We start from the raw sequence: 72,089 nt of genomic DNA on the forward strand, positions 1-72,089 counted from the left end.
CTTCCACAGGTGTTGACACTTAACACCACTTAGGCAATTATCAACTTAATGACAATTAACAAAAGTGACATTTAGAACTCAATTTTCTTAAAAATAACTGACATATCTGTTATAACATTTTCACACCTTTTAGAATGGATTTATTAGAACAGAAGTAAATTATAATAGTATGACAAACAATTATGAATCAACCAATTGTAAAAAAAAATCATACTAGAAGCAAATAAGGTCAAGTCAAATTTCCTTTATTACACACATTTATATGATTTTAGTGGTAAAACAGGGCCAAAACACCATTTTTTGGGAAGGGGCCTTTTCCTTTGGGAAAACATGCATGATTTTTGCATACTTTTATCAATTTCTTTAAAATAGAAAAGCAAAAAGTACTGGGAAATACTAATAAGACCTTCATTCAACACCATCATTTAATTTTTTTCTAAATTATATGGAAAATTTCAAAAGACTGGGAAATTTTGAGGACCAAACTGGGGAAAAAAGAAGCTAGTTTGGTTGGGGAAGAAGCTAGTTTGGTTGGGGAAGTAGCCTATATTCGGCCTCTACAAAGAAGGGTTTTTTGGCCTGTAAAATAATTCGTAAAAAGAGTATTAATTTTGTTCATATCATTTGCTGAACTGCAGTTCAATTAACAATGTATAACATTTAAACACCAAAAAAAAAAATGTGTAAAGTCACGTAATTTAGACACAAAGTCACGTAATTTAGACACTCTATAAGGGTATCATTTCGTTTTATGTTACCTTTCTTTTTATTTATCAACAAACCATGAGAATATTTACAAAAAAGAAAAAAGAAATAATAATAATATAAACAACTGGCAAGTTGTATTAAGTACAACATAATATTTTAAACCCTTTACAATGACTTTTCTAGACTCTAAATAATAATAATAACAGATTACCCCCCCCCCCCCTTCAAACCCCCAAAACAGAACGGGGCACATCCCCCTTCTGCAAACTCCTGATGTATCTTTTGGTTGGGGGCCTAGCCGAAAAAGTGGTCACTTTTTTTAACAACATTTCTCAAACGAAAACAAGTGGTGGGGGCCTAAATAAGGCATTTTTTCACCATTTGAGACAACAAAAAGGGGGGGGGGGGGGAAGGCATTAAAAGGCGTGTATATGCAGTAATGGGTTAATTATCCATTTTTTTAAATTTATTAATTCTATAAATTTGATTTTAAGGGGTATTATTTTAGACTTACAGGTAAATAAAAATATGATTACAATAAATAAAAAAAATAAATTTAACTTTTAGCATTATATCACCTAAAGTCTTAAAATCAGTTTAAAAAATACTTATTTATATTCATGAATAGGCGTTATATTGATGAATAGGCGTTATATTCATGAGTAGGCCATAATTATATTACCAAAGTTTTTTTTTTCTTAGCTTAACAATGGATGCCCCCTGTCACTTGATATGCATTTATCGAATAAACCATTTAGGTGTCACCTTCTTTTTGAAATAAAAAACATGACTGCTGGAAAGGTTAACAAATCAAACATCCATCTAAACGGCCGAGCTACTTGCAATAAGGAACGCTTTGTGCTGGATAAATGACAACAATGACAATAAAGTTGTCATTTTCTCTGATTCTCTATCTCACTAAAATCAAATAACAGTCAGTCAGACCAGAACTATTACATAAAATCTATATAATATTATAATAATACCTAAAAAACCCCATTGTTTTCTCCAACATAGGCAAAAGTATATTAAATAAATCACAGTGATGTCATTGAAGTGCAGAAAGATATCATTGTCTCTTTGTAACAATATCAGATCTACTTTAAGAATTTAATAATGTCCATGAAACAACTTAGAGTTGCTAATTTCAATTGCATTTTCTCTTCTATTTTATTTTTTTAAAAATGTCATGCAAGAACAAACTGCATCATCTGCATCATTTAAACCTCCTTTGTTTCTTTAACTGATACCATTATCTGTTGCTAAGAATTTTACAGAATAACTAAATTACCGGTATATTATTACTATGTACAGAAGTGTAACCAATTGACAAAAGTTATAGAAAATTAACTTTAAAGATTTTTTAATATTTATTACATCACATATTTACATATTATACACTAAACTTTTGTACTGTGTTTTAAAGACATTGATTTGCATATGTATAAAATAAAATCTATTTAAGTATTTAAAAACATTCAAGTTTATCAATTAAATGAAGAAATTCAATAAGATATCACATTTTCAAATGTAAATATCTTTCTTTTTCATTGTAAGAGATCATTACAATGAAAAAGAAAGATATTTACATTTGAAAATGTGATATTTGAATACACCACATGATTGTCTGATGTTTCTGAAGTAATTCTCCTAGTGAAACAAGTAACTGATAACTTTCTATGTACATGAACCATTTTAATTGAATTCTTAATTGAAGGCTATTAATTAAAACTAAAATATGAATTTCTTAAAACAGGCAAAAGATTTGCAAACAATGATTAAAAATATACCCAAAATCAAGTTTTCAAGTTTCAAGTTTTATTGAATATATATATATAACCCAGTTTGCATTACAATACAAAAACCCAGTTTGCATTACAATACAAAAACATAATAATAATAATAATAATAATAATAATAAATAATAATAATAAACGTGAACATGTGAGGTGACGGCAACACTGTATGAATATTTTACATGTAAAGATATATTTGTTTTATCCATAATGACCTAATGTAATAAAAAAAATAGAGAAAAAAATATTCTTCCGAAATGAGTAATGCTTAAATGTGTCTGCTTGATTGTTATTGTTCGGTGTTCAATCTATTTTTGTCAATTATTGTAATTTTTGATTGGTCAATTTTTGCTGTCAATGACACGCGGCGTTTTGTGTAAATATCAGTGTTACCTGGCTACTGGGTCAGACAAATTGTGTCAGAAAATTGCAAGAAAATCATTCAGGTTTAACGGATATTAGCAGCACGAGGGTGCTAGACTTGTTTGTTTTGAGGAAAGTTTTGTTAATGCTATTTAATTCATCATATTTGTGCTTAGAAGAGAGAAATATTAGTGACAAGAAAAGTGAGTGTACTTAGTGATGTGTTGACGAATAAAAAATATATAAAAAATTCACATAATGTGATACAAAATATGGATTTTATCAGACCTTTCCGTCAACATGTAATGGTAAGTGGCTATCATTTTTTATACAGTGTATAATTTCATCTAAGTTATAATAATATGCATTTTAATAGCCTTGCACTTGTCTGTAAGATTGACAGAACAGTGGTGTGGGGGCATTTCTAGTTTTCAAATTAGATTTTTTTTAATCTATACTTTTCAATTATGTAAACACCTGAAGGAAGCCGTGTATGGACCGGCTGTGTGCATTCCCTATAATAACATGCTATCCATGGAATAGCATGTCAATTTTAAGGAAATTGATAACAAAAAAAGAATATTGAATGTTGTCATGTACCAGATACTCTATTCTGAAACGAAAAGAATAGAGCTCTCATACATGCAGATAATAAACTATCCATATTCATAACAGTGTGCCTCATATTTATATTTTTTTTTTTTTTTTTTTTTTTCTTTTTTTTATTGAATAGTTAGTCACTGACCTCTTAACTAGACTACTACTGTTGTAAAGAATGTTTATTAGCTATGTTGCTGTGTAACTGAGTCTATGTTGCTGTGTAACTGAGTGAAATCGCAGCCATAGCTCAGTACTCAGTGACAAACCATATATGTACATAGTTAAAAGTAACAATTATATACATGTATATAATACATTATATTGTTCATGATCATTGGTCTAAATTTTGAATTTATGTTTATCACATTATTAAAACTAAAGTAATCACATTATTAAAACTAAAGTACAGGTTTGTAAATTATTACAAATGCAATGGTTATGATCTGGCAGAAGTATATAAATAATGGCATATTTCTAACAAAATATTGCAAATATCATATTATTATAATTATTATATGTATTAGCAAATCATACTGTAACAAATATCATGATATCAACAGAATTATTACACACTGCAGTACACTCCATGGAATTAAATTGAGGCAAAATCAATGAATTAATAAATAATAATAATAATAATAATAATAATAATTATTATTAATTAATAGTAACAACAACAACAACAACAACAACAACAACAACAAAAGCAGCAACAGAATGACATGAAAATCATAGATAAATAATTACAATAATTAAACAATAATAAAAATAATTAAATGTCTACATATAAATATGATAAGCATGAAATTATGCTAAAGCAATTGACCTCTTTTTCTCATTTGTTTATATTTATATTGTTTATGAAAAGTTCCTTAGTGTTTTCATGTTGAATTCTGCGTGGACGGTAACTTGCACTTTCCAGTACGGCTCAATTTCCCGTGTTGGGCTTTCTTTGGGGATTCTGTATTTATCTATTTCATTCATGATAATATCCAAAAATTTACATAACTTGATAAGCTGGTTTTTATTTCCAATGTTTAACAGTTGAGAAAATTTAATAATATTTGCATTCTTATAGTAATATTGTTTTATAAAATGTTTTCTATACTCCTTAAAATAATGACAAGACAGTAAATCAATGGAATTCATCACCAATTTTATTAAGTTCACAATTAAACAACACTTCCTGTCCATCTACCTATTTCTATTGGTAATCTATGATTTATTGTTCTAAAAGCTCTAATAATTGTCCCCCGCCTTTTCAAAGAAAAAAGGGCGCCTTTTCAAAGAAAAAAGGGGGATATAGAAGTCCGTCCGTCCGTCCGTCCGTCCAACAGCACTCACAGGACACTAATTATGTGGCTAGAGGGACAATAGGTAACTGTTCTTTCTCTTTGAGAACAATAGAGAACACCTGCTCCCCTACCTCCAAGGTCACACTTAGAGGTCAAAGCTTGATAGATTTTTAAATTCCGTGTTTCACTTTATTTTTTTTTTAACAAATTTATTGTTACATTTGCAGATCTAGCATTCATCATAATTTTGGACTGAATGTCCTGAGATCCATACCTCCATCTTTTGAAATAGCACAATTTTATGCTTCATATAAAACTCCCGGGGGATCGTTGGTAACTCTGTTACAAATTCTTGTTTTAACCGCCTCCGTGGTCGAGGGGTTAGAGTCAATGACTTCTAATCCAGTTACCTCTCTGGCGTGGGTTCGATCCCCGGGAGATGCTTTGGTAGTTTAGCGCGGAGGAAGGTAGTCTAGTACTGGTGTAACTCTCCAGGAACGATGATAGGAAACTACCCGCTTATATGACTGAAATAGTGTTGAAAAAGACGTAAAATGAAACAAACAAACAAACAAACAAACAAACAAACAAAGAAACAAACAAACAAACAAATTCTTGTTTTACAAAAGTAATTTGGTGCTATGAAAAGTATTTATTCATGCCAAAATTGTCTTTAAATAATCTAAGGCTGATTAAGTAGATTTGCTTGCTAGATCATTCCATTCTTGTAAATATTGATCATTTACTTTTTTTTGGAAAGCTAGAGGGAACCATTTTCTATTAATTTCAGTTTGTGTATTCCATATAAATCCAAATCCATTTTGCATTATCAAGTTTTTAATGTGCATTAACCATTTTGATTTGAGTTTTCTTTGTTCTTGTAGTCCATATAATATTATATACATATTATTGGATAATTTGTTGCTTGTAGGGTCAGTAAGTTTACAATTTATTATTCTTGAATTAATATCAATTTGCAGTGGCTTCACACCTAATTCTCCATATATCATGTAAGATGGTGTCGATTTTTTAAAGTTTTTTAAGTATCATTTTAAGACATTTCAGCTGTACTTTTTCTATATGTCGATTATTAGCAAAGCCCCATATCTCACATCCATACAGTAATATTGGTTTGATTGTTTTATTAAATAAGTCAATTTGCAGATCAAATGTCAAATTCAGGGTTCTAATTTTTTTTAGTAAGGAAAACATAGCTTTGTTTGCTTGCTCTGTTATGTGTTTTTTTGTTTTGACAAAGCTTTTTGTTTTTGATAGATATAATCCAAGGTATAGTCTGATTTGATTGAACTGTCAATTATGAATACATTATAGCACTCATTTAAATATTCGATCCCATTTCGGTTTTGTCAGTTTATTTTACGAGAATTAATATGTAGTATATAACTAACGTTTGGAAAACTCCCACTAGCTTAATATAGATTCTCGTAACATCCGCAATGCCGGTTAAGTGATTACCTACTGCATGACAGGTTCGAGATCCCGTCTTTCGGCATTCTTCTTAGACTTATTCTTCCTTTATTTTTAAGAATTTTTTAATAAAATGGTCAAGCGCCGGCATAATTGTCTACACGGTTATGAAACACCTAAGAAACACCGAATTGTCACATTTTGTGTTGTATTTTACGGTTGTATTTTACGGTACTGAAATTACATTTAATTGATTTTAATCCGAATGAATTTTCAGAATTAATTCTATTATACCAAACAGTTATAATATAACAATGTTATATACAAAAGTATAGTATTTACAAAAAAAAGTGCAAAAACATGTTAAAAACGAAACAACGATAACTTCAAAAAAGTTGAAAATAGTTATGAACAAGGAAAAAACATGGACATACTCTCTCTTGATCTACAACACGTTGGACATTCATATAAATTACCCCCGTTGTTCACCCTACTGCGCTATAACGGTCAGTGTAACTTCTTCATCGAAACTAAATAAGTTTAATCACATCTTAATGCGTACCTCTCACGGAATTTACCAAGCATTTATCGAATATTAATATATGCTGTGCATTGACCGTATAATTAGTATGGAATTGACAGGTTAATAAAATCAAACAATATTTATATTCATAGTGATTTATTTTTATATTTAAAGTAGTTTTCATATTTATTGCATCTTGATCCAAAAATTAGTACTTTAGTTTTCTTGATATTTACTTATAGTTTCCATTCTTGACAGTATTCTTCAAATGTAATCATATTTTTGTGTTAACCTAATCACTATTTCATAAAAGTAGCAAAATGTAAACAAAGCAGTATTTTAACTGCTATAAAAAATCACTGTACTGTACCGTACCGTACCGTACCGTACCGTACCGTACCGTACCACCGTACCGTACCGTACCGTACCTGTACCTTTACCTGTACCTGTACCTGTACTGTACTGTACTGTACTGTACTGTACTGTACTGTTCTAAATGCCAAAAAGGAAAAGAAACAAATGATGGCTTAGATGTATCTCAAATGTGTAACTTTTTGGAAACTGTAATAGAACCAAAAAAAAAACTTTCGTACTGGGCCTTTAATTATAATGGGCGCATCTCAAATCTGTGCCAGACGTATAAGAAAACAAAACTGTCTGCTGGGTTATTTAGTCATCCAGTCAAAACTGGAACCAACAGCAACATGTTGCCCATGCTCCTGTAATTACGCATATTCTTGAGTTTATCCATAATAAAGAATCCCCTATAGCTTTTGTCCATGTTATCTACTTACCGCATTTCTTCTCATAATCCCTTTCCCACACAGATATAGTCTGATTTTATTGACCTGTCAATTATGAATACATTATAGCACTCATTTAAATATTCGATCCCACTTCGGTTGTATCCGTTTATTTTACGAGAATTAATATGGAGTATATAACGTTTGGAAAACTTCCACTAGCTTAATGAATGTTGTCGTAACATCGGCAATAGCGCAGTCGGTTAAGTGATTATCTAATGCATGAGAGGTCGGAGGTTCGATCCCTTCTTTCGACATTCTTTTTAGACTTATTCTTTCTTTATTTTTAAGAAATTTTTAATAAAATGGTCAAGCGCCTGCAAAATTGTCTACACGGATATAAAACACCTAAGAAACACTGAATTGTCACATTTTGTATTGTATTTTACGGTACTGAAATTACATTTATTGATTTTAATCCGAATAAATTTTCAGAATTATAACAAACAATTATAATATAACAATGTTATATACAAAAGTATAGTATTTACAAAAAAAGTGCAAAACATATTAAAAACGGAACAACCATAACTTCAAAAATGTTGAAAATAGTTATGAATAAGAAAAAAACCTGCACATACTCTGTCTCGATCTTACAAGATGTTGGACATTCAGATAAAATATACCCGTAGTTCACCTTTTTGCGCTATAACGGTCAGTGTATCTTATTCATCGAAACTAGATAAGTTTAATCACATCTTACTGCGTACCTCTCACAGAATTTACCGAATATTAATATATTCTGTGCATTGACCGTATAATCAGTATGGAATTGACAGGTTAATAAAATCAAACAATACTCATTTCTACTACCGTAAATTTAATCCAATAAAACAAACAAACAAATTCTACAACTACTTAGTATTGTCCAACAATATTGACCTGGCACTTCATTAACTTTCGTAAAGGTCATATGAATAAACATTGACCAGTATCTATCGAATATATGGATATATTTGCTAACCTCACTCGTCAGTGATGTGTGGTGTATTGGTATAGATGTCGGACTACCGATCTGATGGTCTCTGGTTCGATTCCTCACCAACACCACGTTATTTTTTTTTTTAAATTTACTTGCAAGAATTAATTTGAAATCGTTTTATTCAGAACATCTGGTTTTAGAATACCTTTTAAGTGGTGTTTTATATACAATTATATTTTTGTTCTTTTTGTAACATTACACAATTGTATACATTAATGCTTTATCGCATACACGCTTTAAAGGCATATATTAAAATACTACATAGATAGTACACACAAAAAAGGTTTACAATAGGTTTAAGATAATGGCAATTTTAAAATTAAAATAATAAAAAAAAAAAAATCGGTGAAATTGGGTTCGAACCTATCAGTTTACGTCTACATTCTTCAAGCGAACCTTCTTTACCAACTGCACTAGAGAGATTTTTTTAATTTACACCATTTTAACAATTAGATATTTACATTCATATCGATTTACAAGTAGATCGTAACGTTTACGGAATATACCGACTACAAGGTCAAATGCAAGAGTGCCAGGTCAATGTTGTTGGACAATATTTAAAATGATTAACTGAAAAAAAAGTGTTGCTATTTTAAGAAATGCTGTAAGTTACAGTATAATCTGACAGGTGTTCAACTTGATCAACCCTAATTTAAGGTCACTCAAGTTCACGCAAGTTTTGGCTGATGAAGTGTAAAAAAATATGTATATTTCGTAATCAGAATGTTTGACAGGGTGATTAACCAATCAGAGAAACATTGTGCATGACTTTTTTCATGACCAAAAGGTCTGTCAGCAAATGTTATTGATGTATGCTGTCTACACAGAGGCATACAAGGGGCAATAAAATTTGTCAATACACAGTGGTAAGGGACATTTAGTGCAATTAAATGGATAATGCACAATATAAGACATTACAAGTTCTTACCAGCAATTATGTGAATAAATTTGCATATCAAATTTTTGAGCAGCCATTTAAAAAATATTTTTATTTTTGCCTGCAATTAATATAAGTTAGAAAGTTACCGTGTAGGCATAATTTTTAATTATTGGTAAAGTAGCCCGGGTCTCCACGATACCGGTGTACATATTTTACACAAGGTGTTTTTCATATAAAAAATTACTGACTTGAAAAATAGAAGGAATAAACAACTTCATTAACATTTAATCCTCTTAAAATTACATTACAGAGTGATGTTACTCTGAAATTCTCGCTCATTGCGAATGTAAACAATGGTCGACCATTTTGTATGACGTAGTTAAACAGACTTCATGCTACCGGTGCACTGGTAAAAATGTTATTTATATGGAAAGCCATTGCAGTTTTAATAGCAAATATATCATTTTAGCATTCTTGTATTCATATCTGAAAAAAAACCGCTTAAAAACAACATAAAAACGTGTGTTTCAATGATTTATTGTTCATCTTTTATGACTCCCAAGAGGTCTCTGTTTTAGAACCTTTTCCTCCCAATTACAGGTGTATATTATACCATGTGGCTGGCTTCAAAAATTCCCCTTCACTTAATTTTAGTGTTGTTGTGATTGTCTGGTCCTTTTGTATCATTGAATCAATTTTATTTCTATATATGAAGATAAAATATCGATATGGCACTTTACACAGGCTCCCTTAAAAGACTGAATGAAACTGACTTTTTAATTTTCATAAACTATTTTATATGCACTAATGGCTTTCCATAGATTAATTTTTTCCCGCCAAAAATGATGTGAAAAGGTCAAGTGACATGTAATGGAGGTTAAATGACATCAGCACCTGTGATTTTTTATTTTCTTGGAAAAAAAAATGTGTTTTGTAGAGGGACTAATTTATGCAATGGAAAAATAGGATAGTAAAATAAAAATAAGGTAGGATATGTGAAATATTTTCTTCAGAAACTCTTGAAAATGTTTAAAAACTTTGAAATAGCCAATATTACTGGGAGCATGTCAATATAAACACTCGGTAGGTGGTGTTGACAAAAATATCGCAGATTTGTGAGTATACCGGTACCGTGGAGTCACCGGTATCATGGGGTTCGAGTATACTGAATTATAAGTGAACCACTTGTCAGAAAATATGATTTAAGTTTTATTACGGGGGAAATTCAATTATCTACAAACTTTTTAACAGTTATTTTGGTCAATGTTTTCCCAAGGCCCATACTTTGGTAAAAATGGCCCATCATTTTCAGACCAAGTGGGCCCAGGGCCCAGTACTTTCAAATTCTTGGCAGATCTCTGTTGATTGAGGCAAGCAACTTTCAAATCCTATTGTGCTTTAATTCTATGCTAAACTAATTCCAATTAGAATAATAAGAAATAAAACTAAGTGAGGCATAGATTATATAATAAAGGTATAAAATTCGCTGTCACATTGTAGAATTGCAAAAACATTGGTGTAGACTATTAAGTATTTCTTGGAAATTTTAATTGAATTATATGTACACATGGTACCATATTGCATAACAAAATATAGCCATGTTTAATGTAAATTTTACTGCAATATGGGCGTAAGTATTCTTACACCCTTATTTCATATACAGGGCTCTCAGTAGGGTCAGAATTTCACGAGTCAAAGACCCTTTGGCCAAAATTTTCATGAGTCAAATATTTTTTTTCTAGTGTCATTTGACTACATGAATCATTTTTATGTTACAAAAATTACTGTATTGGGGGTCATTTTGTGTAGATTCTCAAGTCGAAATGGATAATATTTAACATTGAAAAAATGCCTAGTTATATAGATCTAAATTATTATAATGTATATCCCCCCCCCCCCCCCAAAAAAAAAAACAACAAAAAACAAACAAAAAAACAAACAAATGAATTGTATCTTACACGGTTACATTTTTTTGAGTGTGATTTGAACATATGTAGGATTTGAGAGGTAATTAGGAGTTGATTTAAGGTAATTATTATTGCATAGCTGAAAATCCCACTTGGCAAATTGACTCTTTTGCAGATTTTATCAAGTGTCAAATCTGTGCATTTTCTGATTTTCACCAGTCAAAACCCGGATCCCCGTGTCCATCGAGAGCCCTGCATATAATATTATCTCTCAAATAATATGTAAAAGGTATGCAACAAGGGCATAAGTAATAAAATTGCAAATAAAGTGTTTTTTACATAATTTATTTTGATGTTGTTATGTTATAAGTTAAATTTAGTAATTTAATTTAGTAATTAAAACCAAGTAATGTAATGGGAATATACAGAAACAAGAAAATGAGTTAGTTTTTTTGCTCTCCTGTAAAATTTTCAAAAATGTAGTTACGCCCTTATTGCGTTAAGCCATCGAGGTGCTCAAATTTCACACAAACTTTTAAATAAAACTGAAACACAACTTTAAAACACTATATGTAAACACTATATGTAAATTTGATTAAAAATGGGGGGGGGGGGGTGCAAATTTCATTGGGGGCTTTTGTCCACCTTGTAGATGGGGGGGGGGGGGGGGGGCTTTTGTCTGTATCCCGGCAGACATGGCAGCCAAGGCAGGCAGTAAACCTCAGCAGTGTAACAGAACCTATACCACTCTCCCCCACTGAAGTGTATTCCATAATATTTTATCTAAATGACAAAAAACAAATAAATGACAATTTGCCCAAAATCAAACATGTAAATACCACAGTTGGCCTTAAACGACCCACAAAATATTAAAATAATTCCAAAATAGATAAAACCATTAGCCGGCTAAGATTGGGCACAAACTTGTTACCAGGGAGTGTGGGTCAATACATTAAAAAAATTGACCTAATCTGCCCACAATGTGGAGTGAGACCACCTACTAATCGAATGTCCTCAATTTACAGCCCAGAGGCAGGAATTGATTGGTCGCAGTGGGCTTGGATTTAATATAAACAATATTTTAAATCCTCCAAAACAACACTATCATGTGTCCCCCTCAGGTAACAAATATATTACCAAAAGATATATAACCATAATGCTTCGTTTATTGATATCAGCTCAGTTTGCATATATACAAATACAGGAGCAAAAACATTATATAAATAAAACATACAAAGTCACAATGATGAACAGCATGCAATTTATCTCAGAGGACAACTTTAATCATGAGATTATATACGTTAACCATTATATAATATAGTTAGCTATCTATTACATAATAAAAATGCGTAAAATAAACAGTACCGGAGAAAGTAATAATAATAATAATAATAATAATAATGACTAGATCTATATATATGAAAATCAGTTTCAGAGGTAGTATACTGTATAGTCTAGAATTATACTTTAATAAATTCTGAAAGAAAAAAGGGAAAAGAAAAGTATTTCTTTTAATTTGTCCAGAGCAGAATCGGACCACAGGGAAAGAAGACTTTATCGGCCTTCCATAGTTTACTTGTGTTACTAGTTACTGATTGCTCAGTATCTACCGTTAAAATTACGTCATATGTAAGATTTGATACGGGTCACTCCCTGTTTGTCTAGCCAGGTGTAAGTGTGTTATTAGGGCAGACGCTTGTGTTTACATTTTAATGGGTAAAAGATGCATGTGTTTTGTGTTACAAGTACCAACAAAAAGAAAAAAAGTTATTATTCAATATGGATTTATACATTGTCCAGCATGATTTATACATAATAAGCTTGAAAGTTTCACAGACTTTGGAGATAGGTGAGTTTACTGTACATGCATATTTATCATTTTGTCAGAGAAAAGGAAAAAAGGGGGTGTGACTTTTCTATAATAGTTACGCCGTTATTATGACACGAGGCATTGCATGTTTTATATATAAAATATTATGGATTGAGCAACAATATGTATACATGTGTATTTACAAAAATAACTGCAAAATGTACATGATAATAATGATGATGATTTAAATTGAAAATTTGTTTTCATATATGTGAGAACAAAATAAAGACATGTAAACAAAAATAAGTAAATAAAACACAGCATATTGTATACATAGTTATGCAAATAAGCATAAATGAGTTTTAACTGTACATTCAGGTTACATTTCTTGTAATTATATTGGCAAACATATACATACATATTTCTTATTTATATGATTTGCCATGGGACTTACAACTCTTAATCGGAAAAAAATATTAAGAGTTATTAAATGTAACATCACTTTAATACATTGACAAAAATGTACATATTTGTTATTTAATTCAATTGTCTTGCCATCTTACTTATAACTCTTAATCGAAACGAAAACATAAGAGCTATTTAATGGCAGGTACAGGGGTTGAACTTATGGAATGTTGTTTTTTTTTGTTTGTTTTTTGTTTTGTTTTTTTTTACTATGTAAATATACTTATAAATATGTGAATACTTCTGGTAACATTCTTCCTTTTGTATATGGTTGTGAATTTCTGCTATTATCACTTTAAAGAGCCTTATAATCATTTCCAAGAATTGGCATAATTTTATTAATCCATGTTTGTTATTACTGTTAAAGAGTTGATTTAACTTGAGGGTATTTGGGTGTTGGTGATAATATCTTTTAATGTGTTTTTGTCTTGTTTCATTAAGGTAATTACATTCAAGCACATAGTGGAACTCATCTCCAGTTTGGTTTTCATTACATAAAGTGCATTTTCTGTCATTAATTGGGGTACTATTCCATCTCCCTATTTCTATTGGTAGTTTATGGTTTCTTGTTCTAAATGCCATAAATATTCTACATAATCTATTTGGTAAGATGTTGAGATATTCACTCATGATAAAGTTAGGTTTAAATATTCTGTAGTTTATGCTGCTAGTTGATCTATTGGTTATTTCATTCCAAGACTGTATATACTGATCATTTACTCTCTGTTGGAATGACAAGGCAAACCATAATCATATATTAATATCAATTTATAATATCAGGTTAAGAGGGACCCAGTTTGCATACTAATATCAGATTTAAATATACCTAATACTTAAACCCCCCATAAAATGTTATAGAGTAGATAACCCAACCCAAATCGTCCTTAATAAATAATAGCCATATCTACATGACTTAAAGGAATAAGAATGGATGGCTCGATGTCTGTCTAATATAAATATTCATCATTTAAAAAAAGGAACCATGACAGTTTCCCTATTGACATCAACCCTATAAGAGAGAAATTCGTGTTTAAAGACACTATTTTTACTTGAGAAATAAGTTCATGGGCGCCGCCATTTTGGCGTTCTGTCATTCTCGCGAGAGAGACGAGACCGAGATTGTGACGTGTTATACCCACTTCCGGTATAGTTGTACACGCTGGTACAACTGAAATATATCTTGATGAAGAACTTATTAATTTAATTGCGTACATTATATATTATTTATGAAAACATCATATGGAACTGAATTGCTTAAATTAATTAATTGAAGACGCCGCGACATTAATTATCATTTGCCCGATACTCAAGCTTGCTGATGATCCCACCACATGATTTAAGCAATGACTGCTTAATTTTCAAAGATAAACCATAAATTTACTTTGGGAACTATGAGAAACTTCTTCAAATTGACGATATATCCTTTTATTTTGTACTTAATTTTCGCTAGACAAGCTGTCCAAATAGGGTACATCGCCGGTCATATTTTTCAGGTAAAATATCAACTAAATCCAATATGCTGAGGACGCGATTTTCCGCCATTGACGCTAAAAATGAGAAAGGCGCAGGAAAATCGGCAGCCAGACTTATATCGTATGAAAACAAAACTGTCCGTAAAGTTATTTAGGCACCCAGTCAAAACTGGTACCAACAGCAACAGGTTGCCCATTCCGCTATAATTACGCATATTCTCGGGTTTATCCAGTTCCCCAAAGCTTTTTTCCACGTTATCTACTTACCAAATTACTTTCCCCGACAGATACGCATTTCTTCTACCGTAAATTTAATCCAATAAAACAAAAAATCATAAATCTACTTAATATTTAAAATGATTATTGGGAACTGAAAAAAATGTGTTGCTATTTTATGACGTGCTGTAATTTACTACAGTACAATTTGACAGGTGTGGAACCGAATTCCCCCTAAGGTCATTCAGTTCACTGATGAAGCGTAAAAAATAGATGTCTATTTCGTCATTAGAATATTTGACAAGGGTGATAAACCAATTAGGGCAATATTGTGCATGATCAAAAGGTCTGTCGGCACAGAGGCATACAAGGAGCAATAAAAATCGTCAGTACACAGTGTGACAGGAGCATTTGGTGCAAATTAGGAACAATTAAAATGGACAATGCGCAGTATTAGACATAAGTAGTAAGAACCAGCAATTGTGTGAATAAATTATGCAAATTAGATTTTTGAGCAGCCAATAAAAATGATTTGCCTGCAGTTAATATTAGGCCACGATTACGATGCGCAGCATCATACGTTGACAGACATGTTAACAATTTACTTTTCAAAACAGTTGCTGATATTTTTGAAATGTGTACATCAATTATAACATATGTTCACACCTTTAAATTTGAAAGTCAGAATCAAACTGCAAAAAATTAATTATATGTACTATTAAGAACACGTTTTAGGATACTATTCCATTAGTACGTGATCCGTGACCCGCGTCAGTGATCCGTGTCCGGGCATGTCCGTGGGTATTATTCCATAGGTACGTTATTTTCTATATACTTTTAATTGAAGTATAGCGAACAGAGGATAATTATTTGTAGACTATGATATAATTTCGTTCTAATACCAAAAACAGTTGTAACATCAAAGAATTATGTAACAAACATTGAATATCAGTTAGGTTTTCAAATAACATCTTTTGAGCAACCGAAGACCAGATGTTGTTATTTTTAATCTGTCATTGCTGCATCATAAACTTATAGGTTCTCCTACACTATTTTGGTGAGCTCTTTAGTATTTTCTTTCGAAATTGATAAAGTATTTAATTTCGTTCGAGGCATTTTGTAGGGATGAGACATGTCAGTGACTGTCCGCGTCCGTTAAAAATCGCTCATCCTGCGAAACGTCGCGGATGCCGTCGCGGAAGCGGATGGTAAACGGACAAATGGAATAGATTCAACGTATTCTTTGATTAGCGGACGCGGATGACGGACGCGGACCACTGATCACGTATAAATGGAATAACGGCCTTAGTAGGGTTTTTATAATGAAAGCGTACGGGCCCGTACGGCTAGCCAAAAGTTTTAGTCGTACGTGAGTCATGTACGACTAGCAAGGACACGCTGTATTGGCTAGCCGTACGGCACTTTTCAAAATTTTATGGAAGTCGAAAATGCATATGTTATTTTATGACTTTAAGCGAGGATTTTAACCAAGAAACAGCATTAATTGTCTTTGGATGTTAACTTTTTAGAGATTAATCGCCTTGATCGCTATATATATCGATCTTTGTCATCGCAAGATGTCGAGAGAAAAAATAGCCTTTGCTTGCATTTACACCAATTGAAATAGTTTACAAATTTTTTGATAATAATCCTATTTTGTTTCATTAAGTTTAATTTTCGACACCTTTTATATGGAAAAAGACCAACAACAACAAACACTGAAAATGATTATACATGTTCGAAATTCTGATACCCTGAGGACATTTCAAGCCTCCTATATCCAATGGCAATTTTCTAACTAATTGATTGTACATATTGTTTCCAGAAACAATAATTTAATGTTTAAAATAAAAAGTATAATAAAAACTGTTATTACAACAGCCCTATAAATGTCTAATTCTTCAACATTGATCTACTTTTTAGCTCGACTATACGAAGTATATGGAGAGCTGTCCTACTCGCCCCGGCGTCGGCGTCGGCGTCCGCGTCCAGATTTTAGATTAAAGTTTTGGTGCAGTAAAATATTTTTCACTATAACTTTGTCATTTCTTAAGGTATCAACTTCAAACTTCAAATATATGTTCCTTATCTTCAACCACATCTTAAGTGACAAGGTTCATAACTCTAGCACCAATATTTTCAGATTTATCTCCCCTTGAACTTAGAATTTTCCTCAAAAAATACTATTTCTTACTGTTTCTTCTTTATTTCTTAAGGGATCAACCTCATACTTCAAATATATTTACATTATCATCATCCCCATCTTATGTGACAAGGTTCATAACTCTAGCACCAATATTTTTAGATTTATCTCCCTTTGAACTTAGAATTTTCCATACAAAATATTATTTTTTACTGTAACTTATTTATTTCTAAAGGGATCAACTTCATACTTCAAATATATTTACGTTATCATCATCCACATCTTATGTGACAAGGTTCATAACTCTAGCACCAATATTGCAAGAATTATCTCCCCATAAACTTATATTTATTTACTAGCAAAATGTCATTTTTATTTCAACTTTTTTATTTTTAAAGGTATCTACCTCAAACTTCAAATACTTATTCCTTATAATCATTTACATTTTATGTGACAATGTTCATAACTCTTGAAGTAATATTTACAGATTTATCTCTCTTTGAACTTAGGATTTTCTTTAAGAAATATAATAACTTCTTTATTTTTTAAGATATCTACTTCAAACTTCAAATATATATTTCTTATCATTACACAAATGTTGTGTGGCAAGGTCCATAACTCTTGCATGACTATTTCTAGAATTATTCCCCTTGATCTTGGAATTGATGTTAACAAATGTTATATTTTTACTAATATAACTTAATACTTAATTATATATAATTGATTTTTCTTTCATAGTTTTGTCCTCCTTACTGCGTCCAGCATTTTATTAGTCGAGCTTCGTTGTCTCCTGTGACAGCTCTTGTTTGTACTTTCCATGCTGAAGTTATGAAAATGTCACTTCTTATAATGTAAGAAGAAAAAAATGTTTACTTATTTATTGTATTGATATGATGTTTATAATGTACATATTTTGTTGTCTAAATGTTGATTGTGATTGTATTTTATATTGTTTTGTATATACTGAGGCCCGCATGGAAGATCGGGAAACTGAATGTGTTAGCCTCATTAAATAAAGTCGTTACTTACTTACTTACTTACTTACTTACTTATTGTTGTTGGGCTTTTGATAATTGCGACAATTACCGACGGTACTGTATCAAGGAAAGTTTGCATTTTCCGTGAAAGGCATTCTAAAATTCTATTGTCAGTCCCTGGATAGGTTTTAATTAAGGCTAATTAAACCAGGTTTTCCGAAGGAAAAAACTGGTTATTAGATTGAGGTATGTCGGCGGGCGGGCGGACGGGCGGACGGGCGGGCGGGCGTAAACAATTTCTTTCTGTGCGCAACTCCTCCTACATTTCTCAACGGATTTTGACCAAACTTTCACAGAAGCTTTGTCATCAAGTGCCCTGGCGCATATTGTCGGGGTTTTGCGATTAGATAATATTTGACCTAATTATGGCCCTTTGTTTTTTTTCCTTATATAAAATATATAGTGAACAATTTCTTCTGTGCGCAACTCCTCCTACATTTCTCAACGGATTTTGACCAAACTTTCTCAGAAGCTTTGTCATCAAGTGCCCTGTCACATATTGCCAGGGTTTTGCAATTGGTATATATTTGACCTAATTATGGCCCTTTGTTTTTTTTCCTTATATAGAATATATAGTGAACAATTTCTTCTGTGCGCAACTCCTACATTTCTCAACGGATTTTGACCAAACTTTCTTAGAAGCTTTGTTATCAAGTGCCTGGCACATATTGTCGGGGTTTTGTGATTGGATAATATTTGACCGAATTATGGCCCTTTGTATATTTTTTCCTTATACAGAATATATAGAGAACAATTTCTTCTGTGCTCAACTCCTCCTACATTTCTCAACGGATTTTGACCAAACTTTCTTAGAAGCTTTGTTATCAAGTGCCTGGCACATATTGTCGGGGTTTTGTGATTGGATAATATTTGACCGAATTATAGCCCTTTGTATATTTTTTCCTTATACAGAATATATAGTGAAAAATTTCTACAGTGCGCAACTTCTCCTACATTTCTCAATGGATTTTGACCAAACTTTCACAGAAGCTTTGGCGCTCACTTAATTCCCATGTTTCTTCCAAGACATTATTCAAGTATTTTTTTAAAATTGTGAACATACTTTTCTTGATATCGCACAAAACACCACACGCCAATATTTATTTATTCCACTCCGATCATTTTTTATTCGATCCATGTGCTTAAAATTAACAAAAATGATTTAATAATTCATACATATTAAAGAACAAATGATAAGCATGAAAATCAACAATTTTATAACGTTCGACTTCCATATAATTTTGAAAATTGCCGTACGGCTAGACAATACAGTGCGTCCTGGCTAGTCGTTCGTGACTCACGTACGGCTAGAACTTTGGCTAGCCGTACGTTTCTTTAATTTATTTTTTATTTATTTTTTTTTTTTTTTGATATTGTTACGTATTTTGAACCATAAAAAATCTACTCTACGTCTCCTGTGAAAATTAAATTGTCAGATCAATACTTTATTATATTAATATTTCCTTACGATTCAACTAGATTTATCATGAATCTAAAAGATGTGGGGAAATGACATCACGCGCACCTGTTTTTATACGGCCAATACACAAACATGGCCGCGCTTACCGATTTGTAGAAATCGGTGATTTAGCGATTTAAATTTTGTTATCATTCGTTTAATATTATTATTTGGCGGCAGAAAATTTGCAGACTTATTATTTATAGTATTCTTTTTCTGAAATCAAGTTTTTATTTTAACCTTGTCTTTCCCTTTAAAGACAAAAACCCTAAATAAACTGAATGATAAATGAAAATATAACAGCAATCTACCTATAATAGGTTACTAGTACAAAAATTACACCAAAGTATTAAAATAAAGAGAATTTTACATAAATCTTAACCTCCAAGGATATGAAACCTAATATATTATACAAAATCAAACCACTATATTAATTAAGAGACATATCTGATTGAATAAAATAAGAAAACTGCAAAAGAATTCACTAAAATCTAAAAAAGATACAGTAATTTTCCTATGATGGGTGACTTTTTCAAAATCACACTAAAAACTCAAATAAGAAGAAATTTTACTTAAATCTCAACCTGGTCATGAAACATAGTTTGTTAAAAGTTAATATTAATTAAGAGACATATCTAATTCACTAATTTAAGAAAACCCCAAAGGATTTCACTAAGAACTAAAAATGTTTAAGCATATCTCCTATGATGTCCAAAAATCTTAAATAACCAAAAATGTGATAATTTTACACAAATATAACTCCCAAAGAAACAAAACAAATCAAGTTAAATTGCATAAATCCCATGTTTTAATTAACAGATACATATAAAGGACTAAAAGAAGAAAACCCCAACTAAATCCATTGAAAAATAAAAAATCTACAGCCATTTTCCTATGATATCTAATTTCCTAAATGATTTACAACAATTCCCATATAATGGCTAAGAGAGAACTTTAATTTTTTGCACCTTTGTACTAAACTTTTACTATGTTTAGGTTACAGTGCATATTGGGTGTTCTTCGTAAATAAGAAAGCTAAAAATGAGCGGAGCTTGGCGAAGCCACTGTAGCTTTCTTATTTACGAAGAACATAAATAAATATTAAAAAAATATTTAAAAAAAAAAAAAAAAATATTTATTTGAATGAAGTCTTGCTAGTATACACAAATTAGTAACCTTTATTTAGGAAGCTTTGAGGTGTATTAAACCGTTCAACATTTCTTGGGTTAAGGAGACCACTGAAAAATACCCATATCTTGAGCAAAATACACTGTTTCAAATTATTTTGTGTCTCAAAAATTCTGGACAATCACAACAAATAGGTAACAAGGCAAATTACCTCAGTGATGAAACACTTAGCATTCACATCCATATGGTGTATGGTTTGAGTCCCCTTGTTCCCATTTGTTTCTGTATGTGGAACATTTGAGTGCTTACAAGTTTAATCGTCATTATTATACCAACTGTGCAATGAATACTTATGTGATATGATGTTTTTAAACTTCTAATTAAAATTAAATCCTGGGATAAAGTATGCAAAATGGGCGATAATACTTTCTGACAATCAGTGTTTATGAAAGCATGCAGTTTTTATAGAAAGGTCCTTTCCAGTCTGACTTAAGTTCAGATCTACTTATTTCTTACATGTAGATCTGATTGTCCGCCCCCTGTATTTGTTTAATCTTCATTGTTATCATTGACATCAATGTTACTATTATATGGGTAGCTAAGACAATTAAGTATTGTTTGATTTTATTAACCTGTCAATTCCATACTGATTATACGGTCAATGCACAGAATATATTAATATTCGATAAAAGTTCGGTAAATTCTGTGAGATGTGCGCAGTAAGATGTGATTAAATTCATCTTGTTTTTATGAATTAGTTACGCTGACCGTTATAGTGCAATAGGGTAAACCACTGGTATATTTTATCTGAATGTTCAACGTGTTGTAGGATCGAGACAGAGTATGTCCAGTATTTTTTTTATTCATAACTATTTTCAACATGTTTTTTAAGTTATGGTTGTTCCGTTTTTAATATGTTTTGCACCTTTTTGTAAATACTATACATTTGTATATAACAATGTTTAAGAATTAATACTGAAAATTCATTCCGATTAAAATCAATAAATGTAATTATACAATATAAAATGTGACAATTCAGTGTTTCTTAGTTGGTTCATATCCGTGTAGACAAATTGCAAGCGCTTGACCATTTTCATTAAAATATACTTAAAAATAAAGAAAGAATAAGTCTAAAAAGAATGTCAAAAAAGGGGATCGAACCTCGGACCCCTCATGCATTAGGTAATCACTTAACCGACTGTGCTATTGCGGATGTTACAAGAACCTACATTAATCTAGTGAGAGTTTTCCAAACGTAAGTGATACACTCCATATTAATTCTCGTAAAATAAACGGAAAAAACCGAAGTGGGATCGAATATGTAAATGAGTGCTATAATGTATTCATAATTGACAGGTCAATAAAATCAGACTATAGCTAATGACAATTGTTGCTTATATTCAAATACATGTATTCTGTATCTGAAATAATTTAAAATAAAGAAAGGGAGTATGTGACAAAAATAACACGAAAAAACTGTCTCTTTGTTTGTATTTCATGTATTTGTAATGCCTAATACATTATACAAGCATGCATAACACCGTCATCCCAATTTTTAACATTATAAATTTATAATCGAAACCAAAAATAATTTAATGCTTACTGAAAAAGTATCTCATTGACTTTGGCAAAATAAATACTTGGCTAACTTAAAGAGAAACATTGTTCTTAAAGCTGATACAATTCAATACCAATAAAAGTAAAGAATTAAACCGCTAAAATAGGTGGAATGCAGGCTGTCCAGCGTCAAGTTGTATATACTTCAACTCCTGAAGAAATGCCATACTTGATTAATTGCCAGATGCCAGAAAAACACTAAAAAACTGTTTGCTTTATGAAAAAATTGTCCGACTAACTATATCAAAATAGTTACTTGTTTAGAATAGAGATAAAAATAATCAAAGCATGTTAACTTTTTTATTGGGCTACAGTTTTTTACCATTTACCCTCAGTCTAATAGGTGTATGTAAGCAACTGTACTGTACCACTAAATTTTTTCAGACTATCAGTCCTTTTAAAAAAAAATCTTAATTTGTAATCAAGTTATTTTCAAGTGATCACTGGAAGTGATATAGTTTATAGGTGTACTTTGTTGAAATTTGACATTAGAAAATATTTAGAATTGCTATATATTTGTATGTATAAAATAACATGTTTTGACTTCACACAAAGTAGATATGTATAAAATTATTCTACACACTAAAGGTGTAATATATAGTGTCATTAAAAAAAACTTGGCAGTTTTGTTAAGACCAAGTTTACTTGTTACGATAATTAATGAAACTCTTATAAATATTGAAGCATGATATGGACATTGTTCCGTTCATTAGTTTAGTAAAGGTATTACACATTCAAATTTGACTTATGGTTTGTGTTAACATTGAGTTTTAAGGACTTTTAACTTAAAATAAAAAAAAAAATTGTGCAAACAAATTCGGAACTAAATATAATAACATCTGAAATTTCGGCTGCGTGCAGGTATCTGTGGGGTGACGACACATTTCTAGTTTATTACTAGTTGTAACGCTTCGTGGTTCTCTGTGCGAGGATTTATCAGAACTCAATAAATAATAACTCTCCTGTGTAAAATAAAAGTATTATTCCACCAATTATCAAGTATTCCATACAATTACAACAACCAAAATAACATAATTATAAACTGAATGATTTCAAACACACTAACACCTAACACAGATCATAACGTCTCTTTATATAGGTAAAAGCTATTCCTCTTAGTCCAAATAAACCTTTAATTCCTATAAATCTATACAGTCCTAAAAAGTCTTTATGTCCAATCAAAATTCGTCACACTAGTATTTATTTTTTTACTGGATTAAACTTCATAACATAAAAAATGAGGCATCTGTTTCTAAAAAATTGTTCACTGTTGTTTATACAGTATTAGTGACTAAAACTGTTATATGAATTTTAAAAAATATCTCCTTGTGATCTACAGTGTTCCCCCCTCCCCCCCCCTGAAAATGGGAGCATTTCATTTTGGAAAATTAAAGCTCTGTAAATAAATCTTGGTTAGGTTAGCCAACAAAAGGGTAGGGAAATGAATAGGTTTTAAATTTTATCAACAACAGTTACTTTTATTGTTCACAATGTAAAAATAAGTTTTCTAGCATGTACAGTTAAACTGTTTGACCTCAGGTGAAATTTACATAAAATGATGTTTATTTCATCTACCTTGAAAAAATGCACCTGTCAATCACTTAACCAAATGTGAATGTTTGGGTGTTTTTAGGATTTTTTAACAATTATGACAGCATAGTGAACTGGCAATATAGTTAAGAAAGGATAGGTAATGGGAATGTAGTTTATGTATTATCTTACATATTGTAATTTTCCTACATTTAAAAAAAATTCAATCTGTAATAAAAATATTATACCGCTAATTAATAAGCAAAGTTTGACTTTTAATAATTTTGCAGATGCAAAATTTTGTTAATGTTGTTTATCTTAATTATATATTTCAGTTGGTGTATGTATCATTTCAACACAAAGGTATATCACAAGTAAGAAAAAAAAACAGATTCCTTGAACATCTCTTTCACTGCCAAAACTTTAAGGAATAGAAAGCCAGTGTCAGTAGGAAAGGTAAAATTCTTTTCATTAATTTTTTTGATATTTTCTATTTTTCATATATACGCGAAACAACGCACTTTCGATCCTCCTTTTGTTAGGCCTGAAATAGTGAAAAAATGTCCTATTTTGGCCACTAACACATGCCCCCCTCTGTTTGGGGGGGGGGGTTTGAAGGGGAGCGGAGTCCCCCTCATTGTCAAGAAAATTTTGGACTTGTGAGAGGCTAAAAATGCACTTTGAAATAAATTTTGATGGAAAAATTCAAGGCAAAACAGTGATTTTTGGCAATTTTGAGATGTCCCCTCGTTGCCATGGTAACAGGAAATTTAAGACTGAGCATGTTGTTACAAAGGCAATGGTCCAGTCAACGTTTGTGCCAAGTTTGATTCTTATTTTTTCACAATATGAGGGAAAGGGTTAAATAACAAACTTCTGTGTGTGAGAAAGATTAAAATTGACATGAACAGGTTCAATATTTTACAAAGAGCAAAAAATCAATTTTAACATCAAGATTTGGTGATTCTTTTAGTCTTAATCAGTCCAAACCAGGAGTATATCTAGGGTTAAGCGCAAGACTGTAGTAACTACCATTTTTTCTGAAAATGATTTTTTTTTTTAATTTCCGGTATTATTTGGTATTTTACAGCATGTGGTAATTTTTGTTGTTTTTATTTTACTTCATTTGATAAAATTTTTATAAATACTCTACTGTAGTAAATCAACCAATAAAATTGTTTTTTCTGCAAAACTGTTGTAACTGGACTTACTACAGTTTTACACTTAAAACACTTAAAAAGAAATGAAATTTTTTCTTCCATTTCAACGCAAGACTTTAGTAACTATGTAGTTACTACAGTCTTGCACTAAAATAATAAATAATTTGCCCTAATATTTTCATAAAGACTGTAGTAACTCACAAGGCAATACATTATGATATCATTAATGATCACATTTCAAAGGAGGATGTCACTACACATGTATATGTATATATCATTCTATATTTTAGCATCATTCTATTTTGCTAAAAATGCAAATGAATATGGAATTTTCAGTTGAAATCTAAGATATACAACAGTTTCAGGGGTTTAACAGTTATACATGTATAAGTAATACCTTCATTCATATCACATCACTCTAGTAATAAAGAGCCAATTGCTGTTGTTTAATATAACAGTAACTAATCTACAGTAAGAAATAGGGGTGTCACGTTTATCCGTTTTAAAGGGTACTGTTGGTTTTTAGCTAAATTCTGGTTAGAAAATTCAATATTAATTTTATAAGTACGGTCGGTTAAACGTTTAGCACTGTTATTACATTGCCGTTTAAACGGTTAGCATTTTTTCTAACCATGACACCCCTTAGATAAGAAATGCACCACCCCTGTATTGTTTACTGTATTAGCCAGTTATCAATGCTTTACTGCTGGCAAGCATTGTTTTTATTAATTTTGGAAAATTTCTGTAATTTCTTGTGATTTAGTTATTATTTTTAATGATTGGAAGTTGTCAATACTTTATTTTATATTAGATGGCCTAGTGTTAAAGCCAAGTTGCAAGTTTGAATTCTTCACAAAATTTTTTTGTAAGGTTTCTTTAATATGCAGCATTAATCGATAAATCATTTCTTTGATTTCTTATGTTTTTTCTTAAAAAAACTCCTACTTTTGATAATTATGTAGATTTATATTTCTAAAGTTTCATAATTTCAATTTGTACAGTCGTACATTGTTTGATTTGGCATGCGCAAAAACTAAGAAGTAATTTCTAAAAATATAATAAAAAACACACAAACAAACATAATGTTTCATTAAGTTTCGAATCTACAACCTTCACTTTAAAACAAAGACTTTTAAATCCTTATCATAGAGGCTGGGTTGTGTTGGTATCTTTAAGTTATTCTTTGGAATCAGACAATCACCAACGAAAGGTCATTGTCAATAATGTCAATACTGCCATAGTGACCCACTGTATTCAGTGACTTCCTGTCTGATGTGAACCTGTTCAATCCGCCCCACTATTTCGGCTATACAGTTTAACTGTATTAAGCTACTCATTGTGTTATGTGTCTAGGGACCGTGATATGTATGGTCAGGAAGGTGCGTAGGCAGCACACCACACTAAATGTAGCCACAGTTTGGAAAGAGTTAAATGATTGTTTGCATCAGATTTGGTTTTGTAACATCTAATATGAACTGGCAAATTTCCGAAAATAGGGCTAGTAATAAATTGTTCAGGCAGATACTGTCAAGAACCCCGTTTTACTGCATACAGTGCATTTCAACTGCAGGCTCGGAATTATCAATACATTTTTCAAGGGGGTACATATTTTCATCAGTTGCAAAAAAATCTGCAAGGCCAAGCACCTGTTTATTTGTGATTTTCTGCATGTATAGGGATTTGCTAAGAGAGAAACAGTGTTTCTATAGCTGCTATATTTGCAGGTAATTTTTTGACAGAAATTGTTTTTTTAGGTCTCGGACCACAGTTGATTTTCGGCGAATACCGAATGAATCACAGTTCCATGTATAGTTCTACCACAATATTTGTGACAATTAAGATGTTGATTTGCAATGTTATGTTTGATATGTTGTTAATGAAATGATTCTTTTTTTTTTCAGGTTTTATACATTCACGGGTGGAAGCGTTTACATTTTGTTTGTGGTCAGAGAAGGCCCAAATAGGAAATTTAGTGTAGAGTGCTACCTTAAGGTAAGATGATAATTTTTCAAAGTTCAAATTTCATCTTCCAAATTAGTTTATCAACTCTAAATATTAAACAAATCAACTAAAGCATTGATGAGTTTGGACACTGTGATATCACAGGTAGCTTCAAGAAACTTCAAAGAAGCTTTAAAAAGGGAGATAATTCAAATAGCTGAATTGTTCGAGAATGCGAGAAAGCAAATTTGTGCTTGCATATCAATTAAAATTTATGCGAAAAGACACATATTTTCAGTAGGTAAACACACAGTAGAATGATTATTATCATTTACATACTTGATGTGTCAATATTTTCATACAATTTTCATCACTTAAAAAATAGACATTTAATTTATTTCAGTACAGAAAATGGCCAACATATTCTTTCAGAATGTTGCAAGTGAAAGTCAAGTTAATGATTTAAAAAAAATTCTTGATGAAAGGTCTTTTGTAAACGAAAAGGGCTGTAAAATTTGGCTTGGGGCGGTTGACCGAGATCATTACGGGGTGGCTCGTGTAACAATAAAAGCTAAAAGAATTCGATTTGCAGCCCACCGATTAATGTATTTTTTATCTTTAGATGGCAAATTCTTGTTAAATCCATCAATGCATGTTTCACATATTTGCCATGTAAAAACATGTATAAATTTTAATCATTTGTCTTATGAGCCACCCATTGTAAATAATAATAGAATGGTATGTAAAAATTCTGGTGAATGTATTGGCCACCATGGGTACAAGGGATGTATTTTGTAAAGTAACTAGAAAGTTGCAAGCTTATGTTTACTGTGCAAGGTCACTGAATTTTTGAGTCAAAAATTTCTCGATGAAAGGTCATTTGTAAATGAAAAGGGCTGTAAAATTTGGCTTTTGACTGAGACCATTACGGGTTGGCTTGTGTAACAATAAAAGATAAAAAAAAATTGATTTGCAGCGCACCAATTAATGTATTATTTATCTTTAGAGGGCAAATTCTTTTTGAATCCAACAATGCATGTATCTCATATTTGCCATGTAAAAACGTGTATAAATTTTAATCATTTACGAGCAGTAGTCTAATGGTAGGATGCGGGTTTAGGGATCGAGAGGTCCTGGGTTCAAGCCCCACCAGGGGCATTGCTAATTTCCTTGAGCAAGAAATTTACCTGTGATTGGTTCACTTCACCCAGGTGTAAAATGGGTACCTGCGAGGGTGGTATAATTCTGTTGCGCCAAAGTGTTGACTGCATTAACCGGAGTTAAAAGACTCCCCAGGGAGATTGATAGATAGATACCAGTAACCCATTGACCAGGGTAATAGCTGTAAAGTCGGTGAACATGCGTAAGCATGAAACTTAGACTATAAAATGCAATTTAACTTATTTTTACTTTATTTGTCTTATGAGCCACCCATTGTAAATAATTATAGAATGGTTTGTAAAAATTCTGGTGAATGTGTTGGCCACTGGAGTTTTGAGTCAAAAATTTCTTGATGAAAGGTCATTTGTAAATGAAAAGGGCTGTAAAATTTTGCTTGGGGCGGTTGACCGAGACCATTACGGGGTGGCTCGTGTAACAATAAAAGATAAAACAATTTGATTTGCAGCCCACCGATTAATGTATTATTTATCTTTAGATGGCAAATTCTTTTTAAATCCAACAATGCATGTATCTCATATTTGCCATGTAAAAACGTGTATAAATTTTAATCATTTGTTTTATGAGCCACCCATTGTAAATAATAAAAGAATGGTTTGTAAAAATTATGGTGAATGTGTAGGCCAGCATGGGTACAAGGGATGTATTTTGTAAGGTAACTAGAAAGTTGCAAGCTTATGTTTACTATGCAAGGTCACTGATGTTTTGAGTCAAAAATTTCTCGATGAAAGGTCATTTGTAAATGAAAAGGTCTGTAAAAATTGCCTTTGTACTTGTACCATTACGGGGTGGCTTGTGTAATAATAAAAGATAAAAAAAAATGACTTGCAGCCCACCAATTAATGTATTATTTATCTTTAGAGGGCAAATTCTTTTTAAATCCAACAATGCATGTATCTCATTTGCCATGTAAAAACGTGTACAAATTTTAATAATTTAGGAGCAGTAGTCTGGTGGTAGGATGCGGGCTTAGGGATTGAGAGGTCCTGGTTTCAAGCCCCACCAGGGGCATTGCTAATTTCCTTGAGCAAGAAATTTACCTGTAATTGGTTCACTTCACCCAGGTGTAAATGGGTACCTGCGAGGGTGGTATATTTCAGTTGCGCCAAAGTGTCAGCTGCAATAAGCGGAGTTAAAAGACACCCTAGGGAGATTGATAGATATATACCAGTAGCCCAATTGAAAGATAGATACCAGTAGCCCAATGACCATGGTAATAGCTGTAATGTCGGTGAATGTGCGTAAGCATGAAACTTAGACTATAAAATGCAATTACTTACTTTTACTTTATTTGTCTAATGAGCCACCCATTGTAAATAATAATAGAATGGTTTGTAAAAATTCTGGTAAAGGTGTTGGCCACTGAAGTTTTGAGTCAAAAATTTCTCGATGAAAGGTCATTTGTAAATGAAAAGGGCTGCAAAATTTGGTTTGGGGGCGGTTACGAGGTGGCTCGTGTAACAATAAAAGATAAAACAATTTGATTTGCAGCCCACCGATTATTGTATAATTTATCTTTAGAGGGCAAATTCTTTTTAAATCCAACAATGCATGTATCTCATATTTGCCATGTAAAAACGTGTATAAATTTTAATCATTTGTTTTATGAGCCACCCATTGTAAATAATAATAGAATGGTTTGTAAACATTCTGATGAATATGTTGGCCAGCATGGGTACAAGGGATGTATTTTGTAAGGTAACTAGAAAGTTGCAAGCTTATTTTTACTATGCAAGGTCACTAAAGTATTAAGTCAATTACTTTATGTGCAATGGCAGAAATTTTCAGCATAATTGTGTTCTTTACTGAGATTTAAGATTACTCCAGAGTGAAGAAGCAAGTCCAGAAATTCAGTCTGATGTTGGACGCATTTTCTCATGAAGTATCTAGACTGCTTGTACTCTGTAGTCTTTTATCAAAGAATGATACATTTATTTGTTTAAGCTGCAAGAACATTCTTGAACTTTTCTTAACGTTTATACCAATGGCATAAGCTAATTTGCCAAGAGTTCTAGAATTTGTTGTAAAATGACAGAGCTGCTCTGAAAAATTTCTTGATCAGCACGTGAATTAACTTTAGCATCGATTTGTATTGAAAAGTTCTGCCATAGCCTTAATAGTTTTCACAATCATCTAAAGTTTTAAGTTAAGTTGCTTTTATGTTTTTGTGCACTTAAGTTTTTTAGTTGCGGGCATTTAGATTTACATCCTTTCATCCGTCCGTCAGTTCTCTTTTGTGTCGCACGTAACTCAAAAAGTAATGTTAATCAGCATGTGCAGTTGTGCATCTGGATATTTTCGTCTGGATTTATTCAGTATTTTCAGAGTTATTGCCCTTGACTTATTTTAATTTTTGCAATTTTCATGTCTTATGTAACTCAAAAAGGATTTGACATAGAGGCATTAAACCTTAGGGGTTTGCTTGTGGATTTATTCAGTATTTGTAAAGTTCTTGTCAAATTTACTTAGTAAAAGAATTTTTAGTTTTCAACTTTGGCAAATGTAATATTGGTAATCTGTTTGTATATGTAAGTGTTCATCCGTGCTGTTCTACAGAAATTAGAAACTTCAACGGGAGCGACAGCTACCGGAGAATGTTTCTAATTTCTATAGAACATATACGGATGAATACTAACATATTTAGTGTCAAACTTTCTTTGGCCTCATTAATATTCATTTTTTCATTTTTTTACGTCACAACCAGTCCGCTTTATTAATTAAGTACCTAAATGGTGGGTTTAAATTTCACCTTATAAATATGCATGATTTACGTCACTGCGCGCGAAGACACATGTAACCCTTGTAATATGAAGGTGGCATATGGATGATGCGCGTTTCCATTTGCCTGATATTGAAACATTTATTTTATTTTCGGAAAACATTTTTGATGAGTTGGATAATTGTTACCTGATACCATTTATACACCTTTTGACATTTTTACACGAAAGCTGCTGCGCATGTGCACATTTATGCAAATTTTTATTTTTACAAAGCACAATGAAAAATAGAAGGCGACTATGAACAGAATTTGAAGAAATACAGTTGGACACTAAATTGTCATTGATAGTTGTTTTATGTATGGAAGGCTGTTAACGCCTTGAGTGCACGTTATTTTATTATGCATATGTCTCATTTATATCTACTTAAATAAGTTTTCATTTTCTTGTTTAATAAAGTAAGTCCTTTGTAATTAAGTCTGCTGCAGATGTTTTTTTTTAGATAATTCTTATTTCTTTAAGTAATTTTCATATCACATCATCATTATTTTTTTTGTACAAATTAATATAGATTCATCGATATTTAGGTGGCATCCGGTCTGGCTTCAAGTTTTATATCTTACAACGTGCTACGATATATAATCAATGTTGAATTTATTATACCAGTGTGTATGGCGTTCCATAAAGAACATTAAATTTTTAGAAGCTTTTCATAGGAATCCTACATTAAAGGTCCGACTATTCTGAAGGGACATAATACTTATACCCTTGTATTTGTGCACCATTGATATTTATCATGTTTTATATTTTTGTAGCTTCTACTCGGAGGATTCACCCTCAATTTTGTATCACGCATGTGTTCAACATAGCCACGATAGTGGATATTATGACGTAGCACCGCAGTCTTGGATCTACACTCTGTGGACAGTACAGAATATATCTTTCTGCTTTGGATAAGTCACATCTAGAGATGGTGACGTAGAGACCCCACATCCACAGTCCTGGATCTACACTCTGTGGACAGTACAGAATATATCTTTCTGCTTTGGACAAGTCACATCTAGAGATTGTGACGTAGAGACCCCATATCCACAGTCCTGGATATACATTCTGTGGACAGTACAGAATCGATCTTTCTGCTTTGAAGTGTCACATCTCAAGCATCAGTGAATATTTGTTTGAGTTATGCCACCGGGGAAAAGTGCTTTCAACAGGACATAAGAAACGTGACATCATAGTCCATATTGTGACAGTCAAGTTTAATAATGATTCACAGAAAAACAGACAAGTAAGTCTAAATCAGATTTTGCCCGCTGTCTAGTCATATTTAACTGTCAAAGTCATATTGAATTTCTCTTAAATTGTTAAGTTTAAAACTAATTGCAAAACTGGCATGTTGAAAACTTCAAATTTGAACTCATTGTGACCTTGTTGACTCATTGTTGACTGAGAAAAATGTGCAGCCTGAACGGGACTCGAACACGAGACCCTCAGAATACTGTTCCCTTGCTCTTCCGACTGAGCTATCTGGCTGCTTACACAATTTCCCCCTTAAAGAAGAGTTGTGAACCATGACGTAAAATACAATGACAAAACATGACTTCTAATAGTAGTTCTTGTTCATGATCTGATCTGTTTATCAATCAGAAGAAGATTGTTACAATAAAAAACTAATTGACAATTTTAACATGAGTTATTTGCAATAAATACCACAAAAAAAGGTTGCTTTTGTCTATAGTAAACTCTGCTAATAATGATATTCAGGGGACCTTTGAATTTATATAATTATATCTATAAGTATATCTGATAGTCGAAAGTCGAGAGTAGGACCAAAAAAATAACATTGTGTTGTAAGTGGAGTTTACTGTAAGTTTTAAAATCAACGATTCTCTCTACACAAAGCGTTAAAAGAATTAACATATATTTACAGTTAAGTAAGGGAAAGTTTTCAAAATATGGGTGATTTATTCTGTTTTATAACTTCTAATCCAGTTTCATCATGGGCTCAGGAGAATTGACTTTTAGTGGATCAAAATAAGCATAGTTATTATATGGCATGTTGGGAGTTTCATCATAAGTATAAATTTTTATGCTATTGGTCTTTAATTATTTCAGGTTGGGTTTCTGATGTCTTCATTTCTCCAGATAATTGGATTCTTAAACTTAACAGCCAGAAATGGAAAATCCATGTTGTTTTAAGGAAAGTAAAGCAACAAGAAAATCATCTACAAGAGCCTATGAAACAAAACAAAATTGTGACAGGCATATGGTAAATGTTGGTTTAATTTTATTTATGTCTACAGGCTTTTTTATTCACCAGGGGCATTTTGTGTTTTTCCAAGAAACTGGTAAGCTTACAAAACCATACTTTAGTAAAGAATGCTTGTTCATGTAAGTATGTTTGTTTGTTTGATTGGACTTTACGTCACACCGTCTCAGTATAGGTCATTTAGTGACGTTCCAGCTTTACTGGTGGAGGAAGACCTCAGGTGCCCTTCCATGCATTATTTCATACACGAACGGGCACCTGAGTAGAACCACCCAAGTTCCATTAGCTAGGTGGAAAGCTTCCTCACATGAAAGAATCCAGTCATTGTCAGTATTCGAACCCACAGCGGTGAAGCGGTTTGAAGTCAACAACCTTAATCACTCGGCCACGGACGCCCCATGTAAGTATGTAATATAAACTAAAATATGAATACTGAAATGTGTAGATTAACTTCACAATATGAACTATTTAAGAGTTTTGTTATTTCTGTACAATTTTTTTTAAATGTAAAGTCAATAAATTGCACACAATTTTATTGCAAGTTTGTAAAATCACACACAACTTTAAACTTCATAGTTACTATACACATGTACATGTATTTTATTTTTTTACGGATGAAAAAAAAGTTGCAACATAAATAGTTTATATAGTCATGTTGTTTTTGTTGAGCATTGTTTTTTAGTTTTTATTTTTTCTTTTACAAAAATCTTATATTTGCAAGACTTAGTTTGTATATTTATTTACAGTGCAAGGGAGGCAACTTTAATTCAGATTTTTTGACCAGCTTGTCAACAAAGTAACTGAAAAAGTAAGGTAGATGTTTAAATTTGTATAAAGTGATTTATATTCAAAGAATTTATGATATTGAGAAATAAAAATAACATTTGAACGAGAAGGATCGAGAAATGGAAGTGATACAAAAATATTTTAAATATGCAACAGATTGAGAAGCTGTGTTAATGGGGGGGGGGGGGAAGGTATGTTAGTTTGAACAGTATTTTATGTAGAAATGTTTCATGTACAAGAAGATTACAAAGTTGTCTTGTTTGATTAGAAAGCTGTAGAATTTTTTTATGCCACCGCATATAACGATTCACCTGTGTGTGTTTGTGTGTGTGTTCTATTGATTATATAGTGAACTTAAAAAATCTTCTTGTGAAAAACCACTAGTCCAATTTCAACCAAACCTGGCAGGATTGATCCTTGGGTGCAGGGCTTCCAAAGTTGTTCAAAGAATTTCATTCCATGCAGAAGTCATGGCAACCAAAAGGAATTATAAGAATAAATTTAAAAAATCTTCTTGTAAAGACCCAAAAGGCCTATGGGGTCATTGATTTTCACTATATGTACATATAGTAAAAACTTAAAATACCTTCTTGTCTGAAGGTACAAGGCTTAGAGGTTTGATATTTGGTATGTGTTATTATCTATAGGTACTCTACCAAAGATGTTCAAATTTTGCCTCTAGTGTCAAAATCAGTCCCACCCCAGGGGTCATAGGTTTTCCTTATATGTAAATGGTAAAACTTGAAAAAAAATTCTTCTAGCAATTAACAAATGCTAGAGGTTAGATATTTTGCATGAAACATTGTGTTGTAAACCTCTACCAATATTGTCACGGTCTAGGCCGTGAGGTAAAACCTTTGGTAGTGTTCTCTCAGTAGAGGTTTATTTATGTAGTCTGTAAAGGGAGTTGATTGGTTCCACACAGTTAACTTCTATAGTGATTACTATTTTATATCTACTTTGCTCACCTATAATTTTAACGGATAACTAGCTCTATATAGATAAATAAATTCTCTGTACGATTTAAACACTGTTTATTCCAGTAGTAATTATTCCAGTAGTAAATTGCAAAGTTTATTTTGTTTATAAAACAAAGTTACAATAACAAAATAATAAATTGTCAACAAATGAGCACAATTGTATTTTTATCATTCAGCAACAGATTCAATACGATAATGTAAGTAAGTAAAAGTTTGTAGTAGAAATCATCAGAGTTTCAAGTCCTATTAATGTTAAAACCGTTTTCTAAATTATATCTCCCTTAATTTAATGTATCTTAATATCTAACGCATGTACCTTCTTTAATACTCAACACACGGAAAAATAGCGTACCAGTGAACCGTGACCAAATTTAACAAGCAGTTAAATAATCTATTTCAAACAGTAAAGTGTTAATAAAAAACGTGTAATAAAGATTAAATATCTAGAAAATAGCTCAGAACTGTTAAATCTGAATAAATAAATCGTTATTTATCAAGAATAGTTTAATTACTTTAGTACGTAAAATTGCAGACGGCACTTATAAATTTTTCCGTTCAAATTTGTATCTCAACAAAACGGGGTTTTGCCTCTAAAGTTCTGGTCAAGACTCTCCCATTCAACCAAAAATCCGGGCCCTTTTATACCCAGACAAATTCCAACCAAAATAAAGTGGTTAAAGTGGTTGGTTTACTAAAGTGGTTGTGGTTGGAGCCAAAAAGGATAGATTAAATCTGGCTCATAACCCGTATACATGGGTTGGTGTTTTGATTTCTAGTAAAACACAGCTCATTATAAGTTTTATGGCTAGAAAATGTCAACATATCCTCACTATTAAAGATTAGAAGAAAAGTAATTTCTCAAGTTCAAGTCAATTAAGGTAAGGAGTTGAGTTCATGTAGTTCAGTTATGTTACAGTTATAGTTGAAAATTTCAGGTCACTACAATATTGTTCAAAATATATAGCCCTTGAGTCAAAATTGGGCCTGCCCTGGGGGTCATTGATTTTCAATATGTACATATAGTAAAAAATTGAAAAATCTTATTGTCTGAAGGTACAAGGCTTTGATATTTGGTATATAATATCATCTATCTATGGGTTCTCTACTAAAGTTGTTTTGATTAAATTGCCCTGCCCAAGAGGCGATAGTTTTCCTTACATGTATAAAGTAAAAACTTGAAAAATCTTCTTTGAATTGACAAAGGCTAGAGGTTAAATATTTTACACGAGACTTTGAAAATTGAACTTTGATATCAGGTGACCTAGATTTTGATGATGTGACCTACTTTCTTGTCCTTTGATGTACAGCTATGAAATTTGAGCCATGTGCACAGATTAAGATGTAAGAAGAATTTTGATATCAGCTGACCTAGATTTTGACTGTGCTGTCCTTTGATGTAGTCATGAAATTTAATCTGACCTTCACCACTAAATTCATTAAACTCAAATGCATTGATATATTCCTACTCTGAACTTTTATTTGAATAATGATTTAACCACTAATCTGATAATAAGATTAGATAGATCTATGCATTATGACAATCTTCAATTGTATAGAAACAAAAAAAAACTCTGTTCCTACACTACTATTAAGTGTTGTATTAATGCGGAGGCATAGCATTTTTCACAAATGCAAAGTTTGTCATTGTTGTAGAAAGTTAGTTTTAATTAACACAAAATTCATTAATTCTTAGTTTAGAACAGTTATAAATAATTTGTGAATATATAAATTTGATACTTGTGAAAAAGATTAAATGAACATTTATAAGCATTATACTTGTGGGTTCTGGTCATTAACATTAATATATATTTACAACTCTTCCTTTTATTTTATCTTTAAAAGATGTCACATGAAACAAATCCCTTAAAAGATGATATCAAAAGTATAAAAAATATGTAAAAAATGTGTCTACATAATCTATTTCTTGACTTCAGGATTGAGAAGTTACATATATTATCAGTGGAAGGGAGGCAACTCATATATTTATTCCTTGACCAGCTTTCTAGACAGATTTTATAATCCATGTTATTATGAAATGTGAAGAAAGTACAGGTAAGAAGTTATCACATTTAAATAAAGGGAGACATTAATTGAATTTATGAGCTGTTGATAAGAATTTTTAGCTCGACTATTTGCAGAATAATCGAGCTAATGGAGTCACCCATTTGTCGGGGTCGGCGTCCCTATGGTTAAGTTTTTGTATGTAAGCTGGTATCTCCATAACTACTGAAGGGAATGGATTGAAACTTCACACACTTGTTCTCTGTGATTATCTAAGATGATTGGCACAAGTCCCATAACACTGATTTGCTTTTTTTCATAATTATGCCCCTTTTTAGACTTAGAAATTCTTGGTTAAGTTTTTGTATGTAAGCTTGTATCTCCATAACTACTGAAGGGAATGGATTGAAACTTCACACACTTGTTCTCTGTGATTATCTAAGATGATTGGCACAAGTCCCATAACTCTGATTTTACTTTTTTTCATAATTATGCCCCTTTTTCGACTTAGAAATTCTTGTTTACGTTTTTGTATGTAAGCTGGTATCTCCATAACTACTGAAGGGAATGGATTGAAACTTCACACACTTGTTCTCTGTGATTATCTAAGATGATTGGCACAAGTCCCATAACACTGATTTGCTTTTTTTCATAATTATGCCCCTTTTTAGACTTAGAAATTCTTGGTTAAGTTTTTGTATGTAAGCTTGTATCTCCATAACTACTGAAGGGAATGGATTGAAACTTCACACACTTGTTCTCTGTGATTATCTAAGATGATTGGCACAAGTCCCATAACTCTGATTTTACTTTTTTTCATAATTATGCCCCTTTTTCGACTTAGAAATTCTTGTTTACGTTTTTGTATGTAAGCTGGTATCTCCATAACTACTGAAGGGAATGGATTGAAACTTCACACACTTGTTCTCTGTGATTATCTAAGATGATTGGCACAAGTCCCATAACACTGATTTGCTTTTTTTCATAATTATGCCCCTTTTTCGACTTAGAAATTCTTGGTTAAGTTTTTGTATGTAAGCTTGTATCTCCATAACTACTGAAGGGAATGGATTGAAACTTCACACACTTGTTCTCTGTGATTATCTAAGATGATTGGCACAAGTCCCATAACTCTGATTTTACTTTTTTTCATAATTATGCCCCTTTTTCGACTTAGAAATTCTTGTTTGCGTTTTTGTATGTAAGCTGGTATCTCCATAACTACTGAAGGGAATGGATTGAAACTTCACACACTTGTTCTCTGTGATCATCTAAGATGATTGGCACAAGTCCCATAACTCTGATTTGCTTTTTTACATAATTATGCCCCTTTTTCGACTTAGAAATTCTTGGTTAAGTTTTTGCGTGTAAGCTTGTATCTCCATAACTACTGAAGGGAATGGATTGAAACGTCACACTCTTGTTGTCTGTGATTATCAAAGATGATTGGCACAAGTCCCATAACTTTGATTTACTTTTTGCATAATTATGTCCCTTTTTCGATTCATAAATTCTTGGTTAAGTTTTTGTGTTAGCTTGTATCTCCATAACTACTGAAGGGAATGTAATGAAACTTGAAGGGTTTGTACCTTTTCGGACAATTTTATGTATTCATATAGGTAAGCATTATGATACTCAATAAAACACCCTTGTGACAAATTTTCGAATAGTCGAGCGTTACTGTCCTCCGACAGTTCTTGTTATATGTCCAGACATTAGAAATTAGACATGTTGTCTGTTTTGAACCCAGTAAACAATATTCAAATATTTATCAGGTTTCAAGTTGTGATAATGTTGCACAGGCAATTTTGTTTATTTCATTTCATGATTTGACATTATCCATCAACAAATTTCTACCAAACAAAACAAAACTGGAGTCAAGTACTCTCAAATTATTGAAATGTGCTTAAATTGTGATAACTTTGCAGCAAGTAAAGTGTGGCCTTTATCTTTAATAATGCAATGCTTAAAATGATCAAGATTTTTTTTTTTTTAATTTTAAGAAATTTTCTAAAACTTTGTTATTAAATTGATGTATATAGTTGGACATTCAATAGTGAGAGCATCAGATTATTTATCCAGTGGCCCTGAGTTCAATCCTTGGGCAGAGTGGTTGCTACTATACCTATTAAACAATTCATGGTACAAAATTTGGCCAATATATTAATAATATAGTCAGTTTTCTTATGTGGTATTTCTGTAAAACATCTGATTCTGTATTTAACTATTTCTTTATTTAGTATTCTTACAGTTTCAGATGGCATTTTTCAGACAGAAGTTTGTGTTAGGATGATGAATGATGGCGATCTCTTCTGTCAGTAACAGAATGAGGTAAAAGCAATATTTGATTTGAAAATGCATGAATTTTTACAAAATACTGTTTCGCTCCTGCATAAACACACAGTCACAGAGAGCAGTCATAGGATAGTTTCTGTAAACATAAGAAAGGGGCACAGTTACTGGTCATAGGATAGTTTCTGTAAACATAAGAAAGGGGCACAGTTACTGGTCACTACCATATTATGATAGTTTCTGTAAACATAAGAAAGGGGCACAGTTACTGGTCACTACCATATTATGGTAGTGACCAGTAACTGTGCCCCTTTCTTATGTTTACAGAAACTATCCTATAGGACTGCTCTCTGTGACTGTGTGTTGTTCTTATGAAGACAGCAACTGCCCTCTATGGCTGCTCACAGTGACTGTGTGTTGTTTTTATGTAGACAGTTATTTTCTTTTGACTGCTCGCCGTGATTTCATTACATGTCATCTGCTTATTTAGTGTCTGCAGAGCATTCATAAAGTTTGAACTTCAACGTAAAGAAATTAAGGCGGGACAAATTACAAATACCTTTTAAAGTTTCTTTAAGTTTTATTAAACAGCTTAATCAAGCAAATATATAAACTAACCCAAACCCTAACCCGGTAATATTACGTAAGATATATGTACTTTGACCTACTGTAGTACCCCCTGCCAAATTAGGTCATGATCGGACAACACCTTCTGTACCCCCTAAGGACCTAAAGCTATTATGTCACAAAAATCGTTAGATTCACATAAAAATATTGTTTTAAGTTACAATCTCAAGTTCCCTCAATAAAGTTTCTAATCAAAACAAAACTTGAACTTCACAAAAATAAATGTCAGATTATTTGATAAAATCGTAAAACCTCAAAGATAAATTAATAAAAACTTTGTGCACAAGAATAATTCGAATAAATGCCAAAGTATAGAGAATTTGGAAGAAATAACAAAACGGTGCACAAAGTGAAATTTTGGTGTTGAAGCTCCTGACTGAAGCTGGCTATTTATATACCACAATCCCCACACATTCCACAACTTTGTGGTAAGAACGCCCCACAGATATTTTGTAGGCTTCACAGTTTTTTGTGGGAAGACGTCCTACAGTACAGCTTTTCTTGTGGAAGGAATGCTCCACAGTTTTTTCTGTGGGCTCCACAATAATTTTGTGGGTTATCTTCTGCACCAAAAATAGGCATCTAATCAACAAAATATATACATCAAAACTTATAATAAGAATAATCAAATTCAAATATTACATTTTCTAAGTGACAATATAAGTTAACAAATTATTATCATCGGATAAAGAACTATCCTTTGCATTCACTACGTAATCGCAGTAGACATGGTCCAACATGGCATGGCAAAGTGCATTACAATTTATCATAAATATACAATGTTTGCAACTAAATTCTGATGGATTTATAAGGTAAAATTTACATATTAATTGTGGCTGCAATGTATACAACCAAACTTTAACATCTTTAGTGTGAAATAAAGGAATTAACTTTTTTGACAGAAGTCACAAACACAGATTAAACACGCAGGATTCTACCAAGGATAACATTTAGGGAAAATCTTCCAGAATCAGGAAGGATTAAATAGTTGGCACAATACGTACATTAACTTTGATGTCCTGTAAGTTTCATTAGGACACCACATGCTTTACTGTGTTGTAAAAGCTTCTCAAAATGAAAGTGAAAGTAGAAATAAACAAGACTGAAATCCAGTGAAATCACAAAAGGTAAAATTTCTAGGGCATTACAATACTAATTAACCAATTTTAGCTCACTTGTTCTTAGTGATTGCCTGATGTCAGTATATGATAGTGAAATATCTCCAGTTACTGAATTCCTAGGTAAGGCCTGATAAGTAGGCTATGAAATATATTAATATATACAGTAAAACTTTGTTCGCTCAATCTCGGAGGGCCAGCTCATTTATGCCAGAGATCTGTAGTAATTAGTTACAGCTAACCGAGGTTGAACTATTTTCATGTATTGTATTATATCTTACATCTGACATATGTCTGAAGGTTTTCCAGCTTACAGACATCGGTCGAATGTTAAATACGTTTCCATTATTTTTTGTTGGTACATCATTTTTTTGTACTTACTGATTGCATCACAAAAACTTTGGTCTGATTTGTAGTTTTATTTTGTTTTCCATGAACGTCCTAATGCAAGAGTGGAAATGAGAGAAAAAACAAAGACGCATTTAATCACATTTGAATATTTAATTAAGCTGCATGATTTTAATTGAAAGTAGTTATGTAAGAAATCCTACTTAACTATTAGACAAGATCTGCAGTAGATTAAAGAAATCTGATTCTTTTAAATTAAAACAAAAACAACAATAAAAAACCAGTTCACAGTTTATAATTATCAACATTATGGATAATAAACAAAAGCACAAAAGGATAATGAAACTTGCTTTTCTTCAAGAAAATATGGAAATAATGTCAGAATTTGCTCAAATAATACTAGATTTTATGTTCAGAAGTCAGAAAAATGATATAAATGATAAAATTAAAAGATAGTTTAATAAACTGTAAGTTATGCCTACAATGTGTCATGTATCTGTGTGAGTCTACTGGCATGTGAGCAGTTCCTGCACAGAAGCAGTACCTGTATTTTTCGTGTAAACGCTTGATTTTTTCTTGATATAAAATCAAGCAGATGCATAAGTGAGACAAAATCTAAGTGTCAGTTTGGCAGTACTTATAAAAAAATTTCATTTTAAATCACTTTCACCTGTGTGATGTCAAAAAGTGACCTTGTTAACTTTGGGGGATTCTGTCCTTGCCCGCACTTACATGTGAGGCCTCTTAAAGGGTTATCCCCTTACACCACCTGTGTACAGATAAGAAGGCAGTGCGACAAAAATCTGTTTAATTATCAGAATTTTGATCTATATTACTATATTAAATAATTTTATGGCTTTACTGAGTAAAATATCATGCATACAAGCATGCCATTAGCATGTGAATGCGTTGGGGGTAATGGTACCGGGGAATAGATATCAGCGTGAAGTCTATGATCTAACTCCTAAATTACATATATTTACCTCAACAATTATAAATGAAAAATAGGTCTGATATGACAACATTGTATTATAATACTGGGTTATATTTCATGTCAGGGAATTTTTTTGGCTTATTTTATAGCCGTTATTGGGTCATATTCCCAATTGAAAATATTATTTTCCCAATCCACAGGAAAATTCCCAATTAAAAGTTACAAAATAAAAATATTGAATAAAAATTCTAAAATCTTTGCAAATAAAGGCTTTTTCACTGTATTAGTGCTTAAATGTTTGAAGATGCCATCATAGACAGTAATTGTTTGCATTCATTTAATCACTGCAAAATTTGAGGCCTCATAACTAAGGGTTACTCTATACTCTATGTTTAGAACATAAATTATGGAATTTCCATAATTTGTGTGAAGAGCCCAATTTTGATGTGTAACATTCAATTTTTTGGTGAGTGAGCGTAATAAAAAATCATTTTTAAGTAACTACAATTTTTGTACATTAACTGCTCGCATGCCAGTAATGTACATGTTTTGATTACTCTTTTTAAAAGTCTTCGTCTGGCTATATATAAAGATGTCTGTTGATTTTATAAAAAAGACTATATTTCGTCTTATGGATTACTGCATGCTATATTAAATACCGAAATGTTTTGTTTATTTGAATTTTGATAAAGTTAATAAATGCTTCCAATATATAAGTTCTCTCAGTACTTAAAAAATATCCTGTTTGTATCAGCTGATGGACAGACATGTGGGAAGCGGAGGAAGATACTCTCCCCTGACAACATGGAGTATGCTGCGCCTATTTCAGCATTGCCCCCAAAAGTCATACACCAAGAAGAGAGTCCTGTAGATGTGTCAGCAATTTCAGCATTCCAGTGCTTGGATGAGGTAAGAAATGCTGCTTTGATAATAAATAATCTATACAAGATACATGTACAAGATAAAAAAAAATTGATGTCAAGACAGTATATAAAAAAATTATCTACTGTGACTCTTCAAGTTATTTACAGAAAAACATTATAAAAGAGTAAACTTGAAGAATTACAAGCAGCTGTAAAATGAAAGATACTGAAAAAAGTGCATGTTTGTAAAAAATTAGTCTTAAGAATATATATATAAGAAAATATGTGTTTATTGAAAAACTTTGTGGAAAAATGAGATTTTGACTTTAATTAAGATGTATTCTGTATGTTATCTTTATCATTTTGATTTTTTACAATAGGTTTGACTGTAATGGTAATGTTCTTTCAATAATAATTCTGTATGACTCTTGTTTATTAATTGAAACGTTGAAGTGATAGATATATTGCTGCAAAATTGAAATAAACTTGTGTGAATATAAATGTGCTCACTCATCACTGTTAATGAAAATTGATTATTAGCTGGGGACAATGCTTTTTCTTGAATGGTCAGATTGGTTCAAAATGATTATTACATTAGACAGGCCACGTTACCAAGTATCAAGTGAGTTGCTATGGAAAAGAATATTTCAGTTATTTCATGAAGGAAAGCTGACTGGTACCAAAATTGCCCATTTGAAAGCAAAGTACACAGTTACATGAAATACTTAAAAAGTAAGTAAGTAACTAAATAATTTGGCAAGTCATTTTTAAACAGATACTGGGATCCTACATATTTACTGGACAATCAGTTTACCAGACAAAAGCTATTACTGCCGAATAGTGCTTTTCTTTTTGTTTTGATTCAAAAATCATACAGTCTGAATCGTACACACTCTATCTATTTCAAAGTAAGTAAAAACAAAACCACTCTCATGTAAATATGGTTGATTCAATTCTACTAACATGCGCTTTTGTTTACTAGTTATTTCATGACCTGGTCATGCGGGGGAATAATCTGTTCTGTGTAGGCCCAAATATGGAGACCCTTAATGGGTTATTTTAGATAGGTTTTGCTTCGTTACCTCAAGAGACGATCGTAACATATTTTAATGATAAAAAGTAATTTTGAATATAGTCCAAACAGTATCTGGTTTTTGTCTTTTACAAAGAAGTGCAAATTAAAAAAAACATATGAGCCATGTCACAACAAAACCAAAGTAATGGGTTTGCGACCAGCATGGATCCAGACTAGCCTGCGCCTTCGCTCAGTCTGATCAGAATCCATGCTTCTCTACTTGATATAGGGTTTGTACGCGAACAGCATGGATCCTGATCAGACTGCGCAGATGCGCAGGCTGGTCTGGATCCATGCTGGTCGCAAATGCATTACATTGGTTTTGTCATGACGCGGCTCATATAAGGAAATGGCCGGGTTACGCCCATTGGAGGAAATTATACATGAAATGTAAATGAAATAGATTTTATGGCTTTTGTAACATGCCACATGATGACCAAAAGGAAACTGTACGACAAAGAACAGAATTCCATTTGAATATCAAAAGATTATGTTTAAGTATCATGAAGAATCATAGGTTAATTTAGTTAATAGTGTTAATTTCAATGACACCCTATATATTGGCCTCTTCATAACAGGCATGGCTGCGGTGTCTGTTTCTGGTGACATACAGGGTTTTCAAATACAATTCAAAAGTCGTAGTTTCCTTGCTGATTATTTAAAGATTAATTTAAATTCACGACTTCAAAAATTTTTGAAACGCAATGTCCGGTAAATTGAGTTGTCAACACAATTTTATTCTCTTATAATGGCCTACTTTAAAGACACATTTCTACAGTAAAATGTTTAATTTCACGTTTGATAAAGGAATATTTTTTTGCATTAAGAACCCAAAATTATTTGGGTAAAATTTCAATCTTTTTTATTGTCTTAAATAAAAGTTATAGATAAAAAAAACTTCATATTTTGTCTGGTAATATGTAGGATCCCAGTACACTTTTGCTGTTTCTAAACTTGCTTTTTAGCAGATAATCTACAATGTACAAATTGTAAATTAGTTTTTCCATTAACAAACAGCTGTTAATATGTTTTATTTTAACCATCTTTACAGAAAAATTGCATTAATTGTTTTGTTACCTTAATTTGAAAAAAATGTTTACCCAGAGATTGACTTAAAGATATGAAGTTATCATCTGTTAAATCCTTTTCAATATTACGTTTTTAAATGTTCTTTATATAAACAATGAAATGAAAAACAATAAAATGAATTAACTGAATTATCTTGATACTGAATTTATCTTTTAACTGAATGTGATATGATTTTCAAAGAATTAATGTTTAATGTATAATACTGATTTCAATGCCTTATTTTTTCAGTACCAGGGAGAATGAGACTTGTTTGCTGTCTCAGGCAAAAGAATGCTCTGCTGAACTTGATCGTCAATGTATAGAGTTAGAGGAAGCTGACAATTTTACCAATGGTTCAAACACAGAGGTTTTAAAGATGAGACAACAACTGTTAAAGTATAACAATGACTTGAAAAAAAACACAAGAAAGGCAGTACCAGCTGGAATATCAAATAGAAATGTAAGTTTTTTTTCTTTCTTTCTTGAAAAATAATTACAGGTACTGTAGTAAGTAAAGTTTGGTTTAAACTTTTCCGAAGTTTTATATCTCATTTATTATTCTGCCATTTGTTACTCTCTGTTATCAACCATTTCTTATCTTTTACTTGTTATCTTCCTTTTTTTATTATACATGTATGCCAGAATTTTTTTTAGGCATATTATGATGTCCGTCTGTCTGTCCATCCGTTAGCAATTTGGTTTCTGGAGCATTACTTAAGTTCCATTTGGCCCACAATATTCAAATTGTCCATATCAGGTAGAAGACCCCTATTTTGGGGGTCACAAGATCAAAGGTCAAGGTTACTATTAGTTTTAAAATGAAAACAGTTTCCGGAGCATAACTTAAGTTCCATTTGGCCCACAATATTCAAACTTCATTTAATTCCAATGTCTTACAAATGCTTCATCTTTACTAAAAAAGAAAATCACTTTCGGGCATATAATGCTCCGCCTAACGGTGCTCTTGTTTTCTTTGTCTTATTGTCTTTTTTGTGCCCCCACGTTAGTGGCGGGCATTTAGATTTACCCTTGTCCGTCCGTCCTTCCGTCCGTCCGTCCTTCCGTCCGTCCTTCCGTCCGTCCTTCGGTCCGTCCGTCCGTTCACTTTTGTGTCGCACGTAACTCAAAAAGTATTTAACCTAGAGTCATGAAACTTTACAGAAATGTTGATCAGCATGTGTAGTTGTGCACCTGGGTATTTTCGTCTGGATATTTTTAGTATTTTCAGAGTTATTGCCCTTGACTTTGTAAAATTTTGCAATTTTCAACTTGTGTCGCATGTAACTCAAAAAGTATTTGACCTACAGTCATGAAACTTTACAGGAATGTTGATCAGCATGTGTAGTTGTGCACCTGGGTATTTTCGTCTGGATATTTTTAGCATTTTCAGAGTTATTGCCCTTGACTTAGTAAAATTTTGCAATTTTCAACTGATGTCGCTTGTAACTCAAAAAGTATTTGACCTACAGTCATGAAACTTTACAGGAATGTTGATCAGCATGTGTAGTTGTGCACCTGGGTATTTTCGTCTGGATATTTTTAGCATTTTCAGAGTTATTGCCCTTGACTTAGTAAAATTTTGCAATTTTCAACTTGTGTCGCTTGTAACTCAAAAAGTATTTGACCTACAGTCATGAAACTTTACAGGAATGTTGATCAGCATGTGTAGTTGTGCACCTGGGTATTTTCGTCTGGATATTTTTAGCATTTTCAGAGTTATTGCCCTTGACTTAGTAAAATTTTGCAATTTTCAACTTGTGTCGCTTGTAACTCAAAAAGTATTTGACCTACAGTCATGAAACTTTACAGGAATGTTGATCAGCATGTATAGTTGTGCACCTGGGTATTTTCTTCTGGATATTTTTAGTATTTTCAGAGTTATTGCCCTTGACTTAGTAAAATTTTGCAATTTTCAACTTGTGTCGCTAATAACTCAAAAAGTATTTGACCTAGAGTCATGAAACTTTACAGGAATGTTGATCAGCATGTGTAGTTGTGCACCTGGGTATTTTCGTCTGGATATTTTTAGTATTTTCAGAGTTATTGCCCTTGACTTAGTAAAATTTTGCAATTTTCAACATGTGTCGCACGTAACTCAAAAAGTATTTGACCTAGAGTCATGTAACTTTACAGGAATATTGATCAGCATGTGCAGTTGTGCACCAGGTATTTTCGTCTGGATTTATTAGGTATTTTTAGAGTTATTGCCCTTCACTTTGAAAATTTTTGCAATTTTCAACTTGTGTCGCAAGTTTCTCAAGAAGGATTTGACATAGTCATTAAACCTTATGGGCAGGTTGCTCAGCATATTTTAGATTTGCACCTGGGGTTTCGCTTGTGGATTTATCCAGTATTTGTAGAGTTATTTCCCTTGACTTAGTAAAAAGATTGAGAGAACAGTGGCGCGGTGGGGGCACCCGTGTCCTATGGACACATTTCTAGTTTTAACATTTATTTGTTAGCATCCATAATCATTTCTAATTTTCTCTTACATGTATTTGTAATTCTTTATTGTTGTTTTGTTATTTTGACTACTTTAAAAAATGTTATAATTTTGATATATTATAGCTCTCCAGAGGAGAGGAAATTAATAGAAAGAGTGTACTCTAGAATGCCAAAAGCTGGTAAGACCTTTAATCATTGGCTCCAAGTAAATACTCATTTGATATGTGACAATATGAAGTAATACAATTCTACAACACATTTGTATAGTTTTCAGGAATTCTGCCTGTGCAAATGTGTCTTAAAGCAAAATTATTTGATAATATATTTGAAATAGTAATATTTATTTTTAGCTTGTCTATTGAATAACTTAACTTGAGCAATTGTGCTCACCCAAGTGCCTGCATCTATCTTGTTGTGGCTGTCACCCTTAGGTTAAATTTTTATGTGCAAGTTTGTATCTTCAAAACATTTGAAGGGTTGTTGTTTTTGTAATAAAATTCCATCTAAGTAATTATATACTATTAAATAGTATTCCAAATTGAAATTTAAAGAAGACAGGCCCATTGTATAAATTTAGCAGTTTGTACTTACTTGTAATTTTTCAGTAATATCTTTGTGGTATTTCAGATTATCCAGAGAAAGAGTTACAACAAGCATGTGATGATATCAAGAAAGAGATTGTTCAGAGACAGCTAGAGGTTAAAACATCGAAAGAAGATTTAGATACATCTAATAGACAAGCATGGATAGTAAAAAATATGAAAAGCTCACTGAAAAAATGGAAAATCTTCAGGTTAGCCTTACCATTCCTGTACAATCAACTAACCGTGTAAATTGTAGATGTATATCTTTTGATCTGTAACAGTAGTATTGGATTTTCTTAACCCATTACTTCATGAGCATTTTGTGAAAAATGGCTGTTTTCATTGAAAAGTCTCCCGTTACAAGTTCAAATTGCTATAATACTATAAAAACTGCTTCAACACTAATCAAACTTGGCACAAATGTTGACTGGACCATTGCCCTTGCAATTTCAAAGTGCTGCAACTTCTCAATGGATTGAGATAGTCAGATGCTTTTCAGCGTTGGTTACATGTTACCTTATGATCAATCTGGGGTCATTTATAGCCTCTCACAAGTCCAAAATTTTCTTGGCGATGAGGGGGACTCCGCCCCCCTTCAAACCCCCAAAAACAGAAGGGGGCACATCCCCCTTCTGGCAACCACCTGATTTTTCTTTTGGTTTGGGGGCCGCACCGAAAAAGAGGTCACTTTTTTTTACCAACATTTTTCAAACAAAAACAAGTGTTGGGGGCCTAAATATATAAGGCATTTTTTCCCCATTTGAGACAACAAAATGGGGGGGGGGGGTGAAAAAGGCGTTAAAAGGCGTGTATATAAATAATGGGTTAAAGAAGTAAGGCGGCTTTTATTTTTACATTTCAAAAAGGAAACGATAAAGATTAGGCCAAAAGTTGGTTTTAAAATTCTATAAAATTTAAAACATTTTGAAAATATTTACAAACAAGTTGGTAAATGTGGTATTTTCAAATTTTTCTTGTTTGTTTAAGAAAATAAAAACAAACTTTTTTGGAGTTATTTTGATACTTAGCGAGTGCATTCTGTAAAAAAAAATCTCGGAAAAAAAACCCTGGTGATTCCTGAGCAAACATTTAATTTTATCTATTATTATTTGATCAACAGAGTATATAATCTTATAATTCTTATACAAAAAAGGGAAAAAAGAAATAGCTATAAAATGTAATTTTTAAAACCAGATTTATATATCGACAGGGTGATTTGGTGCAAGTTAACACTGTTCCAAACCAGATTGCAAAAGAAGCTGATAAACTGGGAAGAAAAAAGAAGTAAGAAAATCTTAAACTTTTTACACTCCTGAATAATAATTATTAAATTAAGGTCTTGACTAAGATTTTTTTGCTTAAAGAACATTTTAACTTAATTCCCAACTGTTTCAATTACCATAGGTATATTGCCTAAATGTAAGTATAAACGTTGTAACTTGCTGATCATTTGTAAATGTTAAATTGCATTAGTCAAAGGACATAATTAGCCAATTTTAACTTAAGGTGAAAAAACTAAAATCCTTCTAATAACTTATAAGTTTTAGCTGACATAATAATGTATGAAACATTTTTATTTATATCATTTACTTGATGTGAATTTTTTTAAATAAAACATTTGTTGAAATTTTTAGATAAATATAAAAGATTATTGTACAATTACTCTTTTTCAGTGAGCTTCAGAATCAGTTAGTAGCTTTAGATAAAGAATTCCAAGATATTGTAGCTCAGAAGAAAAACATAGAAAATACAATGCATGACCAGGAGGAAGAGAAATTTGACATGGACAATGCTTTTAGGTATTACATTGTATCCCGTTTTCTAAACTAATTACATGAATAGGAATTTTTTTTTTCATAAAAAAAAAAATTATAGATGTTAGTGAAATTCTCTATTTTTATTTTGCTGTTGCTGTACACATGTACTTTTCATGACATACTTTTATGACATACTTGTATAAGTGGTTAAGTTAGCGATGGGGAAATATTTGTAAATTTTGCAAATTGACAAAAACCATGAAAATTTCCTCTAGAATAAATACAGTAGAACTTAGGTAAGTCGAAGTTGAAGGTACTTGCGTAAAAACTTTGACACATAGGGACTTTGACTCATGAATAGGTATCAATTCCATGACAAAATTTCAACCCATGACTAGTTCTAATTATAAGATCTATAACAAAACCTTTTTCATGTTTTTCATACAAAATATCTGGAATTTTAGATTCGCTAACTTTTCAAGACACAGATATATATGCACTTTTACAGTTCATTCACTATATACATCCTTGATCGTTATTGTTTTGAATACTCTGTTTTATTCGTTGTTTCATTCTTTCACATACTTAGTCACAACTTGTTTATATAAACATGTCAAACACATGCATTTGAATATAAAGTGTAGAAAGGCCAATTTAAAGTTGCTTACAAAATGATTTATTAGGCTGATGAAAGGGAACAGAAAGCTCGAGATTTCATGCGTGCTGAGATGAGATATAACAAAGCTGTTGAGGATAAAAAAACTAAACAATTACAAATACAAGATCATGAGAAAAAACATAAGGAGATGCAAGTCAAGTCAGTTACTATAAAATGTGGATATTATTACTTTAAATTTATATGTTAGACATAACTGTACATATGTACTTCTAATCTACTTCACTTTGAACAAAGAATATATTTAGGAAACAGGTATCAATTTTGATTGCATTGTTATATAATAATGCACTGAGTTCAAATGCGCAGGAATATTATCACGATGTGCCAGAGTAATTAATTATAAAGCATTTGAATAATAAACTGTGTATTATTTTACTATTTTGTAAGAAAAATTAATATTTATTTCCATTCTAACATCTTTTTAAAAATTAAAATTGATAAAGATATGTTGAACTACATTGAGTGTAGGATAAATTTTGCTTATTGACTTCATATCTGATGTCATATGACATGTAAGCATTTGAATTTGTTACGTAAAATTGCACTTCATTGCCTTATCTGTCTGATAGGAGAATAGTGTGAAGCATGTTCGAATGATATTTATTTATTACATTTTTTGAGAGAAAGAGTTGGATTGAAATCAAAGTGTTTTCTAGTTAGTTGTTTTCCAATTCATAATTAAGCTTAAATTTTAAGCAATTTGTGTGCCATAAAAATTCTTAATTAATAAAACTTAGATAATTATGTAATCTGTAAAAATTACAGAAATTTTTAATGGGTGACTTAAAATTGCAGGTTAAAAGATTTTGCCAAGATGTTATAAAGAATGAGCATAACAAGTGTGTGAACTTTATTCAGATGTGTACACAGAAATCGGCAGAAATGAGAGAGAAGATCAATATCTTACAGAATGAGACAGCAGCCACTCAAAAAGACAGGTACGTATGATGCAAGAATGAACAATAATTATGTTACACCTGTCATTGAGAGATACACGGATGTTGATGCATTTTTGCTATATCTTAAGTTGTTATATCAATTGTGATATTAGCATTTTAATTATAATTCTTCTTTCCATTGTGAACACTTAAATAATGATGTAATAACATATTTTGTGATGTCAAATCATTGTTATTATAGCATTTAAATTATAATGTTATATCACCTATTATTATGTCATTATGTATGAATTACGATGTCATAGTATATAAATTATGATGTCATAGTGATAAATTATGTTATTACTCCTCACTTTTTTCATAATGTTAATTTCCCATAGGCCTCTGGGAGTTATTCTGTTAATGCAAGTGTACCATGTGACTAAGAATTTTGTACTGTTACATAGGTAACAGTACTTTTTAACAGTATAAAATTTAGTCACGTGGTCTATTTTCTAAATAAAATGAAATGAAATGGCCGCCATTTTTTTCTCAATTCATTCTTATTTTTGACGTTTACCATGATAGGACATCAACAGAATAACTATAACACCCTTAAAATTTTGTTGTTTGCACCCTGGAGTGACTTTTGGCGTATACAATATCTTTTTGTTGAATAGTCATAAAGTAAATATCCGTTTTCAACAGAAGTAATTGCACTGTGAATAATTATGTGTCAAACTGGAACATGCAGACGATTTAAGCATGCAACAAATGATTATTTAACAATTTTAATGAGTGAAACATTACAGATATGGTGGACAGACATAGGATATCATCGTTATTTTGTCAAAAATCATGCGAAGAATATTCTGGATACAGAAGGTTCAGATTTCACAGATCATAACTGTATTAATGGGTTAGTGTTTTGTTTTCTAAATAAAACATAGCTGATTGTATGTTTATGATTAGTAAAAATCATCACTTGCTTAAAGAATGATAAACGAAAAAGTAGGCATAAAGTACACTAAAAACTTAAAAGGTAAGGACAGTATAATTATTGTTACTCTTGGTTTATTTTTGTTACAGTTAGATTAAGTTGACAACTTCAGATCATAAATAACACATGGTAACAGTATTTTCTTTGGGATGATTACTGTACATTGTTTTGCAGTTCAATTATAAGATAATAGTAATAAGATTGATTTGTCCCGTAAATGACCAGAGAGAAAGAAAATTATAAAACAGTGTTTTTCTCAATGAAAGTAATATTTCTATGAGAAAAATTATTTGTTTTGATTCGTACTACTGTTTTTGTTTACACTAATTTGGATTTTATGCAAATCTAGCAATTTTGTTGAACTTCTAAGACCATTAAATTTTATACGATCTTTTACTCATTTTTGAATATTTTCAGTTCAATTGTTTAAGTATTGTTAATATGGCCCAACCTTGCCAAACGAATATCTGTTCCATTTCATAAATAAATATAAGTTGATCTTCAATCATTATTGTAAATATATAATTCAGAGTATTAACATTTCTTCCTGTCAATCCATAGCATCTGGAGACTGGGTCACTTACGGGACAATTGAAAAATCATTTACGAGTCCTTAATAAATTGTCAATATATGAGATGACGTAAATTATTTCACATTTGACAATAAGTAGGTACTTTCAAGAATTTGTCAGTAATTTTCACATTTTCTTACTCATCCATTGTATGGGTCTGTGGATTTGTAAGGTTATTCATTTTGAAAATGAGATTTAAGCATATCCGATATGAAATGCATTTCCATGAGTTGTTTTTAAAAAGATGTATTTTTTGTCAGTTCAATGATTGATTCTCATTTCCAGATGTGCATATAAATAGATGATAGAAAGTTTATGTTAAGAGACAAAATAAAATGGCCATACCATATGCACAAATTTAAGGACCATTGTCTTGAAAATGGCGAAATTTATTTTCTGGTTCTATCTAGAAAACCTGTCATAGGGAAAAATCTAGGGCATCTGTACTGGTAATATTTTGTATTTAAGATGTCGAGATAGATCTTCTTAGGAAATAGATATCAATTCTGAGTGCATTGTTGTAGAATAATGCACGGTTTGAGTTCAAATGCGTAGTAATATAATCACGAAGGCCGATAGGCCTGAGTGATTAATTACAAAGCATTTGAACGAAAACCGTGCATTATTATACAATAATGCACGAAGAATTAATATCTATTTCCATTCTAACACGACAAGAAAAAATATAATTATTATTACAAAGTTGGACTTTATGTTTGGTGGTTAAATTTGTTTTCGCCTCAGAGTTTCCAATAGAAACGTTCTTTAAAAGCTGTTCCAGTGGGTTGAAAAAATCTGTCCTTAAATCTACCGTGTGTAGAAACATTTTGAGAATTACGAATTTTGAAAATGTTGATATAACTGTTTGTTCATTTTATTTCACTCTATAATTTTTCAAGCGAAATACAAATTATTAAAAGTGAAATAAATGTAAAACTTAAACTTGTTTGCGACATTAAAATAGCGTTCTTGATTCGATTGTTTTGCACGTGCTGTTTGGCGCTACATTGTGACGTCACGTAAACAACACTTTAAACGCCTCTACAACGTTAACGACTGAATTAAAGATATTGGTGTTCGGATTAATTTTCTTAGTTAGACCATTTTCTTTCATTCTAGATAGTTTTCACAACAAAATTCGACAAAAAATTGTTTTTATTTATCAGATTTTTTAAACAAAATGGCGCCCTCAATGTGTACACAGGGAGATAATAAGAATGGCGAGTGCATTGTTGTAGAATAATGCACGCTTCCGACCTTCTTTGTCTATATAGGAAAATTTCCGATAGTGTTAGAATTATAATTTTGGAATGGAATAGAATTTTAATATTCAAGAAAGTTCATTTTTCAGTTTTAGAATTTATGAAATGTCAAACTTAAGTGAGAATGAGTACAAATTATGATGTCATACATTTTTTATGATGTCATGGTGTACATGTACCTATTGTGATGTCATAGCACATTGATTTTGTTGTCATATTATCTATTTTGGTATCATTGGATTTAAATGAAGATTTTATTAGTTATAATGATATCACTACATTTATTTTGAACATGAAGCATTAACCTTCTTATGTCATATTTTCTTTTATGGTGTTAGTATATCTATTTTAGTATTTACTTTTTAATGTTATTACAAATTTCATCTCCTATGATTGCATTAGTATTTTGTCATTTGAATGTATGTCTCTTTTTATAACATTTAAAAAAACATTCATTTTGTTCTGATGATAACTATATTTCAGACATCTACAGAAACAGAGATTAAAACATATAAACAGTAGTGAGAGATGGTTTGAGGAATGAGGTTGCCAAGCAGCAAAGAATAGAGGAAGAAATTTAGAAATAGATAGGAATGAGAGGTTTGTATGATTGTTTCTGGATGACTGTGATAACATTTGTAGCCATTCTCAATGGAGAGAACATGTTTAAGTAAAAAGTATCTACAGATTCAAATTTAGTTTGTTCATGTACAGTCAATTTTATTTGTAAAGTATTATGTATATGAACATTTATGAACAAAATGTTTAAATAGATAAGAAGCACATAATTCTCTTCATTAAACATTTTAAGTTAAATAATGGCCTCTAAAATTAAGTTTCTATAGCAACCAAACAGAGGTGATAAATGTAGCTAATTGCACAAATAACCTTTGATAAATGTGTTGCTCATGTTGCAGTAGGTAAATTTATTATTGAACATGTGATATAATCAAATACTGATTAAGATAATAAAATGCATAACTGCATAGTGTATATTTCATAACTTTTTCATTTCTTTAATTAACTATAACTGTATTTTTTTTTATTACAGTGGTATCAGATTGATTGAAAGAAATGTACATTTTCTATGAAAAAGTTAACATTCAAGGTAAAGCTTTTTGTATATTCATCTTAAAATACAAGTATACATACTTTGATTTTTGTTTAATCATTAAATGAAGAGATCAATTTACATTTTGAATTACATACTACATGTTAAAATTACAAAATGAAATCAGACAATTATGAATCCGAAATGTCTTTTTCTGCAATAAAACTTAAAAATCAACTTGTGTATTTTGAAGACTTGGTAAAGTAACAAATAGTTAATGCAGAAAAATGTCAAAATGCAGCTTTTAACATTCCTTTTAAGTAATTGCGCCATATTTTTTTCAAAATTAAGGCTCTTGTAGATTTATCAGTGTTATATCATCTTTTGTAGATCAAATGATCCGGAATGGTAACGTATAGTTGCAAGCTGGTAGAGTTGCAAGCTCGGGAAGAAGAGATCTGGTTTATACAAATGAACAAACAGAAACACTCTATTGGTGTTCTCCGTGCTCAAACACCTAACAGCGTTAATCTTGAAGGAGAACTAGTCACTTTACAAATAAAGGTAACTTGTTTATTACATTTACAGGGTTCCCATGCTGTCCAGGAAAACGGGAAATGTCCGTGAATTTGAAAACAGGAGCTCCCGGCCTTGAAAAGTCCGGGAATTAGTGTTGATACATAAAAAAGTCCGGGAAGGTATGGGAATTAGTCTGGAAAAGGGGAGATTAATCAAACAACCAAAATGGCGGTCTTAGCACATTATATTGACTTCCGCATCTTAAATGTTGATGATTTTTCGATTTATAAGTGTTTTGGGAGGCCAAGTTTGGCATTTATGAGATTTAACATTTATATTCTGGTTACTATGGCGGTTTTGTTTGGAAAATCTAATAAGACAGTCACAAATCGACCTCAAGTTTGCTTGATTGGCCCGTGCTAAGATGGGAGCTCACAGCTAGGTCTGGTTGTTTCCTTAGGCAATTGTTTTTATCCTAATTGCTCACAACCATGCTAAAAGCCAAAGATAAATCAATATAAATTAAACAATAGTATTACATACATGAACTATTGTCAAGGCAGAGCAAAAGCCAATTTACCACCCAAAATTTTGGGGGAGCACGAAAATAAACCCCAAAATAGCCCCAAAATAAAAAAGAAAAGTTTATTTCTAAAAAAAAAATGCTGTTTTGATCATGAATACAATATACACTTACATGAAAATTGAAGACAACCGGCAAAAACAGTTGCTGTCACAAAGTACCACTGAATGTATTTCTTAGATAGAGTTAGATTTATGTCATGAACTACATGTATTATATTGGTGTTATTAAATGTTGTTCTAAACATTACAATGAACATATTGATAGGACAAAAAAATCAAATAACTTGAAATTTAATCTTCTAAGAAGTCCTTAAAAAATAAAAAAAGGTCCTTGATAAGTCCTGGAAAAGTCCTTAAATTTTCAAAATATCTAAGAGTGGGAACCCTGCATTTACAACGTATCTATGTCTGTTTCTGTTTCATGTGTTAATTTTGTACACTAGTTTAAGTTTAACGATGAACAGTGGTGGCCTAGTTAATTTAATTAAAAGTCTATATATAGATCATTAGACAATAGTTTCACATGTTCATCAAATCAAAACATTGTAAATTTCTAATTCAGCATGTTATATAAATATTGGTATGTTTCAGCTTCAACGATGCCAGGATCGTTTGCTGGAGTTGGAGAAAGATTCAGAGAATCCTTGCCTGTTCGTTACCTTGAAGGGTAACGCTCTTCCACCAGCAGAAATGCATGAGAAGATTGAAGATGTAAGACTTTGTTCTTGTATTTACATGACATTTTAATGGATGGTTTATATATAGTTTCAAAATTACACAAATTGTGCCTTCAGAAATTATTTGATGGAATATATAGTTGCTTATTTATCAATTCATCTGTCACACTTACCATTTGTTATAGCACTGTCATTTATTGACTGATATCTGACATATTATGTGTGCCAGAATGTTTTATAAAACTCTTACATTTTATATTGTTTGAGGTCAAGTGTCTCAAGGTCATTGAGGCTAAAAATAGATTTTTATACTTTTCGTCATTGCAAAGCCATGATTTTAGAATTATTAAAGAGACATTGGAGAAAATGTAATGGTACATATATTATCATTATTCTTCTTTAAGTTTTGACAAGGTTTAAATTGACCCTCAAGCTGGAAATTCCGATCTGTATTCCAATGTAAGATCCTTATAGTAAATGAAGATTAAAATGAAATAAAGTGGGTCATATGTTTTGCTGTCAAAACATAGGAAAAAACTAAATGATGTTTTAACCGCCTTCGTGGTCGAGGGGTTAGAGTCAATGACTTCTAATCCAGTTACCTCCTCTGGTGTGGGTTCAATCCCCGGGAGATGCTTTGGTAGTTTAGCACGGAGGAAGTTTGTCTAGTACTGGTGTAACTCTCTAGGAACGATGGTTAGGAAACTGCCCACCTATATGATTGAAATACTGTTGGGAAAAGGCGTAAAATGATAAAAACAAACAAAACAACCATTTCAGCTTGAAACCCAGCTAGCTGAGAAAGAGGAACAGCTTCTACAGAAAGATTTGATATTGGAACAAGTGACATGTCTGGCCGGTAGAGTGAGGAACAAAGTTGAAACAGGCAAAGATAATACATTTGATCTTGCCATAAAGGTAATTACTAGGTTTTTTTTAATTTATATAATAAGGTGCAGGTGTCATGACTTTTTTGAACTTATTAAAAAACTTTGCAGAATAGCTAAAATATGGCATAGTCTTCAAATAAGGCCATTTTGTTAATATTTATTACTGTTCAAATGGTAAATTAGAATGACTATCATGATGTCACAATTATTATAGATATTCAATATTGATCCACAGTTTAGAGTACTGGTACAAATTGATTAAAACCCAATCTCCCTGTCTTTTCGTAATGCTTTTTATTTATATTGGTCATAAGGGAGAAGTCATATCACTCACATTTTCTTGGTTTCTTGAGACTTAAATTTAATATTTAAAAGATCTTTGAGAAATAATAAAATGAAAACATTTAGTATTATTGTATTATTGTTGACTAAAGCATGCATAACACAATAATAATATTTTTCCTCTTTAATAGCTTTTAGATTTGATATATTGTTCATATTTGGCTTCTGATACATTGAATTATCGATCAGTGAAAGCCCTATTTAATGGTTAAAAAATGTCTGACTGTTAGTCTTGTATAGTACGAGTAGTAAATGACTAACAGATGATCTTGTCAGGTAAAGAGAGTCCTGTATCAGCAGCTAAACTGTCTTGGGAAACATCAATTTATATTTTTATACATCTTTACACTACATAAGTCAATCATTAATCTGTAGTATGCATGACATTTACACATTCATGTGCCATTGCATCTTATAAATTGAATTACACAATATTGTAGCGAAAATGGAAAAGTTACTTCCCCTTATTTAGTATACCTTATTTGTATTGAATCAAAACAAACTGTTCAAGGCGAGAATTCTTATTAATTTGATCTGTAAGTTGATATCATACATGTTTGATGATGTTGCATGATTTAATTACCTTTTACTTTTCATTTTGGAGTCCTTAGAACATTGCAGGTATATTATTTAATGTAGAAAAGGTAAGATTATATTCATTTCGGCGATGGTTCCCGGGTCATGTAATTATATACAGAAGTAACGCATATTGAAAAGGTAAGCAGTAGTTAATTCAATTGAAGTAATATTCAAGCGTTTGCAAGATATGGAAGACACTACAGGGCGCAAGCAGTCCCGAGCCAATATATAAGGCAGGTGAATGTGAGAAATGGAGAGTTGGTGTTTTGGCAGCATGTTGAACAGTCGGCAATCCTAAATGCTATACCTACTTTTTATATTCTTAGTTGCACAGTGCATAGCGCTGTGATAAGGCTGAGAAATATTAAGTAGAAAGAAAGCAAGGATTAAAGATTAATAAAGGAAGAATAGTTTTATAAGTAGAGAAATAGAGAACGAGATAGAGGGAACATAATATATACAATAGTTATAATAGGATAATAATTTATTAAATTGTTTAGGTATAGAAATCATTATTTGTTTTTTTAATCAAAAGATGAGGTAGTCTGGAGGAAAATTATATCTATATATTTAATTCAATTTGGTGATTCATGCACATTTATTAAGTAATATTAATCATTGGTCTTCAATCAAATAATCATAAGGCAAAGAAGCCAGAGGAAAATTAAGTATTATTATAAAGGTATGAGCTCGGTGCACGTTACAATATTATGGGTGCAAGTTTTCAGGCATATGCCTGAAGCTCAGGTTTTTTGTGACAAATTTCATCATGTTTTACTATTAGATTATGTAGGAAAATGATTATGAATAAAGGTTTTCAGGTTTTTTCCAAATTTTCAACTTACACCCATGCAATATTGCTGTTCTATGCCAGACAAAATGCAAGGTTTTTAAATAAGGTTGTAAAATGTGTTGTGTCTGCATCGTATTTTGACAACAATTTTAATTATTCAGTCAAGTTTACGTCAATCACTTGTATTTATTATTACCACCAACCTTAAATGTATTCACATAAAACTTAATACATGTCTGCAGGATGATGATTATATTATAATCATTATTATAATTATCCAAGGCCTATAACTCTATAAAAAGGAAGTAGACTAAACGCGTGTATCTATTACCCGGTACCGTTACCCTAACGCATTCACATGCGATGGCATGCTTGTATGCATGATATTTTACGAATCAAAGCCATAAAATTATTTCATATAGTAATATTGGTCAAAATCCTGATAATTAAACAAGTTTTCATCACATTGCCTTCTTATCTGTAAACAGGTGGTATTAGTGGAAAACCCTTTTACATACCTCACGTGTAAGTATGTTTGCGCATGCGCGCAAGGACGGAATCCCCCAGATAAAACAACGTCACGTTTTGACAACGCACTGGTGAAAGTGATTTAAAATGAGACTTTTTATACGTACTGCCGAACTGACACTTAGATTTTGTCTCGTTTATGTATCTGCAGGATTTGAAATGAATTTTTGAAGAATGCATGTAAAAATCAAGCGTTTAAATGAAAAATACGGGTACTGCTTCTGTACGGGAACTGCTCGCATGCCAGTAGTACCAATGTTGCAAGAATTATCTCCCAGTTAAAAACTTGAAAAATGTTGTTTTTTTAATATAACTTCTTTAGTTTTAAAGGTATCTACCTCAAACTTCAAATATATAATTCTTGTCATCAACCAGATTGTATGTGACAAGGTTCATAACTCTCGAAGCAATATTTTCAGATTTATCTCCCTTTGAACTTAGAAATTTCTGAAAGAAATATTATAACTTATTTATTTTTTAAGGTATCTACTTCAAACTTCAAATATGTTTCTTATCATTACACACATGTTGTGTGACAAGGTCCATAACTCTAGTGTGACTATTTCCAGAATTTTTTCCCCTTGAACTTAAAATTATGTTAACAACAATAACTTCTTGTCATAAGAAGAAATATATTTATATCATAATTGATTTTTTTTATTAACCAGGTTTTTTATAGTTTGTATTCCTTACTGCGACCAGTATTTAATTAGTCGAGCTTTGCTGTCTCCTGTGACAGCTCTTGTTTAAGAATCTTTTTGCTTTAAGTTTTGCTTTCAACATTAATTTTTCAAAAAACTGTTTGTTTTCAATTGAAACTTTTTTTGCTTTTTTTTAATTACAATTCAAGGTCACTTTGGTGGATTGTGAGTGAAATAATTGCCGTTGTAAACTTAACAAAATTCTTAAGTTTTAACAAAATTTATTTTAGTTTGATTTGAAAAGAAACATTCCCAATAAGTTTGTTTGAGAATTCCCGAGACCTAATTTGGCGTGATAATCACACGGCATATAATTGCTATACAGCAAGCTGGTTTGTCATCCTTTTCTTTGCTAGGCCTTTTGTAATTCACTTATATAAGCCAACAGCTCAAAATTTTGTCATTTAATTGAGACCGATTCATCGAAGTCATAATGTGTTCAAGTTTTTTAGCATGTCCCTTCAACTTTGACTTAACAAAGTTCTACTGTTCATATAATTTTATATAAAACATTGCATGTTGTGCTTCCAGTCACCTCAGCCAAGACAATTTCTTCCATTTAGTATTTTATGAGAAACAATATTATTACTCAGGAGGAGAATCTATGCAACATTTTTTATGAGTTTTGTAATTAACTTTTAAATGTGTTTTATTATATTATGTATATTGTTTATTATAGACAAAGAGAATGATTTTTAACAGGACTTCAAGAAGGTGATGTGCAGTACTCCATCTTATCTCCATCATGTGAGAGTTGAACCCTCAATTCCTGAATGTGGTGCGGCTCATGACAGTGATGTGTCAAACCAATTCTTACATATCATCATTCTTATAATGGCCAGTGTCAAGAATAGGTAACTGACAAAAAAATTCTTGTATGTGTATCACTTACTTTCTAGCTCAACCATTTGATAAGAATAAGTAGAGCTATCCTAGTCACCCCAGCGTCGACTTAACCACTTATGTTAAAGTTTGCATACCACCTCAAATATTTTCAAATTCCAATGACTTATGGCTTTCGAACTTTGCACACTTGTTTACCATTATTCCCCCAACATTTATACAGGAGATAGATGGTGATTTTATGAAATGTCCATGTAAGTGTTTAGTAAAGTTTATGTGACATTTACTTTTGTTTGTTTTGGGGCATTTTGATAAGCAATACACTTTTCTGATTACAATTATATTACGGGTCAAGTTCAATTACCGGTATGTGGATTAGCCTGTCCATGAAATCCACAAAATGAATGCCTCATTGATAATCATAACTTTGCAATACTTGAGTATACAATTATTGTCTACAACTGTGAGCTACTGTATTGGTGAGTAAGTTTGCGTTCAAGTTGTTATCTCCAAAACTACTGAAGGGAAACTTCACACACTAACTTGAGAGCATAATAGGTTATTATCCAAGGTCCATCACTCTAACTTAGATATTTTGTCAGAATTATGGCCATTTAACCAATACTATCAGAATTACTCTTAATTCTTTATTTCTTGAAGGACGTTTTTGAAACATCAAATATATAATGTTTGTCAGCAACATCACTCTGCTGACAGCACTTGTTAAAAGGCTGTGATATGATTTCAACATTTTATGATTGTACTTTTATTGCAAAAGAATGTGGCAAAGATATATAAGTTTCTATAATTATAAGTTAGTGAGGGAAACCTGTTATAGCAGGTCTAAAGAGAAGGTTTGTTTTTTTGGTTTACCAGAGCAAAAAGTGATGAAGGTACTGCGAAATCATTTAAATTCCAGGGTATAAAATTTGGTGGTTTGTGAACAAAAAGCAATTTGGTAAGATTGTTAATTAATGGAATTCAGTTGCAAGGTAAAATTTAAAAAAACACAAGTCCATAAATTTGTGAATTTCAACTTTCAGCAATGAATAAGGAGAAAATTATGCTCGGCATTTGTGCCACATAAATGATAACATGTGCAAGAAAACATGATCTTGACCTATTCAACAGAAGCTCTGCCTTCTAAATAAGCAAGTGTTTAGTGTCAATTATATTTTGTAATTTGTTGTTTCATTATTAAAATAAAAGGTGTATAAAATCTCTCTTCATTAATTTACCGATGTAAACATGGTTGTTTTCTTGTGATAATGTGACCATGAATTATTTTAGCTACAAGAAATTTGAACAATGTAAAGTTCGAATGATCTGTGTTCGCATTTTTGAAATGTATTTTTATGTCTGTTACAGCACTGTGCTTAAAATTTCAGCATCCTGACGATAGAAACAATCACTGATATTTTTATATCTTTTACAAATAATTTGCTTTTTAAGTTACTTGATGTGTTGATATTGTTATTGTGAATGATAAAGCAACGTAAAAAGATTAATGTTCCGTACATGGCTATTGTTGTTGTCACCCCTGTACGGAAATGGACCCAACTTGATGTGGATAGAAAATAGATTTGAAGAACCCCATTCAAGTCATCTCTAATGGTTTGTTTTTGGTCTTATTAAAGTTATTTATTACATCTGTGTAGATTATTTGTGTGATATGCATTAAAATCAAAAGTTTTTTTTTCCTGTTTTCTTCAGGAACCTCTTCTCTTGATGGGAAGGATTTAAGATGTACTGCCTGCCAGCATCCGGGAATCGTAAAGTGGAAATTAGGTAAGAATGCAACAGACAAAACTCAATTTTACTTTACCAAGAATTTTGTTCCAAAGTATAATAATAGTTCACACAATATCAGTGAATTAACAATTCATACAGTATAAACACAATGACTTCTGCAGTAGGTGGCATGTGGTTTGGTTTGACAGACATGTGATGCTACGTCACTACTATCTTTTCTACTTTCATTTTGAATGCTTGAAAAATAAAGCATGGGTTCACATCTAACCATGATCATTAGGTAGTCCTTTTCAAGAATTGCTCTAATGTTTCTGGTCTGTTGAATAAGTAATAAGTTGGTAATTAAATCTTGTTCATATAGACCATATCATCTGATATATATACGAGAGATGATCATAAATAAACTGCACTTGTGCTGTCACAAACTATTACTTTTATATATCACACTTAATCGGAAAACATTACCTATAAACCGATACTATGTCTTATCTGATAACTCAAATAGCTTGTCCGTAACTGCTAATTCCAAAATCATGGTTACGCACACCCTGTAAAATGCATAAATTTGCGCTGATGACAGGAGCTTTATGATGGGTATGTTTTACAGAAATACGCCGAAACATCATGAGCTATCTAATAGACGTTGTCAGAATAAATGACTTCATTTATACCACCTTTGCCTTTGCAACGTCACTTGTTAAAGAAATACTTGCATTTAAACTGATGTCGTCAGAATGTCTCAAAAATGAAATAATATTTTGTCAAAAGTTAAAGGCTAGAAACTGTTTTAAACGTAGATTATCAAGAAAAAATGTCTTGGAAGCCATTTCATAGTTTTCAGTTGGCATAAACGATTAAGAAAAGGTAACGGAGTAATTGTAGACAAGTCAGGCAGAAGCAGAAAGAAGAAATTTTCCAGGATGTTTGTGACATCAAATGCCGAGACTTTGAAAAATTACAGGCAATTGACTGTGGACATATCAACAATATTTGACAGTAGTTAGGGGACAGTACAGTCAATTCTAACCAAGGATTTTAAAATGAGAAATGCTAATGCATTAACTATTATATTCTTGGTTTACAACTGCATAATTATTTCACTATTCTACTTATTTAACAATTTTGCCAATGGTCTTATGGTGAAATTTTGTGAACAGTTTTACAGTCACATTCAAAATCAGTTGTGCGTTATATTTATTTCAAACTAATAACAATTTTGTTTTGAGTTGTATTATTCTTTTTATTTTCTTGTATATATGATACATTATCATTCAGCAAAAGTATATTTATACTTTTATTCTGAATAAATAATATTGAATGAATGAATGAATGAAATACTTAATTGGTAAATTAATATACACTGTGATATTTGGTTCAGGAAAAAGATCTTCTGTACATTATAGATTTAAGGACTTTCACAAAGATTATATTATGCAAATATATTCTGTATTTATTTATGTGTTAAGTTTTTTTGTCTTTTATAGGAAACAGAGTGTTGATGTCTGGACTACTGTTGTGAAGTTTAAGATATAATACTTTTATAAAAAAGACTTACCTATACAGATCAATTGGTAAATATATATGTTAATTACTCTTAGAATGAAACTGATGCATACTTTTCCTCAATTTTTGTCAGTTGAATATATATATTTAAGATCTCTTAGTCATTAGAGATTACTGTTCAAAACATGGATTATGGCTGATTTATGGCAATTTATCAACTGAGAAAATTCCTGGTAAAAGTGTTGCATGATGAATTTAACTTCTTTCCATAGTAAAACCCACAGATGGTTTAGTAAACAAGTTTCTTTACCACTAAAATACATAGTACTAATTTCTTAATTTTTTCAGGTTCATATAAGTCAATTTACAAAATGAACATGATTTCTATCAGGTTAATCACATGCTCGCGATTATTGAAATAATTTATTATTGCCATTACAATTTATTTGTGGATGTCAGTAAAGTATGTGATTTGTGTTGCAATGCACAAGAGAACAGCTGTTAGTTTAGACGCTCGTCTTATAATATCGCGGACATTTTTTCATAGAATTACATAGGATTAAAGAAAAAGTAGCCGTGAAAACAAACATAGTTATTAAATTACCCTTTCTCTCCATAAAAAAAAATTATATGTAATAGATGGTGAACAGTTTTTCTTTTAATCGAGGTTTTAACTGAAAACATTACTGGTTTCTTAGCATTTTGTTTTCTATTTAATAGAGCAGTTAAAATAGTACAGCGATTTATATGTTTTGAAGTTTTGCATGTTGTTTAAAGTATTATTATGCCCATCCAAGGGTATGAAGTAAGTAAAGATCAAAATAAGTTTTCATTTTGTCATAATCCCTTTCAATTTGATAATAAAGTTAGCATAAACAATAAGTAACACACAGGTCCAAATGAAATTTCTGTAAAGATCCATTACAATAATAATAAACTTTAACTTATACATAGATATTTTGGTTTTAGTGGTATATGTATTATTAAAACATGCTTCACACTATTAGAAATTAGTAATATACACGAACAAACAGAGAGTTGGGCTATCAAGTGTATTATTACACGATGTATGCACAGCATAAAAAAAAGCTTACACATCATATCAAGTCAGATATGAAATCAGTAAACCAAATAACGTCAGGAAAAATACTTTTACGCTCAATGTAGTTCAATATATTTTTATCAATTCTGTAAGAATGGAAATAGATATTAATTTTTCTTGCATTGTAGTATATAAATGCACAGTTTATCATTCAAATGCTTTGCAATTAATCACTAAGGCATATCGGTCTTTGTGATTACATTCCTGCACATTTTAACTGAAAGCCTGCATTATTTTACAACAATACACTCAAAATGATATCTTTTTTCCTAAATAAATAATAATAAGTGATATTAATATATGCTTCTTTTATTATCAGAGAGACACAAACTTCTGGGAGGACAGTGAATTGACAACATGAAAACGGAATGAGACATTCTAGTGGACTAAATGATGACACTTAAACTGTAGGGATCCAAAAATCTACAACAATGAGAAGTTCATTAATCGGTACAGCAATGTGTTAAAAAATTCTAAATAAATTATTTGATAGTGTTACAAATGAAAAACTCTAGAAGCAGGTTTTCAAAGAATTTTAAAATCAATAAAACAGTTGTGTTACAACAACACTGTTATAAAATCAGTGATAAACACCAGTAGAAAATGATGGCGAAATGTCTCACAAAAGTCAAAGGAATACAAAATCAGTTATATCACATAGTGTTACAACTCCAATGATAATCACCAGTAGAAGGTGTTCAAGGAAATCAGAATCAATTATATCATAGTGTTATAACTCCAGTGATAAACTCCAGTAGCAGGTGTTCAAGGAAATCAGAATCAGTAATATAGTGTTCTAACTCCAGTGATAAACTCCAGTAGCAGGTGTTCAAGGAATTTTGAATCAGTAATATAGTGTTCTAACTCCAGTGATAAACTCCAGTAGCAGGTGTTCAAGGAATTCAGAATCAGTAATATAGTGTTCTAACTCCAGTGATAAACACCAGTAGCAGGTGTTCAGGGAATTTTGAATCAGTAATATAGTGTTCTAACTCCAGTGATAAACTCCAGTTGAAAGTTTCAAGGAATTTTGAATCAGTAATATAGTGTTCTAACTCCAGTGATAAACACCAGTAGCAGGTGTTCAAGGAATACAAAATCAGTTATATCACATAGTGTTACAACTCCAATGATAATCACCAGTAGAAGGTGTTCAAGGAAATTAGAATCAATTATATCATAGTGTTATAACTCCAGTGATAATCACCAGTAGCAGGTGTTCAAGGAATACAAAATAAGTTATATCATAGTGTTCCAACTCCAGTGATAAACTCCAGTAACAGGTGTTCAAGGAATACAAAATCAGTAATATCATAGTGTTACAACTCCAGTGATTAACTCCAGTAGCAGGTGTTCAAGGAAATCAGAATCAATAATATAATGTTATAACTCCAGTGATAAACTCCAGTAACAGGTGTTCAAGGAATACAAAATCAGTAATATCATAGTGTTACAACTCCAGTGATTAACTCCAGTAGCAGGTGTTCAAGGAAATCAGAATCAATAATATAATGTTACAACTCCAGTGATAATCACCAGTAGGTGTTCAAGGAAATCACAATCAATTATATCATAGTGTTCCAACTCCAACTCCAGTAGAAGGTGTGCCAAAATTACAACTCAACTGATAGAAATGGGTAGCAGAAAATTATAAGTTTTGTGAGGGAGCATACATGTTTATAATTTATCTGATGAGCTGACGTAATTGTCACAATATCTATTTGCCCAATTTTTATGTGCAGTACAGCAGGCAAAGTAGTACTCTTAAGGCCTCAGCAGACGGTAGGATTTAGTTGTACAGCACTAATTAGGGATAAGATGTACATTTTTCAAAGCAATAAACACTTGCCTTTAAATTTGCCTATACATCTTAGTTTTAATTGGTGTTGTACTTCAAAATCCTACCTTCTGTTGAGGCCTTTACTCTTGATTAAATTTTCTCATTAATAACTTTGAAAATTTTCTTTTATAAAAATATGAATCTGTAAGAAATACAATTTGTTCAGTCAAATATTTTGTTAGCAAAACATATACATGTTTATTTCCAAGTTACATTTTAGCGGTACAATAAGTACAGGAAAGTAAGATGTGTTATAAATTATTATACATACACATGTTTCAGTGTAAAATAGTTCCACTCGCATATTTTTGATATGACAGTACTAAAATTAATTTTTGGACATTAACATTTCGTTTGATATAGACAACCAGTAAAATGTGTGAAAAAAATTCAGATTATTAGCTCACTCGGTTTTTCCAGAATAATTATTCTTCTTATGAAAACGACCAAAAATTTAATTGTGTTGCAACATTTTAACTTACATCAGGTTGAAAATAGCACAAAAATACAATTTTGAATTTATTTTTGGGTATGTCTTAATTATCTTTTGCATATATTGCTGTTTTAAGTGTCCCAGCGGATTTGTCGACAACATTCAAATTTTTATGTTCTTGGGATTTTGGACCTCAGTGGAGTTTATTTAACGTAGATTCAATTCATAGTTGCATCGCTTAATAAACAATTTTTGCTAAGTTTACATTTATATATTTGTTTGTACATTTCATTATAGAAATACTCAGATTCAATTTGTTTCATATTACATTTTGTACATTTTGGTTTCTTTCAATATTTCTATGTCTACCCTCTTCAGTAATTAATTTAGGTGAAGAGCACCTAAACTTTGATAGCATTAATTACAATGCTTAAAATTATTAACACAACTAAAATATTTCTCTTGGGTAAATTCTATTTGAAAAAAATTATTGCTTTCTAATTTTAAAGAAGAAATAAGTTAGCACACCATTGTTGTAGTTGCTGATCATTATTTTTCTGTATTATGGTATATACAGGCACAGTTGTAATATTATCATTATTCTATAGATGTATAGCACCTTAATTTGACAACATATTTTTAACATTTTTTAACCAGCTATTTGACCATTTGCATCTTTAAAAAGCACCTGTTTGTATAAAAGAGATTTTGGGATTTCATAACTCTGTTCAAGTACTAAATAATTCTGACTTTTCGCAGAACTAATAAAGGATCATAAAAATGATTAAATTTTAGTATACATTTATTTTGAAATACCCATTGAGTAAAGTCCAATCAATTATTTTTGTAAATACAGCAGTTGAAGTGTAAATGTGTCAATTTGAATATGAGGATGTCATGCCAACATTTATAAATAACAGGTGTTGCAGACTGATAAATTATATCACAAACAAATTTGCAGAGACTCTTGTTAATTGTTCACAAGCATTTGCTAAACTGTTCTGCTTTTTTCTGCTTAAAGGCCCTTTATGCCCAGAAATGTTTTTAGTCCCCTACCGGTTAAACCGGAGGGGACTTTAGGTTTACCCTCTGTCCGTCCGTCCGTCCACAAAACTGGATCCCGCGATAACGCAAAAAGTACTGAAAATGTTTTTATGAAACTTGATATATGGATAGATGGCAGTATGGAGATTGTGCACGTTTTTTTTTTTCTTCCTATGTTGAAAATTCTGGCTGCTATGGCAACAAATAGTCAGAAAATATGGCAAATTTAACACATAAACTGGATCCAGTGATAACTCAAAAAGTACTGAAAACATTTTTATGAAACTTGAAATATGGGTACTAAGATGGCAGTCTGGAGATTATGCACATCTATTTTTTTCTTCCTATGTTGAAAATTGTGGTTGCTATGGCAACAAATAGCCTGAATTTCAAGATTTCTGATTTAAATTTTTAAGCTTTTTCACTATAAGTTCTTTATTTCTTAAGGTGTTTACTTCAAACTTTAAATATAAGTTTCTGGTCATCAACCACATCATATGTGACAAGGTTTACAACTCTAGCACAAAAATTATCAGTATTACCTCCCTTGAACTTAGATTTTTTAGGGGAAAAAATGTTGTCTTTTTTAAATAACTTCTTTATTTCCTAATGTATCTACTTCAAACTTCACTCAACATTTTTGAGAAGGTTAAATACTCTAGCAAGACTATTTCCAGAATTATGTCCCCCTGGAACTTAGATTTTTTTCGAGAAATTGGTATTTTTCACTCCAATGTCTTCATTCCTTATAGGATTTACTTTAAAATCCCACATCGTAATAATATGACAAGGTTGTATAAACATAATTTCCTTGCTAGGCAGGGAAACTTAACACATTACTGTGATATAGACAAACTTAGAACTCAAAAGATTCATCTGATATAAAATAATTTAAACATAAAAAACTTATTTTTTCTGCTTTCTATAATTTATATCTGAGGCATAAATTATAATGTGCCTTTAAAATATTCTTTGTCCATCCATGTAATCTCCTATCATTTTGATTAAATAATTCCTGTTAATAACTAAAACAATAGAAAAGTATATAATGTTTTTAATCAGGTTTTTAACGAAAACTGGTAATTGTAATGCTGAAGTTGGTAGGCGGGCATCAACTTTTGGTTTCTGCTCAATAACTTGAGTTTGCTTTGACCTATTGGTGGCAAACTTGTTGTGTTGGTAGCTTTTATTAAGAGGCAGCTTGGGATTGCTACTAAGGTGTCTGTGAACAAGGTCACTGTTGCTAAAAAATAGTAATTCAGTTTCTGCTCAATAATTGGAGTTTGCTTAGGCCTATTGACACCAAACTTGGTGTATGGGTAGCTTAGATCTAGGAGCAAGGTCAAGGTCAGTTGCTTACAATAGAATTTTCAGCTTCTTCTCAATAACTTCAGTACACAGTCACATTGACCTATTGATACTTTGCATGTGCACTTGTTGTTGGTAATTGTGTAACAAAACACAGATACTTTATTTTTAACACTTAACAAAGATTTGAATGTTGGTACATAAAATTATCATATATTGAATTATTTTCATAACCAACTCTCCGGTCTCTGTGTTTTCTTGTAAAACTGTAATATAAATCACAAACAGCCAAAAATAACAGTGTAGCTTCTTTCCGTTCTTTAAAGTAAGCAAGCACTGTGCAGTTCTAGATACTATTAACATACAAAACTTATCATGTTTGAAATATTTTTTTACTGATATGATTTTAATATTTTTAGCTCACCTGTAACAAAGTGACATGGTGGGCTTTTATGGTCACTTTTTGTCCGGCGTCCATAACCTTTTTTCTAAAATATCAATAATTTTCTTATAAATACTTTTATTTATTAAATATATATTTTTTACACTTCTGTTCTTGGTAGTAACTTGTAACTATGATCTGGTAGGATCCTACTTTCAAGATTGGTCTATTAGCTGTTGAGATCTATCTCAGCAATGCTTCCCCATGAATCTGTGTGTGTCTGCGCCCATGTCAACCTCTTAGCTCCTCTGTACACTGCAACATTGTTTTGTCCTTTAGCCTGCTCTCTGTGACTGTGCCCTGTTTTGTAGATCATAGCTATCAATTCTGACTGTTATCTGTGACTGTGTCCTGTTTTGTAGATCATAGCTATCAATTCTGACTGATATCTGTGACTGTGCCCTGTTTTGTATATCATAGCTATCAATTCTGACTGTTATCTGTGACTGTGCCCTCTTTT

General features: G+C 31.5%; 2 long non-coding RNA genes and 1 pseudogene across 2 annotated transcripts; all 3 read left to right on the top strand.

Annotated features, from left to right (window-relative positions):
* Positions 1–24,487: 24,487 nt before the first annotated feature.
* Positions 24,488–34,237, top strand: LOC132739334 (uncharacterized). The gene is made up of 5 exons (XR_009626981.1): positions 24,488–24,618; positions 27,224–27,314; positions 31,975–32,447; positions 33,275–33,428; positions 34,175–34,237. It is a non-coding gene; the product is annotated as an uncharacterized LOC132739334 (long non-coding RNA).
* Positions 34,238–44,801: 10,564 nt separating this feature from the next.
* On the top strand, positions 44,802–59,787 carry LOC132739359 (coiled-coil domain-containing protein 146-like; annotated as a pseudogene).
* A 4,133-nt stretch (positions 59,788–63,920) lies between these two features.
* LOC132739335 (uncharacterized) lies at positions 63,921–67,158 on the top strand. The gene is made up of 3 exons (XR_009626982.1): positions 63,921–63,993; positions 65,442–65,528; positions 66,882–67,158. It is a non-coding gene; the product is annotated as an uncharacterized LOC132739335 (long non-coding RNA).
* The last annotated feature ends 4,931 nt before the right edge of the window (positions 67,159–72,089 follow it).

The sequence above is a fragment of the Ruditapes philippinarum genome, unplaced genomic scaffold, assembly GCF_026571515.1.
Source record: "Ruditapes philippinarum isolate M1 unplaced genomic scaffold, ASM2657151v2 ctg607_1_1_1_1, whole genome shotgun sequence".
Taxonomy (NCBI): domain Eukaryota; kingdom Metazoa; phylum Mollusca; class Bivalvia; order Venerida; family Veneridae; genus Ruditapes; species Ruditapes philippinarum.